This window comes from Euleptes europaea, chromosome 2, assembly GCF_029931775.1.
Source record: "Euleptes europaea isolate rEulEur1 chromosome 2, rEulEur1.hap1, whole genome shotgun sequence".
Classification (NCBI taxonomy): domain Eukaryota; kingdom Metazoa; phylum Chordata; class Lepidosauria; order Squamata; family Sphaerodactylidae; genus Euleptes; species Euleptes europaea.
In genome coordinates, this window is record NC_079313.1 from 108,841,318 (window position 1) to 108,900,622 (window position 59,305).

At 44.6% G+C, this 59,305-nt stretch overlaps 1 protein-coding gene across 1 annotated transcript; it reads left to right on the forward strand.

Annotated features, from left to right (window-relative positions):
* Window positions 1–23,472: 23,472 nt before the first annotated feature.
* SGK2 (serum/glucocorticoid regulated kinase 2) lies at window positions 23,473–58,730 on the forward strand. The gene is made up of 14 exons (XM_056843982.1): window positions 23,473–23,546; window positions 43,933–44,002; window positions 44,968–45,025; window positions 45,308–45,354; window positions 45,724–45,781; window positions 45,915–45,998; window positions 47,111–47,242; window positions 47,968–48,080; window positions 50,413–50,449; window positions 51,493–51,579; window positions 53,423–53,518; window positions 55,492–55,647; window positions 57,381–57,470; window positions 58,572–58,730. Exons 1-14 carry the CDS (start codon window positions 23,495–23,497, stop codon window positions 58,722–58,724), a joined length of 1,233 nt encoding a protein of 410 aa, XP_056699960.1. The 5' UTR covers window positions 23,473–23,494; the 3' UTR covers window positions 58,725–58,730.
* Window positions 58,731–59,305: the final 575 nt, after the last annotated feature.

Below are 59,305 nucleotides of genomic sequence, written 5' to 3' on the forward strand. Positions count from 1 at the left end.
TTCTGTATGAATACTTTAAATGCTGGGATGGGGAACCCAGGTCATTTGCTGTGTACTACGTAAGATATTTGAGGCCCTCTTGATATTGTCTGATGATGGACAGGCACTGGTCTTCTGTGGAGCTGCTTTAGCTATGCGGAGTTACCTGAAGAGACTTGAGTTGTGAAACCAACTCTACTATTAGGCAAAGTTTTTTAAAAAGAGGTGTCCTCAGGCAGCATATCTTGGGTGCTACTTACAAGCAACAAGTTTCCAGTTTTATTATTATTATGAATAGTGGGGGAGTCGTCTTGGGATGGGAAAGCTAGGACAACACTTTTTAACTTCCCTCATTCTAGAGTTCATTCTGGATCCTTCTCACCTTGTCCTAGAAGTTCCGTCCTTATGGATCTGTATATCACTTTACAGTCATCCTGTGTAGTTATTGAGGTTAAAAGACAGTAGTGTCCATGGATTCCTGTCCATGGACAGGCTGGTGTTTGGATCAGAGTTTTTCAGGTTTAAACCCAACCTTCTAACCACTGCATTGGTGTATGGAGCTTCTTAAGGTCATGGAGATTTTTGTTGTTGCTGTTTCTCCTCAAACTGTAAAGGTTGGTTAAATGTTCTTTACCATACACACACCAGCAACGTGTCTCATAGTACTGTGGTCTGTGAAGTCCACTTTTTATGGTTGGGTCAAATTCATGCAAAGCTTCCCATGGAAATGCAGCATTTTGACTCTGATATTATGAAATGCTTGGTCACATGTGGCCTTCCCTTTAAATGGTTGGCCCCTTGCCATTTAAGAGAAACGCAGGTCTCAGTTTCTCTCTTTTTATCATGGTAAGCTTTTGTTTTTAGTCGGTTTTCAAAACTTTCTCCTCCCTTTGAACATCACTAGATGTTTACTTGTTGGGAGGAATAATACTGGGAAAAAGGAATCTCTGCACTTCTGGATCAAATCCTCCCAATGGATACAGCTGGTTGCTGAGTATATGGTGCCAAAATATCCCCCTTTATCCAAAGAGTGTTCTTTGTTTTAGCCAATCTTGAAAGATGGTGAAGAAGAGGACCACTGAAGATTACCTAGATGATGTTTTCAGACTCAGTCCTGACAGACGTTCCAGTTTCCACGACCACTTACAGCTCAGTCAGTGTATTTGCAGGAAACCACCCCTGCAAAGAAGGGAAGACCCTTTTGTTCTTGCATCATTCATGAATTTCCAAGAATGAATGCATTCCTCTTGCATTGGAAAGGAAGACAGCCTTCAACTCCATCAACTCCATATATGGGAATGACAATGGATTATTGGTTCCATGAATGGGAATGACATTGGCTGTGAATGTGAAACTGGACAGCTTGTTGCAAAACGTATTCCAATAAGCAGAGATGCCTGTCTGCTGCCAAGACCCACTTCAAGAGAAACAGGATGTGTGTAATGGAGTAGAGGCCACGTCTGATATGGTTCCACTGAAACACTGAGTCGTTGACAGTATGGCACCTCCTGCACCATTTTTAGATTCTGATCGAGCTGGTTCTACTTCTCTGACTCTTTAGAGATTTTGACTCTGTTGTTTGGCTCGGGAAGTTAAACTTTCTTCGGAGTCTTGAAATCAGAGCTGCCGCAGGTGGCCACTTGAGGTCCTCAGTGCCAAATGTTACTCCTATAGCCTTTGGACTTAGAAGCTTAACCTGCCCTAGATTCCCCTCCAACTCCTCCACTCTCATGCCACCGAGTGAGAAAGCTGAAGTGGATTTGCGTCAGGAAGGGAGTCGTTGCTCCCAGCAGCCCTGAGTTCTTCCAAAAGAAAATGATCCTTACTGGAAGTAAGCGTAAAAAGTAAAGTCTCATATCGTGTGTGTGTGTGTGTATGAGAAACAAAAATAAGTGTAGGTGCGCTCTCAAATAACGTGGAACTTTAACACTCCCGTCCCGTTTATCTGCTGCCATAGATATTCTGCTCATACCTCTCATCCTTTGAGGCGTGAAGCTTCTGAATGAATCCAGATTGAAGGAACTGCAGATGTAATTGACAAGAATGATGAAGGGCTACTTGCCGCTGAAACTTGGTTGGAACCTTATCGTTCTGTGTAAAGAAAACCAAATCGAACTCAAAGCTTGTATGTGCGTGCAAGAGAGACAGACAGAATCAAAGGGAATTTGCCATTTTCTGTGTTCGCTCAACACTGTGAAGGGTTGCTTCAGAGACGTTAGCTCTGAAAGGCAGTAGGTGAGAGAGGGAAAGAAGGAAACCAGCCTTAACCTCACCAGATATTCTCTTGACGCTTATGGTATTTCCAGGTGGCCAAGCCTTTGAATGTCAGAGCCCCTGGGGGGATACTGCCAATCAGAACCAATGTCCTGGCATAGATTGATCTGCTAGTACTGTATAGGCAGCTACTTGTACATTCTCTCCTTATATAATATCTTGGCAAGCATGAGTAGAATACCTAAGAGCCACCAAAGTGCCATGCTGATTCTTAAAATTTCACTCCAATAGGCCATTATAGAGCCTTGGAAAGGATCTCTGGATCAATCCCTAGCCACTCCAGTTAAAGGACCTCAGGCAGCAGGCAGCTCTCTGTGTCTAAGACCTTAAAGAGTCACTGCCGCTTGGAGGAAGCAGTACTGAGCTAGATGAACCAATGGTCTGATTCAGTGTTAGGCAGGTTCCTAGGGTCATGATCCTGGCATGACTGAAGTTAAGTAGAATAGGGAATCAACTGATACACCCTAGGAGTTATTTTGTCTCGCGAATCTTAACAGCTCCTTTTTGGGAGTCAATGGCAGCTAAATAGTCTCCTGAGCAAATACTCATAGAAGAATGTGGTCTCTACTTGCCGCCTCATCGATCCCTGCATAGTAGGTGGCCATTTCTAGTTCTTAGCAATTGAGATCCTAGGAATCTTTTCCAAGACTAAGCAAGACAATCAGCCAGATAGCCAATGCAAATGGTTTGGAACTCTTCCCCACTTTTGCTAATGGTATTGTTCTGAGTAGTAGTTCCAAGTAAATGGCAGAATGACAACCCATGGTGGCTTGATAGAGACCTCTTCTGGTTCTTCTCCACACAGCTGTAGCAGTTATGATTTATCCGAGCAAGCATGAGTAGATGGGTTTAAGTCTCTTGGTCCTGGTTTTTCAAGGAATGGATGGGCATTAGCATCCTTCTGGTTGTGGAATGGTTCACCGGGATAAGACCTGATGTGCTTCTATGAAACATAATATTCATCTTGTGTTGAATCTCTCCTTTGGTGTATGAATTGATCAACAAGTATAACAGATCAGCACAGAATCCTAATTGATTTCAGTGGATTTAGAAAGATGTAACTCTGTTTAGGATTGCACAGTTAGAGTTAGAAGGGACTTAGCAGATTACATAAGCCATCTTGTTCTCCTAAAACAGAATATCCTTTCCTGAAACATCCCCAAACAGATTGTGGTCCAACTTCACTTCTTCTTCCAAACCTCAAAGGAAGAAAGTGCCATAAATCCCCTAAGCAGTCTGATCAGTTTGTTTGTTGGACTTTTTAACTCTCCCAGTCTCAAGAATTTGGGAGCATAAGCAACAATACTCTGTCCTACCCCTCCCTATCCCTGGCCACTAAAAGCCAGATATTTGAAAAATACATCCATCTTCTGGAAGTCATGTAGCCTTGAAGTTTGAAAGCTTTCCAGAGGAAAAAGATTCCAAAGCTGAAACTAAATAATTTCCATGTAGAACCTTTCCATATGATGACCTCAAGCATGACACATACAGGTTTTAGCCATAAGTTACTTTGAGTGATCCATCAATAGGTAGAGTGGCATACAGCCTCAGCTGCTTGACATGTAATCTCTCCTAGGAGGACCTCAGAGTTAGCTCATTAAAATCAGATTATTTCTAAATTGTGTAAGAGGTTCACAGCATGCTACAGTTAACTTCTGCCAAACCTCTCTCTGGACCTGCAAAGGTCCACGGTATGGTAATTATTTAGGTTTGTAGTGGGGGGGAGGACGACAAGTTGTCACTCACCTCCAACTATGTCACAGACTTTTTTGGCCCTGACCCCTGCCTGGTGGAATAGCCTCCCTAGTGAGATCAGGGCCCTGTGGGATCTTCAGGAATTCTAGCAGGGCCTGCAAGATGGAGCTATTCCACCGGGCTTATAGTTGAGGCCAGCGATGGTTCTCATTATAAATACCGGCCTCCCTAATCCCCCTCCCCTGCTGCTGAGCGCCACCCCCACTTATACCATCTTGGGGGTGGTCAGATCCATCTGCCCAGCTGCAGACGGCTGTTTAAAAAAAAAAAATTAGCGCCATCGGGGCCATTCTTGTCTTATTTATTAGATTGGTCTGGGCTATTTTAAATTGTATTTTAAATGCTTTATTGTTAGGGTTGCCAAATTCCAGGTGGTGGCTGAAGCTCTCCCGCTATTACAACTGTTTTCCAGCCGATTGAGATCAGCTCACCTGGAGAAAATGGCCTCTTTGGCAATTGGACTCTGTGGCATTGACGTCCCTCCCCAAACCCCGCCCTCCTCAGGCTCCACCCCAAAAATCTCCAGGTATTTCCCAACCCGGAGCTGGCAACCCTATTTATTGTTTTTATTATATTTTGGGTTGTGTGAGCCGCTCTGAGCCCTGGCCTTCAGGTTGGGGAGGGCGGGGCAAAAATGCAATAAAATGAATAAATAAATATCTCCCAGGAGGTGACCCTGAAAACCATGTGTTGTGTTCCACACAGTTGTCCTAATGCTGCTGCATGCACATGCAGGAAATTTTGCTGCCTCTCCCTGAGATGTTCCGCACTCTTGACAGGTCGTGCTCAGCTGCAACTGCTGGATCAGGATAGCAATTAGGCACAGGCTGTTATTTTGTGCACACAGTTGCTCACCCACCCTGACATCCAACTTCTACACCAATTTCAAGCACTTTTGAAATGCAAAAGAAATCCAGATTGCAAAACAGGTTGACTATTTAGGGCTTATTTGGGGCTTCAGTGCAATGGAAGACGGGAAAGTCTTCAAAATCCTTTTGTCGTTCTTCATCTTTTCCTCTTCCTCTTTCCCAGGGCTCCTTAGTCCTCTGAGTCGTTTGAAATGTGAAGGACAGGGAAAAGTCTGTCCAGCTGTGACAGACCCTGCCAAAATGCCCTTTATTTTAGGGAGTAATATTTGCAGAAGGCAAAGGCAGTGTTTTCAGAAGAGGCATTTTCATGAAATTGAAGCTTTTTTGCACTTTCATTCATTTGCACTTGTTTAATTTGTCTTTGATATTTGCACCTTTGTGTTTTCATGATGGAAATACTATAATTGTATCCAGTGCAGCTATTCCGGAACTTTGTGTCCTGAGTATACAGAAGGTTAATATAAAATAACAGCAAAATGTGATATGTTTTGTCAGTGTTTTACAATAACAATAAATGTGAACTATGAAATTATACAAATAATACAGACTCGGATTGATTTTGTTTGCTGGCAGTTTTATTTTGAAGAATATTATTTAGGGTGTACATCAAGTGATAGCTTTCCCCCTTTTGTTTCTGTCAAAATGGATATTCAGAGATAACAAAAGCAATAAAATTTGTTTATTTATTTGGGTTTCGCTCTGCTTTTCTCCCAAAGGGGACGACGACACAAAGAGCTTTAAAAAAGACCAGGACACAATTTACATAATCGTTTTAAATAAATAGAAAAAAAATAAATTGAATCACATTCTGGTCTGCTTCTGGATCTTCTACGCCGGCTCACACGGAGCCATGGGCTGAGCCAAGGGATATCAGAGGGTGTGAATTTCAACTCCAGGTTCTCTTTGAATATTAACATTGACAAGAAACTAAATTTAGAATTGTACTTGGTGACTCTGTATTTTGGTAGATTAACAACGCAGTCCTAAACAAATTAAACCCTTCTAAATCCATTGCTTTCCATGGATTTCGAAGGATGTAACTGTATTTAGGATTGCACCGTGGATTAATCTGAATTGACCAATCATATGAGTTTTAAATAGGGTTCTGCTGAGAGGAACCAGTTTCACAGTTTTGAAAAGTCCCCTCCACAGAATTCAAATATTATGAGAACGAAAGGGGAAAAAAAATATTTTTTTCACTTTCTCCATGCAATTCATGGGAAGTCCATTGTGTTTCTGATTTGGACGTTGATCTGTGGGGGAAGAGATGTGTGTGTGTTTATTTAAAAATGGGACTTCAGAATATCTGAAGAATTCCATTCAGCAACTCAGACTATGATGCTATGATTCCCACATGCCATCCCACATTACCAGTACCACTGAATAAAATGTACGTAATGTTTTAACAAGCAGTGACTTGTTTGACAAACCACAGGGTGAGATCAGCTTCCCACGCCAGCGTCTGCTGCCAGGGTTGATGAAATCAGAATAAGATTTGTACTCTTGGCGTGTTTGGAGGGACACAGAAGCAGCTGGGAAAGGGGCAACTGGGAATGGAGGGAAAGGGTTGACTCACCTCTTCACCACTGCTCCTCGGCTGGAAATCTCCTCTGCTCCAATGAATAAAGGGACATGGGGGGAACATGCTTACTTGTAAAGTGTAATAGGTAGTTGCTGATTTCTGTCGGCTGCATTCAGATATCACATCTATCTGTAGTTAAGGGGAAATGTCCATAAACCCAGCTTGCCGCTTGCCTGTGCACTCCCCTGATCTCCCCCAAACGAGGCTCAGTTTTGAAAAAAAAACCTTTTTGAAAATTTCAGTGGGGAGGGAACATTTTAAAAAACTGCTGAAGGGGAAGAATCGGGCTAGCGGAAGAATGGAAATTCCCAGCAGTTCTCCCCTGCAAATGCTCCTACCTCTATTTCGACCGTATCTAGTTCTGCCCCAAGAGGCTAAAAATTATCTTCTACTTTGTGACAGTTGGGTTAGCGGGTGGACTATGTGGAATGGGACTTTACCAACTGTTTTATCTATGCATATGTCTCATGGCATAAAAAGAAAAGAAGAAAAGGTGGAGGCAACACCTATTCTGAGATGATGTCCCTTATGAGTAGGGTTGCCAGGTCGCTCTTCTCCACCGGCGGGAGGTTTTTGGGTCAGAGCCTGAGGAGGGCGGGGTTTGGGGAGGGGAGGGACTTCAATGTCATAGAGTCCAATGACCAAAGCGTCGATTTTCTCCGGGTGAACTGATCTCTATCGGCTGGAGATCAGTTGTAATAGCTGGATATCTCCAACTAGTACCTGGAGGTTGGCAACCCTCCTTATGAGGGCTCATTTCAGGATTACATTCCAGGAAAGGCAGTTTCACATAAAGCTGTAATAATTTCCCTACCGTGGCTACTTATTTGGCAAGAATGGCAAGTGGAATATGTGGAATGGGACTTTACTACTTCCCCCTCTCTCTGCATCCCTATGAAATGCTACCCTGGCGTTCAGAGAACCCTCTAGCATAACACTGAGCACAATATGGGTGTTTGTAATGGGAGGGGGAATCAGCAGACCAGACATGGCCTTCTTGAGGGTAGAAAACTACCAAGAGTATACAACATGGAAGAATTTGAAAACAAGTTTTCCACACGGGCAGCCGTGTGGTTTTCCTGTTGCCACAGATGCCAAAAGCTGGGTACCCTAGGTTGGGTGGAAAAGATAAAATAATAATACAGAAATATATTTTATTTTAAGGCGCTATATAAGGATTAAAAAACATTAAAAATGATAAAACATGGCACAATGGCATCTTGATAGACCTATACCACACACCAGATGCGTTTCGGCTAGCAGGCCTTCATTGGTCAAATTAAACCCATATAATGCATAAGGAGCCCCATGGCACAGAGTGGTAAGCTGCAGTACTGCAGTCCAAGCTCTGCTCACGACCTGAGTTCGATCCCAACGGAAGTTGGTTTCAGGTAGCCGGCTCAAGGTTGACTCAGCCTTCCATCCTTCCGAGGTTGGTAAAATGAGTTGCCAGCTTGCTGGGGGTAAAGGGAAGATGACTGGGGAAGGCACTGGCAAACCACCTCGTAAACAAAGTCTGCCTAGTAAACATCGGGATGTGACATCACCCCATGGGTCAGGAATGACCTGGTGCTTGCACAGGGGACCTTTACCTTTTTATATAAGGATTAAAAAAATTAAAAATGATAAAACATGGCACAATGGCATCTTATAAGGTTGATAGACCTATACCACACACCAGATGCGTTTCGGCCAGCAGGCCTTCCTCAGTGGTCAAATTAAACCCATATAATGCATACACAAGTATTTACAAATATCTCAACATATGCAGACAACCATACACCAGCCCAGGCATGCATGTAGGGTGTTAAATAAATTTTGAATTGTAAAGCCCTCTAGTTGGAGTGCCTGCAAGTTATTCTTATACTGGGCTGTATTGGTCTCCCATACAGAATGTGTATGTAAGTATCAAGTTGGGAATTCAGAGAACCTAAGACACATATTGTTATTATGACCGCTGTGGGGAAAACAGGTACTGTGTAGGTGACACTGAGAAAATCCAAACTTTCCCACCCACATAGTAGCCATCCAGGCCTTTCCTGTTATCATTCCTGAAACTTCACAGCAAAGCAGGGTTGGGAAAGATTGGAGAAAGGTCAGGGAAACCCAGGGATGTGCATGCATGTACTATAATGCTGTGGGGAAACGGGGTGGGGGAGACACCTGCTTCACAGCAACATTGAACCCAGGGTAAATAATCTGTGTGGAAATGGCCAACAACTCAGAACCTGACCTCACAAATCTACATATTCCAGCCTTCCCTTTATCCGTCGTATCTCTGGTCTCTTAATATTCCTGTACCGGTTTTGTTCTGTATATACTACAAACACATAAACAGCCGCACAGGATGAAGATAGACAGCTAAGAGGCAACAAGGAACAAATAAAAAAAAGGAAATCTGACAAAATGCATTTCAGACTTTCCTGTATTTCAGTATCAGTCAAAATAAACACACCTTCCAATGTTCTGTCCTAGTCCTCTGAACTGGGGTGAAGCTTAAACTGGCACCATGCAAAAGAATAGCTAGTTTTTTACAATTCTGCTGGTGCTCAGATCTCTCTCTTTCTCTCTCACAAACACATGCTTTTAATTCCACTGATCAGAAATTAGAAGGTGTACATACTTTTTCACAGCTACTCTTACCAAAGCACAGCCTCTCACAGCCAGTGCAGACATTACTACAACCATCTAACTCCATCAATAACAAGTAGGGCTCCAACCTCCAGGTGGTGGCTGGAGATTTCCTGCTATTACAACTGGTCTCCAGCTGATAGAGATCAGTTCACCAGGAGAAAATGGCCGCTTTGGCAATTGGACTCTATGGCACTGAAGTTTCTCCCCTCCCCAAGCCCTGCCCTCCTGAGGCTCCGCCCCCAAAATCTCTAGGTATTTCCCAACCCAAAGCTGGCGACTAGGGTTGCCAGCCCCAGGTTGGGAAATACCTGGAGATTTTTGGGGTGGAGCCTGAGGAGAGCGGAGTTTGGGGAGAGGAGGGACTTCAATGCCATAGAGTCCAATTGCCAAAGCGGCCATTTTCTCCAGGTGAACTGATCTCTTTCGGCTGGAGATCAGATGTAATAGCGGGAGATCTCAAGCTAGTACTTGGAGGTTGGCAACCCTGCTGGCAACCCTAATAACAAGTCACATGAATGGCCTGCTCACGTGAGCAGTATAACATCTGAAGATGGGAAGCATAGAAGGAAGATCATAGTTCCATGGTTGAAAATATCAAAAAATACAAGAGATACAAATGCAATTTTAATAACAGGACAATGGTGGCAGTTCTGTCCTAAAGGGCAAATCCCCCCACCCCCGCATCCAAGGCCCCTTGCAGATGTCCCAAATACGAAAGCAGGTCTGGACATACTGATTGTAACCCCACCTTCCCAGGCTTGTCTTGAGAAAACTTTCCATCTCTTTGTTGGTGTTGTAAGAATTGTTTATTTGAACTTTTAGCAGCTATGGGGAGAGGCAGTCCCTGTTTTCACTAAGGCAAGATAGCAGAATAAGATAATAGACAGAAATTCCAGTGGTTAACTGTTGCTTGCTGGTTTCCAGTGCTGTCGGCTGTGTGCTGGATTGCTCGGCCTTTCACTGATGTAAAGGCACCTGCAAGCCTCTCTCTTGATAAACCCAGTAATATTCAGTACCCCCTCCCCGACAGCATGAAAGGCAGACACAGTTAAAAGACCACATGCAAGGCATCTGCACTTAAAAGGATTAGGCTATAGTAGGGTTGCCAACCTCCAGGTACTAGCAGGAGATCTGCTATTACAACTGATCTCCAGCCTATAGAGATCAGTTGTAAAAGCGGGAGATCTCCAGCCACCACCTGGAGGTTGGCAACCCTAGTGGTGGAACAAGCAACCAGTTCTGTCTATTTGACCTCAGTGCCCAAGTCAGTTCATGCGACAGCGGATGACTGGCAGGTTGCGCAGTGATGTTTAATATGAAAATCAGGGTTACACCCATGCCTTTGTTTTTGTCTTTGCAGCATTGAAGGGTCTGGATTAGGGTTGCCAACCTCCAGGTGGTGGCTGGAGAGCTCCTGTTATTACAATTGATCTCCAGCCAATGGAGATCAGTTCATCTGGAGAAAATGGTTGCTTTGGCAATTGGACTCTATGGCATTGAAGTCCCATCCCTCCCCTCCCCAACCCCGCTCTCAGGCTACAACCCAAAAACCTCCCACCAGTGGCGAAGAGGGACCTTCTTTGCCACTGGTGGGAGGTTTTAGGGGCGGAGCCTGAGGAGGGCAGGGTTTGGGGAAGGGAGGGACTTCAATACCATAGAGTCCAACTGCCAAAGTGGCCATTTCTCCAGGTGAACCGATCTCTATCGGCTGGAGATCAGTTGTAATAGCAGGAGATCTCCAGCTACTACCTGGAGGTTGCAAAAAATAAACAGTAGTTGGCTCTGCAAACTGTGCTGTATTGTAATAAAACATCAAACAATCATTTAAACGATGTAACAGAACACAGTGAAACAGTGAAAAAGTGACTGACAATGACAATGTTGTATACAAAAATGGGCCAAAACAAGCAACAAGTACAAGACAAGTGAAGATGGCGCAAGCAAACAACCGCAACAGCGAAGAGTCACAATAATTTCAAAATGCTCATGATAAGGAACAAGCTGACTTTATTGGACATTGTTCCTTATCATGAGCATTTTGAAATTATTGTGACTCTTCGCTGTTGCGTTTGTTTGCTTGCGCCATCTTCACTTGTCTTGTACTTGTTGCTTGTTTTGGCCCATTTTTGTATACAACATTGTCATTGTCAGTCACTTTTTCACTGTTTCACTGTGTTCTGTTACATCGTTTAAATGATTGTTTGATGTTTTATTACAATATATCACAGTTTGCAGAGCCAACTACTGTTTATTTTTGCAGCTTAACTTTACAGTTTGAGTGAGTAGTTCATACCACTACCTGGAGGCTGGCAACCCTACGGTCAACCCTAGTCTGGATACATATTTCATAAGGAAGGAGCAGAAACTGCAGATGGTCAGGTATGGATATGACCAGGGTTGACTGCACTACACTAAATTAAGTATTATTTTTTTTAAAAAGGATCAACTTGGGGTTCATGATTGATGGTGGAAATCCCTAAGACGGGGTCTAGGTAGTATCTAGCACTCCAGAAGCATGGCTGCCATGGGTAAAGGTACTGATAGAGAAAGCAGCATGAATTTGCACTCACAGTACCCCGACTGTCACTGCTGCTGGCATTTAAAAGGCCACGTGTCTTAATTACCTCCGCTCAGCCCCAGCATGTGACTTGCTTCTAGAAAATAGAGCACTTTGTTGAAATAGTTTTTGCTCTCCCCTCCCTGGTGTTGAGCTAGCCTCTAATCTATTTGAGAGGAGAGCGGTCCTCCACCTCCTCCACTATTTCCAACCCCACCGAGCCAACAGCAGTGCAATAATTTACTTCCTGGAATAAGCCACTCCTTGAAAAAATTCTTGCGACCTTCAGACTGATTCATAAAAAAAAAAAAAGGAAAACAACAGGAGCAAGGCAAAGAGGATGCAACCCAGACTACAGGGTGGAAGACGGCGTTCTCCAGCTTTCTGAGAGACCTTAAGAACCTGGCCTCCTAGAAGTGCTTCCATTAGCAGGTACTTTTCCGTATTTGCATACTTCATATGAGGATAGGTTTGAAGAAGCACATAGGAAGTGATGTCTTGTGGAAAAACTTGCCCAATCGTCTAGCATTCAAACCAATATGTTGGGATTTATCCACTGTGTCTCCTTCAGCCTAATCAGTGACCGTATTGTGTCACAATCCAAGTAAGTTGTCTCTGGATCACTTACATTGCAATCCTATGCAGTTACTGCAGTCTAACACTGCATAAGGTTGCAGTGCTTCACGGGTGTAGTATCCTTAAAGGTAGATAAGTCAGATGGATAACTGTCCACTTAAAATATAAAGAAGCCTAGTTTGTTTTGCCTTCAGGTTTTGTGAGCGAGACTGTATGTGGTCAGATGCAAAATACAACAGTTACGGAGCTAGCGTTAAGGGACTTTCACTGAAGCAGAAGATTCCTAACGTGGTTTTGAAGTTGAAGATTAAGAACTAGAACTGAGAGACGAATCCCAGGGCAAAGGTGAAATTTAATGACTGGAAGAGTCCTTGATAACACTGTTTGGAAATCATTGCTCCACTTGAATTGAAGAAATTTCTCTTTGCCTTGGAAAAATGATATTTCTCTAGGATCCTAGGAAGGAAGGGACTCGCTTTGGAGTGAGTAACGTGTAAAAACTGCAAACGTACTGATGAATAGATGAAGGAGACAGCTGTTGGTTTCATAATAAAGCATGGTGGTGTGGGTGGAGCTACGCAGTGAAGAGCGGGGAGTTGGTGTCTTTGTGGGGTGAGAGAGAATGGGGGTCCTGTAACAGGATGCCAGGAGAGTTGTCATGATGTCAAAGGGACTGCTCCTAAGACATGATACGTGAAGCAGATCCTGAGTCTTTCTCCACTACCCTCTAACCAATCTTTCCTTTCCAACCTGTACCTCACTGTTATAAAATATCAGTTTAACAATTTTCAATTGCCTATTTTTTTTTTAAAAAAGCACCCCCTGGTGGCAGGGGAGGAGATAGCCATGTGGCTAAAACGGAAAATCCAAGCTTTCCTGCCCAACAGCAGCCATCCAGGGGGGTTACCGCACTTTGTATTCCCAGCGATGTATTAAGAGTTTGAAAATGTTGTAAAAAACATCGCTTTAAAGGGTTGGATACCCAGGCTTATAAATGATTTGAAGACGTCTTCACAGCTAAAGGGGCCAAACAAAGTGCGAACAGTATTTTTTATAACGTTTTCAAACTCTTAATACGTCGGTGGGAATACATAGAAAGTGCGAACAGTATTTTTTATAATGTTTTCAAACTCTTAATACATCGCTGGGAATACATAGAAAGTGCGAACAGTATTTTTTATAACATTTTCAAACTCTTAATACATCGTGGGAATACACAGAAAGTGCGAACAGTATTTTTTATAACATTTTCAAACTCTTAATACATTGCTGGGAATACAAGTGCGGTAACCCCCCAGGTTTTTGCTGAGATATTTCCCCAGACTTTGGTGCAAAATAGGTTTTGGAAAGATCAGGAAAAGCCAGGGAAACCACAGTAAGTGCATGAGTGCACCATGATGCTGTGGGGAAGCAGGAAGAAGAGGAGGAAGAGGAAGAAGAAAGCATCAAACCCAGGGCAAAGAACCTGTGAGGAAACGGCCCTGCTCACGAAGTAGGTCGATGAAACATTTATTTATTCTGGCAGACAGAGTCAAGTCCACCCACTTTTGCAGCATCTGCCATTCACTTTTGCACCCTGGTGGTCTGCAGAGAAAACCGTAAATGACCAGCCACTTGGAGGGAGGAGGGAGAAAGAAGAGCAGAGGGGGGGGGAAGCATTTAAAACAGGTTTGAGTCAGTCGGGGTTTAGAGGTTGCTTAAGCAGGGTAGGGTTCTTGCTGTGTCTCCAGTCACTTGAGGTGAAAATGGACGGTTTAGCTTAGTGGCTTGGTAGGGCATGCACTGGGATATGGATCTTATATGTAGTCTTTCTGAGTGATTGAAAAGCTACTGGGTACTGGCAAGAGTCTGGGGGTGGCGACACAAGGGGCAAAGTCAGGTGACATTGTGACGTCGCCTCTGGAGAGCCAGCGTGCTGTAGTGGTTAGGAGTGGTGGACTCTAATCTGGAGAACCGGGTTGGTTTCCCCGCTCCTCCACATAAAGCCTGCTGGGTGACCTTGGGCCAGTCACAGTTCTCTCAGAACGCTCTCAGCCCCACCTACCTCACAAGGTGTCTGTTGTGGGGAGAGGAAGGGAAGGTGATTGTAAGCCGCTTTGAGACTCCTTAAAGGTAGAGAAAAGTGGGGTCTAAAACCCAACTCTTCTTCTTCCGGCAGAACTCTGATTGGGGGGGAAATTATTTTTTGGCAAGACAGGAGACAAATAATAAGGGATTTAGGCCCAGAGGTAAGAGAGCACATCTTTTATTTTATTTTTATTTTTGCTAATATATGCTACTCCACATGAATCTTATTCACAGGGGAGGGTTGTGGTGTTTTCTCTGAAGATAGAACGTTGCTGAGAAAGGATCCCGCACCTGTGGGCACCGCAGGGGTCATGCCACTGTCGCCTGACTCCATGCCTGTTCACTTAGAAAAGAATCCTATTCAACAGCCTGATCCTATGCATTTTATTTATTCATTTATTTTATTTTATTTACTTTATTTATAGTCCACCTTTCTCACTGAGACTCGAAACACAGTGTAAAACAATGCAGTCAAGCAGATGATGAAACATTTAATAAACAATGCAATAAGACTAGGATGACAACAATTTGAAACAGAGAAAAAATCATTATGCATGATATGTCAAACAATGCAGAAAATGTTATTACAAAGGTAGAAAGCAATGCAACAAGAGCAGGATAATACATATAGTGGACAAATATTACATAACATACAGTGATTAAATCCACAGTCCTGTTCCATTTATAAAAGCTCCTTCCTAAACCATTCCATTATCACATAGCCCTATAACCTTTATTAAAATGCCCTCTTGAACCATTCTGTTTTATATCATCTGCAGAATGACAAAAGTGTGGGAGCTTTCCTGGCTTCCTCAGAATAGGGTTGTCAGGTCCCCCCCCCTCTCCATTGGCAGGAGGTTTTTTGGGGGGGGCTGGGCGATTGCACCTGTGGAGTTTGACCCCCCGATAGTGCCACATTTTGGGGGGTTTGCGTGCTAAAGCGTCCACAGCGATGTGGCACTTCGGGGGGTAAACCCGGAAGAGATGTGATCGCGTCATGTGTGGCTGTGCACACATGCGATCCCCACTCTGGAGAAGCCTGGTGGATTGGTGGGCGATTGCCTGCTGAAATCACCCACCTGGCAACCTTACCTCAGAAAGGCCATTCTTCAAAATGGGAGCCACAATAGAAATGGACGTGTATGGGCCGTTGTTGGTCTTACCCATTTGTTGGATGGCACTATTAGACGCCTTGAGCTAGCGATTTAGTTCTGCATTCAATTTGTAAATAATTTTTAAAAGTTTTTTATAATTGTGATTTGCCCATTGGGAGTCTCATTTGGCATCAGCTTAATAACTTAATCTTGTGAGAAAATGGACAGGTTCATATTTATAACCCAACAATTGCTCAATTTCAAGCACAGAACTGGAGCAGAGTTTAAGCGTTTTTACAGATGTGAACAGGGTTGCCAACCTCCAGGTAGTTGTATGTAAAAAAAACGGCAGCACACAGGCTCACAACAAATAAAATCAACCACAATTTTTAAAGTTTTTGAAGTTTCAATTCTTATCACTATAATTATTTACGATATTTACAGCCACGTTCAAACAATACACTCGCAGGTGTTTCAAAAACAATATTCAAAAATCTATACGTAGCACAAAAGCGAAAAGGGACCGGAGCACTTGCAGTTCCCAATACAATGGTGAAGAATAATAAGGCTGTGGCAGGGCGCAGACTCTTCGGCAAATAAGTCACAGTGTGATCATAAAGGAGAGTCCAGAACTTAAAGTAATGACATTAGCGGCTCATGCAGTTATAGCTTTTGGATGGAAAGATAAAACAAAGTGGATTATAGATAGGTGGAATAACTATTTGTTTGAATATGTTCAATCAGATGTGTTGGGATATTTAAAACCACAGACGATGGGTGAAACAGATGAATTGGAGTTAAAGACTAAGTGGAACCTATATATTGATTGGGTGAAAAGTGGAGAAGCCAACGAAGAGACTTTAGTAAAATTAAAAAGACTATGCTCATGGCTAAAAAATATGAAAATATGATCTTTTCGACTTGGTCCGTGGGAGGAGGGAGATGGGGGGAAGGGGTTAAAATTGTAATGGAAGAAAGAAAGTGTCATTTTGATTCATAAAAGTATGGAGATGTAAAAATGACTTCCAATGCAATAAAAGGGGGGGGAGTTTTGGTTTTTTTTTTTTTTTAAAAGGAGCGTCCAGAGCTCACAGCACAAATGCCCAGCTGGCTGAGGCAGTCTTCGCCCGAAGACTGTACCTTTGGATTACTGAGCCATGTTAAGTGATAATGAGTACACATGCTCTGGGAGTTTCCTTAGTCCTGAGAAATTCTTAAACAGAGGGTCCCCAAAGAAGTTGAAGTTTACCTTTTGTCTTCCCCAGCGATGTAAAGACGGTCTGTGGCCCGGAAGGGTGCATCAGGTCAGCCGGGGGATTTACACCCAGACGAGGAAAAGTTGTGACTGCCTCAGCCAGCTGGGCGTTTGTGCTGTGAGTTCCGGATGCTCCTTTATGATCACACTGTGACTTATGGTCGAAGGCTTTCGCGGTCAGAGTTCATTGGTTCTTGTAGGTTATCCGGGCTGTGTGACCGTGGTCTTGGACCACGGTCTCACATCCCGGATAACCTACAAGAATCAACACTGTGACTTATTTGCCGAAGAGTCTGCGCCCTGCCACAGCTTTATTATTCTTCGCCATTGTATTGGGAACTGCAAGTGCTTCGGTCCCTTTTCGCTTTTGTGCTACGTATAGATTTTTGAATATTGTTTTAATATTGTATAGATTTTGAATATTGAATATTGTTTTGAATATTTGAAACACCTGTGGGTGTATTGTTTGAATGTGGTTGTAAATATTGTAAATAATTATAGTGATAAGAATTGAAACTTAACAAACTTTAAACATTGGGGTTGATTTTATTTGTTGTGAGCCTGCGTGGTTGTAAATATTGTAAATAATTATACTGATAAGAATTGAAACGTAAAAACCTTAAAAAATTGGGGTTGATTTTTTGTTGTTGTTTGTGTGCTGTCGTTTTTCTGCATAGACTTGATACAGCACTGGGTGTTTATTTTTCTTGGTTGTAACCTCCAGGTAGTAGCTGGAGATCTCCTGCTTTTACAACTGATCTCCAGCCAATAGAGATCCGTTCACCTGTAGAAAATGAGCGCTTTGGCAATTGGACTCTATGGCATTGAAGTCCCTCCCCTCCCCAAACCCCGCCCTCCTCAGGCTCCACCCCCAAACCTCCCACCGGTGGCAGAGAGAGACCTGCCAGCCCTAGAAGCGAACCAATTTGTCCTCCAGAATTAACATACAGAAAATCACAACCTCAGTTTGTATATCCAAATACAAAATAACAAGGCTGAGTAGAGTTTCAGCTACAAATGGTATGAGATAGGCATTCTTGGCTTGAAAGCTCTGTTTTGAGTGACAGAGCTTTCTGTTTCCCTCGTAGAAAATTTACAGAGAAAAGCAGGTTGTGTTTAAAATTTTAGGTTTCACTAACTGGAAGAAAGGCTTCTTTTTCTGCAAACTATGTAAACAGTTGTTTGGGAGGGCATTTTTAGAAAGGTAATAGAAAATATGACTGTGGAGCAGGGGCATCAAACATAAGGCCCGCGGGCCAGATCCGCCCCCTTGAGAGCTCTTATCCAGCCCACAAGACAGCCGGGGCAGCCACCCCCTCAGTCCCGATCTGGGCTGGCAAGGCATGGCCCGGCCCGACCAAGTGACATTTATGGGGCTAGGGTTGCCAGGTCCCTCTTCACCACTGGCGGGAGGTTTTGGGGGCGGAGCCTGAGGAGGATGGGGTTTTGGGAGGGGAGGGACTTCAATACCATAGAGCCCAATTGCCAAAACAGCCATTTTCTCCAGGTGAACTGATCTCTATCGGCTGGAGATCAGTTGTAATAGCAGGAGATCTCCAGCTGCTACCTGGAGGTTGCAAAAATAAACTTGACAGCATACTAGGGTTGCCAGGTCTCTCTTTGCCATCGGCGGGAGGTTTTTGGGGCAGAGCCTGCGGAGGTTGGGGTTGGGGAAGGGAGGGACTTCAGTGCCATAGAGTCCAATTGCCAAGAGGCCATTTTCTCCAGGGGAACTGATCTCTATTGGCTGGAGATCAGTTGTAATAGCAGGAGATCTCCAGCTAGTACCAGCTAATACCTAATTGGTATTAGTATAGAGGTGACTTTTTCTTCTCCAGTACCTGGAGATTGGCAACCCTACAGCACACACACACACAGTATGTAATGTCTGAAACGGGCTCAGATGAACTAGTAATAACGACAGCCCTTTCTTTTTGGAGCTACCTCAGCAGCAAAAGGAGGCTCGCTGCTTAATATTTAATTGTTGTGCTTAATGATTAAGCAGCCCAGTTTTTCTTCGGCTCTTGTAGAAAGTATGGCAAATCCCTACTGTGGCTGCCGTGTCTCAAATGGGGTAGTTTATCAGCAAGGGAGTCAGAATATGAAGGGAGGATAATTTACAACGCAGGCCTGCTGCTAATTAAGCAGTTTCCTACCATGAGAATATATTGATCCTGGAATAAGAAATGGGAGCTTCCTGGGCAAGAATGGATGCAACTGCATCCAGGCAGCAAGAACTCTGTTTCCCTGCAGCGGCATTTGCCCTGGCAAAAGAACGTCCACACAGGAGTTTAGTGTACACTTTCCTTCATCAGCTGCCATTTTCCTTCCATCAGACTACCTGAGGGCTTTTTGAGGGCTTTACAAAATGGTAATGACTATTGCGGGCTAGGGGCTTCCTATTTTTTTAAAGGAAAGCTGGGAATTCAGAGGAACTGGTAGATCTGGGCATGCGTTGTTCATTAGCAATTACTGATTTTTTTTAGTAGAAAAGAGCAAGAGTCCAGTAGCACCTTAAAGACTAACAAAAATATTTTCTGGCAAATATTTTTGTTAGTCTTTAAGGTGCTACTGGCCCCTTGCTGTTTTCTACTACTGCAGACAGACTAACACGGCTACCCACTGTGATTTTTTTTTTAAGCACTCAAAAAGCACTCCAGTGGGGTGATAGGGAGAATAGAGGCTGTGCTGAGTCAATGGAAAGAAAATAGTGCCGATTTGGGCAGGATCTTTGAAGATATGACCTTCTCGTCCATATGGCTTGCTAGCACACTTAGACTGTGTTCGAGAAGGAACATACCGAGAACACTGGATATTATGTGAATGCTCAAAAACAAAAACATCCCCCCCAAATACGCCACTGCAGTTTGAAAGCCAAAGTGAAGAAAAACTTCCATGTGGATGCAGCCTTTATTAAGAAATATTCTTTTAGAAATATTGTTTAAGTAAGGGTGTCCTAACTGGGAGTTATCCTGTTTTTATACATAGAAAGGGGCAAGGACTGGGGGAATGAAGTCATGCCATCTACTCAAGGTTACTTCTGGTAAATAACTGAAAGTTATGTCACCACATTGGTGTGATGCTCTAGGATTCATCCCAAACTCTGTAGTAAAAGTGGGTGGGAAAACTGACCCTGTGCAGATGGTGCGAAGTCACCACCTTGGCATGATGTTCTAGGGCCCCCTAAACTTTATGGTTTTATTATAGAGTTTGGGGTGAATCCTAGAGCGTCGATGCAGTGAAGTTACTTGATGGATTCTAGCCAATTTCTGACAGACCTGCTGGCTTCTGGGATTCTTGCAAAGATTACTGCCCTGAAGGTGCAATGCTATTCAGAGTTATTCCAGTCTAAATTCACTGAAACCGAGGAGCTTAAACTGGAGTAACTCTGCATAGGGTTGCGCTTAGGGTTGCCAACCTCCAGGTATCGGCTGGAGATCTCCCACTATTACAACAGATCTCCAGTCGATAGAGATCAGTTCTCCTGGAGAAAATGGCTGTTTTGGCAATTGGACTCTATGGAATTGAGGTCCCTCCCCTCCCCAAACCCTGCCCTCCTTAGACTCTGCCCCAAAAACCTCCCGCTGGTGGTGAAGAGGGACCTGGCAACCCTAGTTGCACTGTAAATGGGCCACGATGGAGCCATAGGATTGCCAACTGCCGGGAGAAAAATGTTATTTCCCATTAATAGAGACTTAATGGGGTGTTGTTTGCCAGGTGATGTTGTTTACCTCCCCCATTCTTATTACTAAGCCCAATGAGTAGGGTTGCCAGGTCCCTCTTTGCTACCGGCTACTGTTCTTAATCTAGAATGCATACTCAGGATCATTTAACTGTGCTTAACTGTGCTTTGCAATGTAAAAGCTATGGGGATTCTGGTAAAACAAAAAATAGGCCATACAAGCCTCAATCTGATGTCAAATTTCCACTTATTGTGTAGTCAATCAACTATTGATTGGCCCCTATGATGGAGACTCAGGCAAATCTACACCCTGTCCTAATTTTAAGGTGGGAAATATGACTATGGTTGCCAGCTGGACATGAAAAAAATATCCTGTCTCTTTAGCAGAGGTTTAATGTTTGAAAATGGCAGTTGAAGCTTTTCATGGCATAAACTTAAAGTAACATCACCTGATGATTGCTTGCAGATCAATTGATATTAAAGGGACAGCTGGTGAGTCTAATGTAAAAGTTGATACATGCTTAAAAGTTACTCAAACCTTTCTACTACTCAGTTCACCACAACGAATTATGGAATAACAGCACTAGTGGTATTTTTCCCCCTCTCTAGTTCTTTGTACTTTCTGAGAATATATCAAGGCAGTTACAACTTTGAACAGCAGAAAGATGATTACCACTGCCAGTGCTTGTGATAACTGGAAGTATTGCCCCTAGATACGCTCCTTGTATGAATCATTGACATCAGGAGTAATTACACTATTAGTAGCTTATGGACCTTGTTCCCTTACCACTGGTCATAGGTGAGAATTTCCATGGGTGGAAATGTGTCTTCAATGCACTCATGATAATAGTTATAAGCTCTATCACTATCCCTGTTCACATGTTACAGTGAACACATACACAACCTGCATGTATATGCATACACCTGTCTGTAAAGAAACAACGTGTATTCACTTTACAGATGAAACGGGGACCAATACCTGGATAAACTTAGGGTTTCAATTACATGTTCCCTTGTACATGCATTGAGTGTAACATGAGAATTACTCAACACACATGTAAAGAAAATAAAGTGTACACTGTGTACAAACTGTATGTGCGTTCACTGTAACGTGAACAGGGCTTCTGTGTACAGTATACACTTGATTGTTCTCTGTATGTGCATTGAATAATCTCTCATGTTACAGTCAACATGTTGAACAGTTGAATGTGTGATTAAAAACCCCATGTTTATCCAAGTACTGGTCCCCAGTTTCATAGCAAAGTGAATGCCCGGTTCTTTCATATAAACAGATGTACGCAGATACATCAGGATGTATGTGTGTTCACTGTAACATGTGAACAGGGCTCCTGTTATCTCCCCATACCAGTCTTCTTTTCAGACTACCCAGCAGCTGCATTTTGTAGAAGCAAAAAACAAACAAAAAACCCCACCCCAGCCAGCATGGTGTAGTGGTTAAGAGCGGTGGACTCTGATCTGGAGAACCGGGTTTGATTCCCCACTCCTCCACAAGAGCCGGCGGAGGCTAATCTGGTGAACTGGATTTGTTTCCCCACTCCTGGACATGAAGCCAGCTGGGTTACCTTGGGCTAATCACACTCTCTCAGCCCCACCTGCCTCACAGGGTGTCTGTTGTGGGGAGGGGAAGGGAAGGTGATTGTAAGCAGGTTTGATTCTCCTTTAAGTGGTAGCGAAAGTCGGCATATAAAAACCAACTCTTCTTCTTCTTCTTCATCATGGACTTACATGTAACATACAATTTTAACCTCAGACTACATGTTACTAGCTTTTTAAACATCACATCTGCTTTATGCTGGAGGCCCAACTTCTGTATAATTTGCTATAAGTGCCCTCTGGGTTTGAAATCAGCCCCCTACATGGCTAGGATTGTGAATAGGCTCATCATCTTACTACATCATTTTTCTGTTTGACCTTTTGTAGGTTGTGTAAGAAACTCCTGTAGTAAAAGTTCAGTCATGGAATTTTACTGGAGCCTTGTTGCTTCTGATAAGGCCCTTACCAAGAAACATGATTTCCTGTTCTGATGAAAGGAAGGGAATTTGTACTAGAGTATAATAATCATGTTCAGCATTTTGGGGCATTCTAAGGGTTGCCAACTCTGGGTTGGGAAATTCCTGGAGATTTGGGGGTTGTGCCTGGCGAGGGCAGGGGAGGGTGGGACCTCAGTGGGGTATAATGCTGCATAGTTCACCCTTCAAAACAGCCATTTTCTCTACGGGAATTGATCTCCATAATCTGGAGATCAGTTGTAATTCTGGGAGATCCCCAGGCCCCACCTGGAGGTTGGCAACCCTAGGAAAGACCCAGGTTTAAATCCCCACTCAGTCATGAAGCTCACTGGTTGACTTTTGGCCAATTACTTTCTCTTAGCCTAACTTGCCTCACAGGGTTATTGGGATAAAATGGAGATGGGAGGTTTGCCAACCTTCAGGTGGTAGCTGGAAATCTGCTATTACAATTGATCTCCAGCCGATATACATCAGTTCACCTGAAGAAAATGGCTGCTTTGGCAATTGGACTCTATGGCATTGAAGTCGCTCCCCTCCCCAAGCCCCGCCCTCCTCAGGCTCCGCCCCAGAACCTCCCACCAGTGGCGAAGAGGGACCTGGCAACCCTACTCCTCAGGCTCCGCCCCAGAAATCTCTAGGTATTTCCCAACCTGGAGCTGGCAACCCTAGAGAACCTATGTATGCTACCCTGAGCTCCTTGGAAGAAAACTAAGAGAAAAGAGTTTTATAATTAGATAGATATATAAGTACTTTTGGAAACTCATACCTGAAAGCAAAAGGGAGAGTTTACAATGATTAAATCATGTTAATAATTTCTGCTCAACACATCAGCTTCGAATGGAGAAAAAGCCATCCCACAGTCACGTGAATTGCCCCTAGAGCTAATGTTTTAGCATGCCAAACGAGTTTGTGTAAAGTTTTATTGCTGGCTTCCAGCCAACGCATAAATAGCAGCATTTGGTTTTTACTTCCTACTTCTAGGAGAGATGACCTTAATGTTTGTAGGAGAAGGACACACGAAAGCTTAGACCTCCAAGTCAGTCTCTCTGTACACCTTTTGCAGACTGTGAACAGCGTCGGTCAAGCCACAAAGCCGTCACAACATTTCCTCGCCTGTGTGTAAATCCCACGGCTTACCTGATGCACTCTTCCGGGCCACAGACCGTCTTTACATCGCTGGGGAAGACAAAAGGTAAACTTCAACTTCTTTGGGGACCCTCTGTTTAAGAATTTCTCAGGACTAAGGAAACTCCCAGAGCATATATACTCATTATCGCTTAACATGGCTCAGTAATCCAAAGGTACAGGTAACTGAGTTAATTAAAGGGTGGTTAAAATTTATTGAGTGGTAAAAAAAATGTAATTTTTCTATCAGCTTCTGGAGATTTGGGGATGGAGCCTGAGGAGGTCAGGGATCTCAGCGGGGTACAATGCCATAGAGTCCAGCCTCCAAAGCATCCATTTTCTCCAGGGGAACTGATCTCTATAATCTGGAAATGAGCTGTAATTCCAGGGGATCCCCAGATCCTACCTGGAGGCTGGCATCCTTTCTGGGCGCCTTTAGCTGAGCTTGAGCTGCAGATGGCACTATTAATGGTTTAGAAACTAGCATTCTTCTGCAGATTCAGCTGCCGTTAAAGGCGTATGAGCAGAGGCCAACAGAAATTGGCAACTCTAAATATCTGCCTGGAAATAGTCTATGTGGCATCTCTTAGGTGGTGAGGAACTGTTGTTCACATAGACAAAGGAAGGTCTAGAATAGATGGGTGAATTTTCTGCCACTGATATTAGCCAGGACCTTTAACAAAGATGTCGGATTTTTTACCTGCTTAAGCAAACTCGTCATAACTAGGGAGATTATGGTTTGGATCCAACTACAGTTGCTTGGAGGGAAAAAAAGTCATGTGCCTTTAATAAAGGCAATGGGATATTATTTGTATGTGCATATAAAGTGTTGTCAAGTCCCAGCTGACTTGCGGCAACCCCAGCAAGGGGCTTTAAAGGCAAATGAGAAGCAGAGATGGTTTTCCTTTGCCTTCCTCTGTAGAGTCTTCCTTGGTGGACTCCTTTTCAAGTACCAACCCAGCTTACCTTCTGAGATCTCATGGGCTATACCATGCTGCCTTCCTTCTCGGGACGTTATTTACCATGCGATATTTGTCTTCATGCCAAGAGAAGCTTCACCTGCTTCTGCTGCCAATTTGCACATATTAAGCCTCTGTTAAGAGACAGGATGCTTTTCGCCGAGCCAGTTGGCCACCCTATCTGTACCTCCTGGATTTCATGGCCTTAACTAGTCACAGTTTTCTCTTGCACATGGTGGTGGAAAGTGCTGTCAAGACATACCCAACTTACGGCAACCCCAAAGGGGTTTCAAGGCAATAAATGTTCAGAGGTGGTTTGCCCTTGCCTTGCCTGCCTCTGCAGAGCAACCCTGGACTTCCCTGGAGGCCTCCTTTCCAAGTACTGACCCTGCTTAGCTTCTGAGATCTGACAAGATCAGGCTAGCCTGGTCCATCCAGGTCAGGGCCTCTTTTGTATGCATAACATACTGTATGAAGCTTCATTTCATTTCTCTAATGAAGTGGGCTCAAGCTACAATAAAGCTGTCTTTAAAGTGCCACATATTTTTTCCCCTATTTGTTGTGATAGACTAAACAGATTACCCTTCTACCCTCCTGTACACTCATGGATTTTCCCAACCTGGCAAGGAAATTGTGTTTTGAAATTGCTTACCAGTAGAATTCCTACTTGTTCACTCAAATTGTGGTTAAGTACATCCATTTTATGGAGCTGCAGATAGTCGATTGCAGTAAATCACGAACAAAGCAGGTACTGTATTTAGTTTCCATAGTGTTCATTCACAGTATGAATCCTCTCTCTGTATGTATGTTTATGTTTAGAAGCTTTCTCTGTCTTGAAAAAGATGAGAGACTGCGATCCTATATTCTTCAACTTTTCCTATTTACTAGGGAGAGTCTGCCCTTAAAAAAACAAAAACACTGTGCCTGGTTTGTCACATTCTTGTGGCTGGAACCCATCTCAGGTGCTTTTAAGGTTGCCAACAACTGGGCATCTGAAGGTTTTATGTACATAAGAAGAACCCTGCTGGATCATCAGACCAATGGACCATTGATAGGGTTGCCAACCTCCAGGTGGTGGCTGGAGATATCCCGCTATCACAACTGATCTCCAGCTGATAGATATCAGTTCCCCTGGAGAAAATGGCCGCTTTGGCAATTGAACTCTATGGCACTGAAGTCCCTCCTCTCTCCAAACCCCACCCTTCTTAGGCTCCACCCCAAAAATCTCCGGGTGTTTCCTAACGTGGAGCTGGCAACCCTATCCATTGATTCCAGCATTCTGTTTTGCAGAGTGGCCAACCAGTTGCCCTGCAGGACCAACAAACCAGAGGCTAAGGCCTTCCTCTGATGCAGCCTCCTAGCACTGCCTCTGAATATGGAGGTTCCCTTTACTCAGCATGGCTCTTAGCTATTGATGGATCTATCTTCCATAAATCTGTCTAGCTACTCTAGCCCCACTCTGAAGCCATTTATGCTGGGCATCACTACCTTCATTGGCAGTGAATTCCACAATTTAATTACTCATTCAGTAAAGACATATTTACTTTTTTTCCTGTCCTGTATCTATTGCTCATCAAATTCATGTTATTTTCTATCGTGGAGGTAAGTAACCTCACCTGGTTAATAGCATGCCATGAAGCCTCTCTTAAAGGGTCGGGACACTTTTCCTCCAGGCCATTGGCAACCCCAGGGAAGTTACATTAATGAGCAAGGGTCATGATGGCCTTGTGTTGCCAGAGCACATCTGCATAGATTGATGCATACAAATACCAAGGCACTGTGCAGTACACAGCCTGCTATTTTACACAGTGCACATGAAGTATATCTTTATCTGTGAGAGTTCATTATCGGACAGTTGTGTTTTCCTATGGTATCTTGAACCCAAAGAATAAACACTATCTTGGCTTTTAAATCAGTGGAGGAAAGTCTATTGCGGAGGGAATGCATACAGTGTACAAATGACACAGTAGAATCTTCATCAATGCTAAATTTTCAGGGGGCTTGAACAAGGGTCTCTGGAATGAGAACTGGGGTGTAACAAGCATGTCCCTGTTTGCAATAGTGAAGTGTTGCAGTGTATGTTATCCACTGATGATGATGATACTAAAAGTTATAGTGTTTGAAGAATTTCCCATTAAATATATTTTCAGTCTTTAATGCAAGTATTGGGAAACTTGACATCCCTGAAGCAAATTATTCAGAGTTGCACTTGTCTAGATGTCCAGGGGATTCTAGAACTGTGTTTAGCCATAAGTCCAAGGCAACGTTGAGATGGAGAAAGCTGAACTGAGCACTGGCCTGCTGAGTCTCTTTATCTGTTTTATGGCAGGGTAAACAGCCTTGCTCTTCTGATAATTAAAACAAATATTTGAGAATCTCTTTGCAGTTTTCTAAAGAAACCATCCAAGTAAGTACTTGCTGTATGTTTACCATGGCCCAAGTATTATTTTAGATATCTTAATGGACGATGGGTGAGGGAACTATATGATGATGTAACTTTCTAGAGCTGACCTTCTAATAGTGCCATTGTAAGCAGAGTTGTGTGTGTGTGTAAAGTGCTGTCAAGTCGCAGCCGACTTATGGTGACCCCTTTTGGGGTTTTCATGGCAAGAGACTAACAGAGGAAGAGTTACACTATTCTAATTCCATTGAATTCAGTGGATTTAGAAGGGACCAGCTACTGAGGGTGGCACTGGTAAGGGCTTGTTCACATGTCCAGTTCCTGTCCTTAATTCTGAGAGACTATATATACATCTGGATTCTGGAAGTACTACAGTAAGAGCACGTAGGGTGTGCTCACCTCAATACCTAAGTCTAAACTTGCCGCAATCCCTCCCAATGTACTTGGATTTTCTGATAATCCCGCAATGCAGACGATTATTTATGTTGGCTAGACTGAATGCCATCCCATCAGGGGAGTTAACAGGTCGTTTAAACATGGTTCCGTACTGTGAGAGAATATGTCAATGTGGTTCTGGCCAAATAGACACTCTTCAGCATTCCTTGTTTAGCTGTGACTTGCTCAACGAGGCTAGAGACAGATGGATAAAGCCTTTTAATTCAGAAATCTGTCTCTGAACTGGATAATCTGAGGGTTCTTTTAGCAGGGGTGGATTTTAATGCTACGTCGGCAGTCGCCAAATTTCTTTCCCAGTCAATTAAGATTTACAACATACTCATTTTCTTATGGGTTATTTAGATAGTTCCTCTTTTTTTTTCTTTTTGGTCTCAGTGTGACATGGTTCAGGGCCGAATTGGCCATACGAACTGTATCATTAAAGTAAGTATTATGGTGAATCGGACCATTGCATAGAACTGCAACTACCCAAAGTCAAAAGAAATGCTTCTGCTGTGGAGCTTGACCTTGTGTTCTGTTGCACAACTGTTGACCCTGACACAAGGAGTCGTATTGTCCTTCCTTTCTCCCTTTGGCAATGAGAGGGAGCTGCTTCGGCACTGGGATGGAAACATTGTAGACTATCCTCTAAGCCGCAAATGAGTGCTGTATAGGTTAGTTCCCTTCTTTCCAGGCAAAGCTTCGGTGCCTTTTAATAGCTATATGGCACTGGGTCTCTTATAGGACAAAGCAATGCACAAAACTGTCAAAGCAAATAGCAGCTGCATCTGGAAAACAAACTAGAGCCCAGCATGAGCCAAAAAGCAGTTAAGGGTGCAAAGGCTCCTCAGAAACAAAACTGAGCTAATAGACTAAAAGGCAAACATTACATTTCCATGTTTGAAATGATCAGATCCTTTCCCAAAGCAACAGCGATGAAAAGGAGCCATTTCAGTATTTTGGGTTACTCACTTCAGTAGAGGGATCTACTCTCTTGATTGATTTTGCAGTTCATAGAGCCCATCCGTGGTGCAGAGTGGTAAGCTGCAGTACTGCAGTCCAAGCTCTGCTCACGACCTGAGTTCGATCCCGACAGAAGTTGGTTTCAGGTAGCTGGCTCAAGGTTGACTCAGCCTTCCATCCTTCCAAGGTCGGTCAAATGAGTACCCAGCTTGCTGAGGGTGAAGGGAAGATGACTGGGGAAGGCACTGGCAAACCACCCCATTAACAAAGTCTGCCTAGTAAACGTCGGAATGTGATGTCTCTGCATGGGTCAGGAATGACCCGGTGCTTGCACAGGGAACCTTTACCTTTTTTACAGCCCATCCACTCATCTCCTCATCCCTCGTAGCCCCATTCAGACTGGTATCTTGCCTGATAATATGGTTGCCGGATAGGGCAATGGAGCCATCGACCTGCCAAGAGCAGCAAGGAATACTGATTGGTTCAGCTCAAGTTCCTGATAGGCAGCACTGTCAGCTTCAGGGGCCTGGTTCCCAAGCTCAGTTAAGAGTGCAGTTTCTGATCCACAAAAGCGATCAGAGCAGGGGTTGTGGTTGTTCATCCACATGGTGTTGTTCCCCAGCTGTACTCTGATGGTTGTTTCTCTATAGTAGGTATACACTCTTCATACCAGCTTTGCTACAATCTTTCTGGGAAGATCTGGGTAACGGTGAGTTTGCTCATTGTGTGGATGGTCAAGGTGTGGATTTCCAAACTTCTGGGCCGTTGGCACTATTTTCCTTCCATATTCCCTTGAATCTGCCATCTTCCCCCATCTTGCCCCATCTAGTGGGCTTTTTGCTGGATTTTAAAATTGGTGGTTACTATATTGCTTTAACACTTTAGTGATATTGTTGCTACCATTTTTTAAGTCTTCCAGCAGCATGGGGCAGGAAGGAGTGGCAGTTACAAGGGGATACCAAAGGCATACACCCCCATGTGGAGGGGCTGTGGCTCAGTGGTAGAGCATCTGCTTGGCATGCAGAAGGTCCCAGGTTCAATCCCCGGCATCTCCAGTTAAAGGGACTAGGCAAGGAGGTGATGTGAAAGACCCCTACCTGAGACCCTGCTGCTGGTCTGAGTAGACAATGCTGATTTTGATGGACTGAGAGTCTGATTCAGTATAAGGCAGCTTCATGTGTTCATGTGGATGCTCTGGTGCCATTGTGATGCTTCCGCATTTGCAGCGGCAATGATAGCACAATAGAGAATCTTCCTAAATGGAAACAGTCATAGTCTGGGTCTTGGATATCTAAAAGAACATCTTTGCCTCTTGGTGCCTTGAAGTCATTTGGAGAGCACTGTTGCGATCTCCCTACCATTCAAAATGTGGCAGCTAAGCCAGGTACAGTCAAGACCTTTCCTGTAGTTGGACCTTTCTTGTAGAATTCCTTTCTGGATCGCTTGCTTCACTCTTTTAGAAGAAGCACCGAGACCTTCCTTTTCTAAAATGACATTTAAGTAACTAGCCTGAGATGGTGGGGAATGTTCTGCTGGAACTAACTAGGAGACTTAAGTCTATTAATTTTGCAGTAGCTTTGTAGTATTCTTAGGTTTTACTATATTGTGATGTTTGGAAACTGGCATACTATGGTGGCTCAGAGAATGAGCTGTGATCTGCAAGTCCCTGGTTCAAATGTCACCTTGGCCACACACTCAATGGGTAGCTTTAGGCAAGCCCAACTCAGCCTCAGTTCCTCATCTGTAATATGGGCATAATAGTACTAGTCTTTGATGCCCCGGAACTGCCCTCACAGGGGACCCTCATTTTGATCCCTGCACACATGTACATCTTAGCATAGGCTTAGCAATGAAAAATGGACTCCAGATCAAACTGATATCAAGATGATAGTGAGTCACATTGAGGCTGTCCTAGAAATGTGGAGACAGCTTCTCCATTAATCATGCAATAGCCATATCTGATGGGAGTCCACGGAAGAGCCTTTCCACCCCAAGAACCTAATGGATCCCCTCCCTGATAATTTGGACTTAATGAATGACCCAGATTATCCAGGCAATGAGTACTGGGCCAGCCCCAGTGATTTCCTCCTTATTTTAAGGGCTGGAAAGGAAGATCTCTCTCCCCCCACTCCATCATATAAAATAGTCAGCCATCAAGGAACACTTCTCCTTGATGCTTTTATCTTTAATGCAAAAGAAGAAAACTCCCCTCTGCAATGCACACACAAAAAACCCTTTTCAAATTAGCTCAACTCTGGAGAGAGATACTTTATATCACTTTCACATTCCAATGTACTTTCCCCTTCCTCAGCAAAAATGTATAAAAAGTTATTCCTCAGTCCTTCCAATTTCTGTATGGTTGGCTTCTCTACTTTCCCACCCCATTCTGCTGTGCTTCTCCAGTCTGGTCAGTTTCCCTCTCTGGAGCTGCCCCACAGTGTTCAGGAAGCAGTCTTGTATATCTTTGATTTCCCCCTTTTATTTCCTCCCTTAGTAGCAAGTAATTTGTTAGAGAAAAGGGTTTAAACTGTGTTTGCACTACACATATACATTTATTTCCTTTCAGAAGAGTCTCCGTTTTTATTGTCCTGATTTAACTTGGTTTTCTTTCTGCTACTTCAATAAATTTCTTTTCTTGTTTAAGAAGCTTATTCCCCTTCATTTCTTTAGAGTTTTGGTCTGTATCTCGACCCTGGTATACACAGGATTAAAATCTCGGTAATTAGTACCCCATAATACATGTGTTTTCTCCTTGTTCGCACAAGGACATGTTTGCTAGCTGCAGTAGGTTTGGCAAGTCCCACTTCGCCACCAGTGAGAGGTTTTTGGGGCGGAGCCTAGGAAGGCAGGGTTTGGGGAGGGACTTCAATGCCATAGAGTCCAATGGCCAAAGCAGCCATTTTCTCCAGGTGAACTGATCTCTATCGGCTGGAGATCAGTTGTAATAGCAGGAGATCTCCAGCTAGTACCTGGAGGTTGGCAACCCTAAGCTACAGGGGCTGAAACGTGTTCTAGTGATTTGGGTAATACCTTTCTTACAGGGGCTGTTGTGAGGGCAGCAATAAGATATGGTATGTGAATTGCTTTAAAGACTGCAGGTCCTATATACATCATTGTGGTTATTAGCTTTGGGAGCCAATTTTTAGCTGAAATGCAGACGATGATCCTTCCATACTAGCTTAACGTTGTGTTTGCAGAAGGGATGAGCCACTAGGAGCAAATATGCTGAAAATCAACCTAGGCCACTGCAGGGGTGGAGACTAGGGACCTATGCTCTGTTCCACTTGTCCAATGAAAGCTAGGATCATGTCATCCTGCACATGTGTCCACCACATTGATCTGACCTTAGTGTGGAGATCTCCCATGTATGCTTTGATGACACTGGAGTTCAGGGTAGGAACGTTAATTGTTGAGTTCTTTTAGATGCTAATGAACAATTACTGTTTTTTTAAATGTATGTTCTGGAACATGCACTGTTGACATACATTTAAGCTGTAACGTTTAAATATATTCACACACATGCTTGGGTTTCAGCGGAAGAATCCTGGTGCTTGTCACCGTGACGTCCAAGTATTTCTTCGGTAGGCTGCAGACGAAATCTTTGAAGTTTGCAATCTAGGTTACAGGATGCGATGAAGCCGATATCAGGCAAGAAGGGTGGGTGCACAAGATAACCAGAGAGAGGAAACCTGGAGGAAGTCTTGTTTTTGCACGGTAGGAATTGCATTGAAAGTGATTTAGCGATTTGTTGTAAATCTGTCATTAACAAACTTTTATTTACTTAAAATATCGTTGGCTCACCTGTCAGATGTGAGAGAATAGTGGGTGCTGACATGTGTATAAAAATGGATCTACTGGGGTTTCTTGTCATTGTCAGCTGCTTGTGGGGAGTGGAATCTGGCCGTAAGTAGCCCCTTGCATCTGCTTTCTGCCCTTGCTGTGTGTGTGTGTAAAGTGCTTTCAAGTCACAGCCGACTTATGGCGACCCCTTTTGGGGGGTTTTCATGGCAAGAGACTAACAGAGGTGGTTTGCCAGTGCCTTCCCCTGCACAGCAACCCTGGTATTCCTTGGTGGTCTCCCATCCAAATACTAACCAGGGCTGACCCTGCTTAGCTTCTGAGATCTGACGAGATCAGACTAGCCTGGGCCATCCAGGTCAGGGCTCTGCCCTTGCTGCTCTAGCTCAAAGGGGCCTGTCCCTGTTCGTTTCTTTCCCTCCACTAGATGTGCTGGCCGGGCTGGGAGATGAGCAGATGTGCAGAAGGGGGAGGGAAATCAAAGCAACTGGACAGTTGGGAGAGGGAGGTGTGAGAGAGGGAGCAAGGGGACCCTAAGCAGATGGGTTGATCTGGCAAGTGATGAGGAGGCAAGTGGGGTAAAAGTGGGGTAAGCCAGAGATAGCAATTTGGTGGCGGGGTGGTGGTGGTGGTGGAGAGATGGAGATGTGGGTGAAACCGAAGATGGCGGTGCTGCTCCCCAACTGAAACCGCCGCCCTCATATTCCCCATTGGAGTTTTAAGCAAAGTGTGGGGTCTGTGATCCCCTACATCTAGGACTCAAGGCCTCTCAATGAAATTGATCGACAATAGCTTCAGGACGGGCAAAAGAAAATGTGTCTTTTTGTACCACATAATTAATACATGGAATTTGTGGTTAAAGGAGATTATGCTGGCCATGGGTTTAGATGCCATGGAAAGGGAATTGGGCAGATTCGTGGAGGATAGGTCTATCAGGGGCCATCGGTCATGGTATGTAAACTGAACCTCCATGTTCAGAGGCAATCTGAATTTTCAGAGACTGGGGGGATATTCATGCTCTTTCTTTGTGTGCTCCACTTAAGCATCTGCTTGGCCTGTTGGGAATGGACTTAAGCTTGATGGACCCTTAGCCTGATCCACTGAGCTTCTCCTTCCTTCCAACCCACAGCTGTGATCATAAATGTGAAAAGGTGGCTGTCAAATTAATGTGGATAGAGGCCCCATTCCCCGCGACAGTATTATTGGTCTTTATTTAAGTAAGAGTGACTATGAGCAGGCTTTTTAAAAAAATCATTTGTAACGATAATACTCACCTTATTTTTCTGCATTGGCTCTGATTCTTTTTGCTAATCCATTTCACCAGCCAGTGACATCAAGCTGAAGTCTTTCTTGTACAGGAGCACCAGGGGTTTGCTGAAACTCAGAGAAAAGGAACCATCAGGGTCATCTAGTCCAACCCCCTGCACAATGCAGGAAATTCACATCTACCTCCCCCACACCCCCAGTGACCCCTACTCCATGCCCAGAAGTTGGCAAAAGAAAAAACCCTTCAGGATCTCTGGCCAACTCTTTTGATTTAATTTCAACCCATTGGTTCTGGTCCGACCTTCTGGGGCAACAGAAAGCAACTCAGCACCATCCTCTATATGACAGCCCTTCAAATACTTCAAGATTGTACATGGAATTTGTGCAGCTAACTGCAGCTAACTTGGAGAATGACCTTTTTTAATGTTATGAGAAAGAAGGGGGAAAGTGGGCAGTTAATTCTGTTCTGTGGCCACAGTTGCAGGGTTAATTGCATGGGACAGGCTAATGTGTATAAGGCCCAAACTATACATTACAATTTGTAACATGTAGGGCCTGGGTTCTCCTGACCTAACTTTGACAGCCAAATGTCAGGAGCAGGGAGCTTGTTTTCCAAATGTGTGGGACCCCATTTTCATTGGGACCATGAACACATGAAGCTGCTTTCTACTGAATCAGACCCTTGGTCCATCAAAGTCAGTATTGTCTACTCAGACCAGCAGTGGCTCTCCAGAGTCTTAGGTAGAGGTCTTTCACATCACCTGCTTGCCTAGTCCCTTTAACTGGAGATGCCGGGGACTGAACCTGGGAACTTCTGCATGCCAAACAGATTACTACTGAGCCACAGTCCCTCCCCTAGAGCATGGCATGGGGAACAAAGGACTTCATCCTCCCTGTCATTTTTCTGACCCCAGACAGCCCTTGGGCTGCTATTTGCAACATTGGGGACATTTATCTATTTGCGACATCTATCTCGTGCTACCAGCAGATGCCAGAGAGGCTGTGGAAACCGAACAAGTTCCTGGAGGCCAGGGGTGGGGAACCTTTTTTCCACCAAGGGCCATTTAGATATTTATAACATAATTCGTGGGCCATACAAAATTATCAACTTCAAAATTAGCTGAACAAGCCCCAAGCAGGCAGCTGCCCCAGATGACCCCCCGGCGCAGTCAAGCAGGTAGGCATCCAACTGGTGGTGCACTCGCCCACCTGGTGGCACAGGATGGTCTGTTGCACCAGCCAGACGTAGCCGTCCAGCCACACTCCCGAGTTGCTCCTGCTCCGCATGGTTGGGGCTGGATTCTACAGCTGGCTCGTGCTACCTTGGCCTGCAGGGATGAAATGAGGACACAATTGCTAAGAACTCGCCCCCCCTGCACATTCTGGCCCTGCCCCCTTTAACCCCTCCATTGTTGCCACTTCCGCCCCCAGCCCTCTTGTAGTACAGAGGGAATATGTTTCTCCATGGCCAGGGTGGGAAAGGGTTAATACCGTTTCTTGGGCGGTCCTAGCAGCTCCATAGCTAACGACTCTTCTACAAGGGGGAAAAAGGTTCTTTTTCTCAGCAAAACAAACTCACATCTGCCTTGAATAGAGGCTATTCCTGTACGCGGGAGGGGGCGGATCACCAGTCTTAGATCCTTCTGAGCTAGAGATCTGCCAGGACCCATGAAGGGCCAGACCAAATGATTTTGCGGGCCTTAAACGGCCCGCTGGCCTGACATTCCCCACCCTACTGGAGGCAGTTTTGGAATAGATGAGAGCTAACAAGCTGAAATGTAACCCTGACAAAACAGAGGTGCTACTGAAGGTCTGAGCCAGGAAGGTCTGAGCCAGGAAATACTGCCCTTGTACAAATCTATGGTGAGACCACACTTGGACTTCTGTATATAGTTCTGGTCACCACACCTAAAAAAGGATACTGCAGAGCTTGAGAAGGTGCAGAAAAGAGCAACCAAAATGATCAGAGGACTAGATCAACTGCCCTATGAGGAGCGGTTAAAATGCTTAGGGCTGTTTAGCTTGGAAAGAAGGCGGCTGAGGGGAGACATGATAGAGGTCTATAAAATTATGCATGGTATAGATAAAGTGGACAGATAAAGTATTATCTCTCATAATACTAGAATGCGGGGTCATCTGCTGAAGCTGGAGGGTGAGAGATTCAAAACAGATAAAAGGAAGTATTTCTTCACACAACACATAGTTAAATTGTGGAACTCCCTGCCCCAGGATGTGGTGATGGCTGCCAACTTGGAAGGCTTTAAGAGGGGAGTACACATATTCATGGAGGAGAGGGATATTCATGGCTATTAGTCAAAATGGATACCAGTCATGATGCATACCTATTCTCTCCAGGATCAGAGGAGCATGCCTATTATATTAGGTGCTTTGGAACTCAGGCAGGATGGTGCTGCTGCAGTCGTCTTGTTTGTGGGCTTCCTAGTTGGCCACTGTGTGAACAGACTGCTGGGCTTGGTCCAATCCAGCATGGCCTTTCTTATGTTCTTATGTTATCCCCTGTTCTGGTTGGGGTTGCACTCTTCCTAAAGGAGCAGGTTCGTAGCTTGGAGGTACTCCTGGACCGAGGCCTCCTGTTGGATAAGCCAGTGGCAGCAGTCACTAGGGGTGCCTTTCTCCAGCAATACTGGTGAGCCAGCTGCAGCCTTTCCTGGGCAGAAATGATCTTGCCACTGTGGTGCATTCCTTGGTTCCATCTAGATTAGATTACTGCAGTGTACTCTTTATGGGGTTGCCCTTGAAGACTGGATGGAAGTTGCAGTTGTTTCAGAATGCTGCAACCGGAGTCTTGAACTGGAGTGGGGTGTAGGGACCGTATCACTCCAGTCTTTTTCTATCTACACTGGCTTCCAGTTTGCTTCTGGGCTCAATTCAAGGTGCTGGTATTGACCTTTAAACCCTCTACCACCTGGGACCAATATACCTTAAGGACTACCTTCTCCCATATGAACCTACCTGCTCACTCCAGTCATCCTCGGAGGCCCTGCTCTCAGTGCCACCACCATCTGAGGCTAGATGTGTGGCTACCTGAGAAACGGCTTTATAGGTTGTGGCACCAAAACTTGGGAACTCCCTCCCCAGGGAGGTTCATCTGTCTCCCTCTATCTGTGTCTCCCTCAGCGGGTGAAGACTTTTTTTGTTTCATTTGGCATATCCCCAATAATGGTTATTGGCCTTCCTCTTGTATTGTTTGCTATGTGTTTTTATTGAATTATGTTATCACTTTAAACGTTCAAATGCTTTAATGTTTTTTTTATGTCCCCTGCCTTGGGGACCCTGATTGGGTGAAAAGTTGGCATAAAAATGTCTTAAATAAATACATGCCCAGTCCCACAGCGGGGCAATGCCTGGGCCGTTTCAGGTCCGAATAATGGTGCAGGAAGGAAAGCCGAAGCCCATCTGCCATGGTCTCAGTCCAGATTGGGGTTCTAAGTACTTGGAAAACAAGTTCCCCCCCCTGCTCTTGACATCTGACTGTTGGAGTCAGTCAGATTAAGGCAGGGGTGGGGAACCTCAGGCCCGGGGGCCGTATGCGGCCCCCGAGGACATTTTTTGTGGCCCTCGGGAGCTCCGGGGCCCTGCTGCAGAGGCGGGGTGCAGGGCGGCCCTCCCAGAGGGTGTTCCTGGCACCACGGCTTACAGCGGTGCTGCGGTGCCCTTTGGACCTCCTCTCGCCGACTGTCGGCTGTTGAGCAGCAAGAGGGAGGGGGAAAGAGGCTGGCAGCTCCCGGCAGCAGAGCATGCATGCAGGAGCCGATCGGGCTTCAGGGGGGCCCTTTTGTGGACTCTGGGGAGGAGAGGGCATGGAGACTGGGGCCCGGTTGCGTGGGGTTCTGTGCGCCGCCGGGTGTGTGTGTGTGTGTGGGCAGGGGAGGCTGGGGCCCGGTCGCACGGGGCCAGCGTGCTCGGGTGTGGGGGAAGGCTTTTTTCTCTTCCTCTTTTTCTGTCACTCTTTCTCCCCTCTCTTTCTCCCTCTTTCTTTGTCTCCCTCCGTCCTTTTCTTTCTTTCTCCTTTTCTCTCCATTTCTCCTTCCCTCCCTTTTCCTCTTTCTCTGTTTTCCTTCCTCCCTTGCCGATCGACTGTGGGCTGCGCCCCCCTGGCACCTCGTTTGCTTGGGCCCACTGCTGGCTGCTCTTCCGCCTGGGAGGGGGGAGTGGGGGCACCCTGCAGGCCTTCTCTGTGTGACCTCCCCTGGGTTGCCAACCTCCAGGTGGTGGTTGGAGACCTGGCAACCCTAGCCTCTTTCCCCCCCCCAACCAGGAGATCTACACCTGGTATGGCCCCTGAATGATGTCATAAATGTGCAAATGGCCCTTGGCAGGAAAAAGGTTCCCCACCCCTGGATTAAGGGAACCCAGGCCCTGACTCTGTTCCCTTTTTCTAAAACAGCCTCTGCAGGAGGGAAGCAGAGAGACCAGGGATGCTGACCTTTTCCCCTGGCTGCCATTTCCCTGCTCCAAGATGCCCCATAAAAGGGGGGGGGCTGTGGCTCAGTGGTAGAGTATCTGCTTGGCATGCAGAAGGTCCCAGGTTAAATCTCCAGCATCTCCAGTTAAAGGGACTAGGCAAGTAGGTGATGTGAAAGACCTCTGCCTGAGACCCTGGAGTGCCGCTGGCAGTCTGAATAGACAATACTGAGTTTGATGGACCAAGGGTCTGGTTCAGTATAAGGCTTCATGTATTCATGTGTTTCAGCCTCAATGAAGTTTGAAACATCACATGAGCAGTCAAGAAAAAGGAGCACTATAGCTAACAGGCATATTGAAACAAAATTTAATATACGTAACACAATTTTACTTATTGTTTAGTGTGGACCTTTAAACTTTTGCGCTGTCCATGATTTATTCCAGTATTTGCTGATGTCAGAGTTAGTCAGCCTCAGAATTCTGTCTCTTTGTCATATTTGGAGTGTGTTCAAGAAAGAGAAGAAGGAAAACTGTTTGGGGGAAAGAGTGAAGGCGATCTGTTGAAATTTTATTCAGCTGAGTTCCAAAAACAGAGAAGCCTAATCTGTAACTAGTTTCTCCTGTTTTCAGGCCCACACCAGCCCCCGAGGAATATCATCTTGTCCCTCAGTTGCTTTGCTGGAGGCAACAAGGGTACTACTGGTATGCGTGTGTAAAGTGCCTTCAAATCGCAGCCGACTTATGGCAACCCCTTTTGGAGTTTTCATGGCAAGAGACTAACAGAGGTGGTTTGCCAGTGCCTTCCTCTGCACAGCAACCCTGGTATTCCTTGGTGGTCTCCCATCCAAATACTAACCGGGGCTGACCCTGCTTAGCTTCTGAGATCTGACGAGATCAGGCTAGCCTGGGCCATCCAGGTCAGGACACTACCTAGTACCAACAGGATTTTCTGGCAGTCTAATTTGCAGGACTGGGGAGTTGTGACTAGACACACATTATGGAGTACACAGGCTGGGCCTAGGTAGACACTCTATGTCAGATGCATGGCTCAATTACACATGAGTTTCTGGGTTCTCCTCAATTCCAGTATGGTGTAATGACTTGGAGCGGTAGACTCTGATCTGGAGAACAGGGTTTGATTCCCTACTCCTCCACATGAGTGGCGGAGGCTAATCTGGTGGACTGGATTTGTTTCCCCACTCCTACACATGAAGCCAGCTGGGTGACCTTGGGCTAGTCACACACACTCAGCCCCACCTACCTCACAGGGTGTCTGTTGCGGGGAGGGGAAGGGAAGGTGATTGTAAGCCACTTTAATTGTTCCTTAAGTGGTAGAGAAAGTTGGCATATAAAAACCAACTCTTCTTCGTCTTCCTGTGTTGGGGGTCAGGGCTGCAGTGCACATGGAGAATGGGCTTCAGACCCCCCCCCCATACCATTGTCCCCAACCTGAAACTGTTCTGGGGGCATTATTTTGGGAGATCCATATGTTCCCTGGGATACACACGCGTTTCCCCAAAAGGCTCAGTTGCGCATCTGTGATTGATTCCCCACAAGGATCTTTATTGTGCATCTGAAAGATTCCTTTTGTGCATTCAGCCGCAAGTGGAATTGAAAGGGGGAGGAGATCTACACAGCACTTAAATTGCGCTATATTTCCCTTTTAAAAAAACTGCAATGCCTGATCCCAAGGGCAAGATTCTATTATGCTGCCATTGCTATTTATTTGAAAGTAAGCCAAGCCAGTGACTTCCTGCTTATCTCCATCACTGTCCCTTTAAATTACCTTCTTAACCCCTTCTGATGATTTGAATTAGTTAATTACTTTCTCTTCATTTGTGGCTCTCCATCAGTGTATCTTTTTTATCAGGGAGAGAAGCCTTAAGCATGCTTAAACCCCACACACGCACACACCCCTTGCAACATATGTGATCGTTTTAAAATGCTCTTAATTGTGCAGTCATAAAATTTACAGTGATGGGGGGAAATGTTGCAAGCAAGAGCAATGCAGTAATTGATGCTTCTCTCTTCCTCCCCTCTTCGGAAAGAAATTTATTTCAAACGCACTTGAGATGTAATTAATTAAGCACCAGTGGGAACTCGAGGTTGTGTTAAAACAATTTTGCTCTTGTCTCAGTCAGTATCACCCATGACAAGCCAAATATAGCCTCCATGACTTGAGGCAATATACTTTGGCTGGATGCTGGGGGCAGACATGGTGTGGATAGTACTTCATACCCTATCTCTGCTTCCCAGGGCATTTGGCTAGGTATGGCTAGAAAAGGAGTGCTGGAGTAAATGGATCTTTCATGTTCTGGAGCCAAAGTGCAGGAGGGATTCCTGGCTTCTGTGCAAGCTGCCTTCTATGCTGAGAGCCAGCGTGGTGTAGTGGTTAAGAGCGGTGGACTCTAATCTGGAGAACTGGATTTGATTCTCTGCTCCTCCACATGAACGGCGGACTCTAATCTGGTGAACCTGGTTGGTTTCCCCACTCTTCCACACGAAGGCTGCTGAGTGACCTTGGGCCAGTCACAGTTCTCTCCGAACTCTCTCAGCCCCATCTACCTCACAAGGTGTCTGTTGTAGGGAGAGGAAAGGAAGGTGATTGTAAGCTGGTTTCATTCTCCTTAAAAGGTATAGAAAGTTGGCATATAAAAGCCAACTCTTCTTCTTCTAAACTGTTGCTGGAGGCATCCCGCTTTCAGTGATTGCTATACTACCCTTATATGGAGCAGAGGCAAAACACATTCCACAGCAGGTTTCTCTAATAATAAAGACAGCAATCATTTCTTACTCTTATCAAAGAAAGTAAATGAATGTCTGGGCAAACACTGCAACAGAGGGTTTTTTAAAAAAAATTGTGGGGAGAGAGAAACATTTGTACCAAATGTTCAGTCTATGGGATCTTGATGAAATGCCAAAGAAATCTGTGATTAAAAGTGGACACATCTGGATCTTCTTATCTACCTGGATGTTGCTGGTGTTCAGGTGGATCAAAACCAGTTCTCTCCCTTTTCATGTGACCTCTCTTCTCCTGTGTCTCAAAACTTTCAGGGTTGGATGAAAATAAGACATTTTTGATGGAAGACCATATTTTTTGAGACAACGTGTTGAAGTTGCTGGAGTGAAAGAGGAGAGATATTGTCTGATTAGGAATTCTGCAGAACATCTACTTATGAAGATTCTTTAGGGATGACTCAAAGTGTCAAACTACAGGTTCGAGTTTTTAACGAGTTGGGGCTAGGTTCCTTGCAGACCCAACTTGGGTTTCCTGCAGCCACAAAGCAATGGCGGGGATTTGCTTTTGAAAAATAAAGAAGACCCTCAAATGGGCACAGAACACCACCTCAGTGGGAGGAAGAGTTCCTGCCTCCCCCTTCCCCCGCAGACGTTTTCCCATATGGAAACAGTGCTGGGGAGGAATTGTAGAATCATAGAGTTGGAAGGGACCACCAGGGTCATCTAGTCCAACCCCCTGCACAATGCAGGAAATTAACAACTACCTCCTCCCCATATGCCCAGTGACTCCAACCCTCTCCCCGCCATGCAGGATCCCACAATCAAAGCACTCCTGACAGATGGCCATCCAGCCTCTGCTTAAAGACCTCCAAAGATGGGGCCTCCACCACCCTCCGAGGCAGCGCATTCCACCATTGAACAGCCCTCACCATCAGAAAGTTCTTCCTAATGTTTAGGTGGAATCGCTTTTCTATTAGTTTAAATCCATTACTCCGTGTCCTAGTCTCTGGAGCAACAGAGAACCAGCTAGTTCCCTCATCAACATGACATCCCTTCAAATATTTAAACACGGCTATCATGTCTCCCCTCAATTATTTCCCCACTTTTGCTGTTCTCAGATTACTCCACAGGGAGCAGAAAAATTGGGGAAATGGGTCTAACTCAACAGTGTTTATATACACAAAATAGCTTTTCGGGGGGCGGGGGGGGGGAGGAAGGTAGCATTTTGAGCCTGCTTGGGCAAGCCTTTATTTTTAAAATTCAGACTTGTGTCTGGGTGAGGTGTCTGAATTCCCTCTTCTCTACTTAAGGACAGATGGACTCACATTCATGGTGTCGAAATCCACTCTTTTCTACTTTTAAGGACAGATGGACTCACATTCTAGCTGTAAGTGAAGAAGTGAACTGTGACTCACAAAAGCACATGCCCTGCCAGAAATCGTGTGAGTCTTTAAGGTTCCACTTGTGCTCCTTTTTTTTTTTACTGCTACAGACAGACTACCATGGCTACCCATCATGATCTAATTGAAGTATGTTAATCAGGTTACCTCACCCAGAGTTTTGTGTCCATGCAGATTTAGCTCACTTCAATGTAAAGTCTGTTAAATCCTGTTGCCTCAACCAGGCTCCTTGTGCCTATGCAGATTTGGCTCACAATAGCCTGATCAAGGTTATTTCCCCCAGTTTTTCCTGTTGAATTTTGACAGCAGTTAACTTTAAACCAGACAATGAGATTTAAACTTTTTATCTTGACCCAATCCAAAATCGGAATGGTCAAACTCCCACCCATCCAGCAATCCTTCTGTCCCTAAAAGGAATGAGACCCAGCAAATTGATCCTCAGATCCCTGGTCCAGATCTCTGCTGGTCAAAACTCTGGTTTCCTTCTGGGAACCCCTTCTATCCTCTGCAGGCCTCCCCCCACCCCCGCTTTCTTTGCTGGCTCCTCGCTCTGCTCCTTGGATCTCCACTGCATCAAACCCCACAGTTAAGGTTGTATGTCCTGTCCCTAAAGCTTCTCAATTTCCTTCTACCTTGTATAAGTGTGCCTTCTTGTTGGTGCGTGTGCGTGCGATTACTTAGGGAATTAATTCCTAGGTGCTTAATGTAGATTCTTTACATTTTTATTTCCCTTTATTTTGTATACAATAAAGTTATTTGTTTGTGTTAACAACTACACTCTTATTCTCTTTCTTCATAATTTTATTTTGGGGTACTCCGACTAAGTTCCATTCTGGTATATGGAGACTACAAGGTCCTGTGTTATTCCTTTCTGGAACCCTTTTAAAGCTAATTTTAACAAAAAAGATAAAAGGAAGTATTTCTTCATACAATGTGTAGTTAAATTGTGGAACTCCCTGCCTCAGGATGTAGTGATGGCTGCCAACTTGGAAGGCTTTAAGAGGGGAGTGGACATGTTCATGGAGGAGAGGGGTATTCATGGCTACTAGTTAAAATGGATACTAGTCATGATGCATAGCTATTCTCTCCAGGATCAGAAGAGCATGCGTATTATATTAGGTGCTTTGGGACACAGGCAGGATGGTGCTGCTGCAGTCGTCTTGTTCGTGTGCTTCCTAGAGGCACCTGGTTGGCCACTGTGTGAACAGACTGCTGGACTTGATGGGCCTTGGTCTGATCCAGCAGGGCCTTCTTATGTTCTAATTTCCCCTTCTCTGGGTCCAGTTTGGGGTAACAGTTACTAGTCATGGGATACTAATTTACAAGTATAGCAGTTGCACCAAAATGTACATGTATTTACTGCAGCAACGTAGGGTACTCAATTCTGGCTTACCAAACTGCTGGAGATTTGGGGGCGATGCCTAAGGAAGGCAGAGTTTTGGGTGCCATACAGACCACTGTCCGAAGCTGCCCTTCCTCCAGGGGAGCTGATCTCTGTGGTCTGAAGGTAAGTCATAATTCCAGGAGAACTCCAGACCCACACCTGGAGAGTGTAACCCTACAGCTGTGCTGAATCCTACTGTCTCACTTCTGACTTTCGCAAACCACAAAGTAGGGCTTACACTGGGCTGCTCGATTCATAGTCATAAAATTGCTTGGAACTCTCTGAATGAGAAGAACTGAATGTGGGCCAAGTGTGATGTATCAAAGGGGGTTGCTCTTCTGTCTTGTGATCTGTGTCTCGCAGAAAAGCAGGGTGCATTCCTGGCAGCCTTGGAAGGCGCGACGAGAGGCTGCCGTTTTACAGGGTGTCATTCTTGTTGGGTTCAGTCCTCTGCTTCTGCGCCGTTATCTGAATGAGCTGAGGAGTTCCTTTTAACAGGAGCAACAGACTCTGTCCTAACTCCAAGAAAGCTTGGTTGTTTTGACTTGTGGGTGGATGTGGGAGAAGGGCAAGGTCACCTCGGAACAAATGCATCTCTGTATACATTTCTTGTGATCGCTCTGCCAGCTGAAAAGCTTACTCAGTTTGCTAACTTTCTCCTCCACCCCCTCCCCTTTCCGTAGATCTCATAAAACACGGGCGGGAGCGAATTGAGCAGACTATCAAAGCCTCCAATTCCAGGCTGTGCTCCTAGTGAGTATGTCTCTTTCTGCCAATGGGTTGCTGTCTCTTTAATGCTCAGCCTGGTGATAACCCCCTCCAAGCAATAGGGCAGTGAACTGAGCTGACTGGCACGGACCTGACTCTGCTCAGAATACACGCTCTTGCATAAACTAGGATTTGTTACCCAACATGGGCTCAACTCTCCTGCTGGAGAGGGCTTTCTGTGCTGGTGGTGTAAGTAAAACTGCTAAATTAGATGCTTGAAAAGCGTGGGGGCTTTTTTTTTTTTTGTCTCTTCTGAGGGGTGCTCTGAAATAAGGGATTTTTATGAAGGACTTGAGAAATAGAAATAGTGTCAGCTTAAGAATACCCAACCATTTTGTTATCTTCTTGTTAAGAGAGGTGAAGTTTAACCTTCTCAGGTTTGGCTTGCAGCTTACCTGCTGGGGGCCAAATAGGTGCAGAGGACCCAAGGGTTTCTCTGGGGCCTCCATGATAGGGGTGCCACTATGTATTACAATGCTGGCAAGATTTTTGCCTCTCCAAGGGAGATAATCACATGTTAAACTTTCTTGTTGCAAGGTGCCATAATTTGATCATTAGTTTTTGGGACGAGATCTCAAATGGGATATTGGCACAGAAAACAGCAATTTGAGCGCAATACGTCTACAGTACAGGACACCATATACCAGAAATGGGAGAAGATGATGTGCTGAACCTTTCTGATTAGAATTTCAGTTCCTATTTACTTGCATAGGGACAGGAGAGTACTGCTGTGATTATCATTCATAGTAAGCATGCTTTAAAAATCTAGTTTCGAGGGAATGCAGTCTTAACAAGTGTTGCTAAATTCTGTAGGTTTACTGTGATGGGGATGTGTTAACCCCCAAAGCGTGTACAACTTTTGTGAAACAATCAAAGTCTGTCCTTTAGCTAGATGTTTGCATTGTTTTCCTCTGCTTCTTACAATTGACTGTTCATTTCATTTCTTACAGTGTTGAAAGAGCAGGCTTCTTAATGGACCGTTCCAGAAGCCCGGATAATCATGGCCAGGTAAAAACTGGGCCCCTTCTTAGCTCTCTGCATTAACTCTGTTTGGGATCCAATTTAAAGGAAGAAAATGTTAAGGAGCTTAATGCTTCTGTCCTCAGGATAGTAGGGGGTAGGAAGATTCTACAGGATGGGTCAGCTTTATCTACCGCATTAAGCAATGCTGGTGTGCTCTATCCCCTTACATTGGCATATATCTTACAGTCTCCTGTCTGTATGGCTGCTGTTCTAGCCTGTGGAGCTAACCCGTGGTTAATTTCAGCTATCTGCTTTTGTCAATTTCAGCCAACATCAACAACTGACATCAACCTTGGACCTTCTGCAAATCCCAAGTAAGTGCATGTAAAAGTCTATATGGTTTTCATTGTCCAAACAGTACTATGCAACATAGTTTAAGCTAAGAAAGTCCCTTATCTATTTCATTGGAAATGAGTTCAAGAATGAAGGAAGGCATAGAATTAGGTTGTGTCCAGATATTCTTTGTTCACGTTGAAGAAAACAGTTTTACGTAACCTTTTTCTTGAGTTTATTTCTTTATTAGCCGGGCTCAGAGCAGTTACCAACTAATTAACGAACAAATAAAATAAAACCATAAAATACATGAACAAATAAATAACCATTTCATGGTTCTAAAAGCAATGGTAGTTTAAAATTTCCAAATATGGCATTCTTATGTTTACATCATTATCTTTTCTCAACAGTGCCAAGCCAACAGATTTTGACTTCCTAAAGATAATTGGCAAAGGTAGCTTTGGAAAAGTAAGTAGTGTTGCTTGGAATAAATTTTTATATATATATATATACAGAAATTCTCCTGTTGGCTCCTCTTATCTCTTGAAATCCAGGATCCTATCTCCTTGCCACCCTTTTGACCTCTCGATCCTGCCTCTAGGTCCTTCTGGCAAAACACAAATCCGATGGGCAGTTCTATGCTGTGAAAGTCCTGCAGAAGAAATCTATTATCAAGAAAAAAGAGGTATCATGTTAAAAGAATATGTTTATATACTTCTTTTTATATACATCTTCCACAAAATAAGTTTTCTTCCATGTCTTATACCAATTAAATCAAGCAGTGGATGCTCATTATATTCCTATATGTGCCATTGTTATTGTATGTGTGTGTGTGTTCAGTGCCGTCAAGTTGCTTCTGACTTAATGGAGACCCTATGAATGAATGACCTCCAAAATATCCTATAGTTAACAGCCTTGTTCACGTCTTGCAAACTGAGGGCCGTGGCTTCCTTGATTGAGTCAAATCATCTCATGTTGTGTTTTCCTCTTTTCTTGCTGCCTTCAACTTTTCCATTGGTGTCTTTTCCAGTGACTCTTGTCTTTTCATAATGTGACCAAAGTATTATAGCCCTAGTGTAGTAATTTTAGCTTCCAGGGAGAGTTCAGACTTGATTTGATATAGAACCCACTGATTTGTCTTTTTGGCAGTCCACAGTATCTGTAACATTCTCCTCCAACACCACATTTCAAATGAATCAACTTTCTTCCTGTCAGCTTTCTTCATTGTCCAACTTTCTTTCACACTCATACATAGTTTTGGGAAATACTATGGTATGAATTATCTTGATCTTGGTCACCAGTGACACTTCCTTATTTTAAAAAATCTTTTCTAGCCTTCATGGCTGCCCTTCCCTGTCTCCATCTCCTTCTGATTTCTTAGCTATAGTCTCCCTTTCAGTTGGTGATGGAGGCAAGGAATAGAAACTCGTTAACAATTTCAGTTTCTTCATATCAACCTTAAAGTTGTGTAATTCCTCAGTAGTCATTACTTTTCTCTCCTTGATATGAGTCAACTTTCACTTTGTCTGGCTCATGGAAGGTTATACTGTAAAAAAGTTTATTAATCTTTAAAGTGCTTTTTTGCCATCAAGTCGCATTTGACTTATGGCGATCCCTGGTGGGTCATTCAGAGGTGGTTGGCCATTGCCTGCCTCCATGTCTACTGGTGCTACTGGACTCAAATTTTGTTCTGCTATTACAGACTAATAAGCCTTCCTACCTGAAAAGGTTTTAATGTGTGTTTGTGAATATAAAATGTGGATACTTGCTCAGTTCTCTCTCTCTCTCGGGTCTCAGCAAAATCACATCATGGCTGAGCGCAACGTGCTATTGAAGAATGTGAAACACCCATTCCTTGTGGGGCTCCATTATTCCTTCCAGACAACAGAGAAACTCTACTTCGTACTGGACTATGTAAATGGAGGAGAGGTGAGTCCTATTCAGTCTTCTGCAATACAGCGTCTAGGTCAACCCAATTATTTTCAATCCAAGTTAGGTGCTGTGTCCCCAGTAGAAATCTCCCCCAGATCCTGTATTACATAGACTTTTCTTCTTATCTCCCAGTATGAATAATAGCAGCAGAGGAAAAGGGGCTTTAACGTGCTATTCTCCCATCCCGAAATGCCCCCATTTTACCCTGTTATTCACTCTGTGTGTGGGGGGGAGGGGGGCTGCAGGCGTACTAGTAGGCTGCATGGAGAGCCCACCCACTGGAGCAAATAGCACTGCCTGGGCCATTTCAAGTCCAAAATCAGTGCCGGGGTGAGGCTGAAGCCCCTTCTCCTCCCACACCGTGATACCAATCTCAATCAAGGCCCTGGGAGCTTAGAAAACAAGTTTCCTGCTCCTGGTGTCAAAGTCAGGTTGGGGGGAACCCCAACCATACATGTTGCAAACCATAATGTGTAGTTTGGACTTTAGAATGTGGCTTATTGTGCACATATACAGGCAGCAGATTAAAGGCACTGGTTAACGTTAGTATGTGTAGAAATCTACAGGGTTGATCATTAGGAATCCTTCTATTCTTACACTGCAAGACATTTACTTCTGGGGGGGGGGAACCCCACAAAAATCTGCTGAATAACTCTGTCCACACAAAGGTGTCGAGCACATATGGGGCAATATTGTGAGCAATATTTCATCTCTGTTTTTAGCTGTTCTTCCACTTGCAAAGAGAACGTTGCTTCCGTGAACCTCGAGCGCGTTTCTACGCCGCTGAAATGGCCAGTGCTGTGGGGTACCTCCATTCATTGAACATTGTCTACAGGTAACATATGTGTTACAAAACTAGATAGCCCTGGTAGCAACGATTGTTAGGGTTGCCAGCTCCGGGTTGGGAAATACCTGGAGATTTTGGGGGTGGAGTCTGAGAAGGGCAGGGTGTAGAGAGGGGAGGGATTTCAATGCCATAAATTCCAATTGCCAAAGCGACCGTTTTCTCCAGAGGAACTGATTTCTATCGCCTGGAGATCAGTTGTAATAGCAGGAGATCTCCAGCCACCACCTGGAGGTTGACAACACTTGCGATTGCCATAACATCCCTCCCAAACTCGTGTTTAAAATTACTGGTGAGGAGGCAAGGCTGTAAGTTACTGCCTGTTCATCTGTATACCTTTGACCCTTGCATCATATTTCTCCCTGGCCTTTCCAGTTTTCCTTGGGCGAAAACGCATGGCCGCTTGAGCCTCCTTTCTTCCCTGTTCCAGCCAGGATCCAGCCAGGATCGAACGCACGAAGGTGCGTTCGATCCTGGCTGGATCCTGGCTGGAACAGGAAAGAAAGGAGGCTCAAGCGGCCGTGCGTTTTCGCCCCTTGTTTCTCTCCTGTCCCTGACAATTCATCCCCAGAATCTGGAATTTCAGCACAGCTACTGGTACCATAAATCACTGGCTTCTCAAATTATACTCCCTTGGAAGACTGCTAGCTTGTCAATAGCCATCTTCCTCTGCAACGTGCAACTACAGGGGAGTACTGAGTGTACTGAAGAAGCTCAAAAAAGCATGACAAGTGTCCCTCCCTTAGGCACTGCATGTGTGCACCAGAACAAGCTGCAGAATCTTCTGCATCTTGCAGCCATTCCATAGCAGATGTTTAGGAGGATGCTTGGCAGACTATTCAATGTGGAAAGTGTTCCCTAAAGGCTGGAAGTTTCAAAACTGCTGCCGTGGGCAATTATGTAGGTTTATACAAATACAGAGTGGTTAGGTGCTGCTTGACTCAAAAGGGACTCTTCTGATAGAAATCCCCCCCTCACTAAACACCATATCTTTGAGCTACACTGTTCTACTGAAACTAAACAAGTGTGTTAGGGCTGCCAACCTCCAGGTGGTGGCTGGAGATCTCCTGCTATTACAACTGATCTCCAGCCTATAGAGATCAATTCACCTGAAGAAAATGGCCACTTTGTAATTGGACTCTATGGCATAGAAGTCCCTCCCCTCTCCAAACCCTGCCCTCCTCAGGCTCCACCCCAAAAATCTCCAGGTATTTCCCAACCCGGAACTAGCAACCCTAAGGAGTGTACTATTTTATTATCACCCGGCCTGTTAGTTTTAATCTCTGCCTCAGGATTGGCAGAGAAGTACTTTGAAAAGAGGATTTGCTGCCTTGTATCCATCCATCCATGCCCAGAAAGCTCATGGAGATTGCCCACGTTCTTCTCCATTTTCTCCAGCTGAATTGATCTCTGTCGCCTGGAGATCCATTGTAATCCCTGGAGATCTCCAGCCACGACCTGGAGGTTGGCAACCCTTATCTTGCAGTCTCCTACCACCACACCTTTCAGGCAGGCTGTCTTTCTCTTTCAAATAGTTGTTTGCTTTATGGTCTGATTTATGGTTGGTCCAGTGTCTTATTTTAAAATAACACCCCCACAACAAGAGTTGTAAAACTGCTTCTGAACTAATGTGTTTATGAGGTCGTAAAGCCCCCAGCCAGCTGGTTTTTGACAGGGGCAACTACTGCTCAAAACAGGTTGAACCAGTTTTTCTGGAGCCCCGTCTGGAGGAGAAGGTTATATCTACCAACACAATGCAGTATCCTCCATAGTTCATTCTAGGCATATATACCTAAATGCACCCAAAGTCCTGACTGTGCTTAACTAGAAGAAATATATTTCTAGATTGTGGCAAAGGCTGAACAGAAGTGAAGAAGAAATAGAAAAGTTAGGGCTCAGCAATTTTGTCACTATATGAGATAAAAGCGATATCTGGGTAAATCGGAAAGATAATGTTAAACTATCTGGGGAGGGCCTGTGGCTCGGTTTGTAGAACATCTCCTTGGTATGCAGAAGGTCCCAGGTTCAATCCCCGGCATCTCCAATTAAAGGGACTACGCAAGTAGGTGATGGGAAAGACCCCTGCTTGAGACCCTGGAGAGCCGCTGCCGGTCTTAGACAGTACTGACTTTGATGGACCAAGGGTCTGATTCTGGTTAAGGCAGCTTCATGTGTAATTCATGTGTAATCTATCACATCTCAGAGCCTGCATAATACAGCTGTTTTAATAGATATCTTCAAGTATTTAAACACACTGAATGGTGAGTGTGGATTTTGCTTGGAGACCTCAGCAGAACTTAACCCATCTAATTATTTACTTTAGGGATTTAAAACCTGAAAATATCCTCTTGGACTGTCAGGTATGTGATTTACTGCTGTTTATGTATAAATATTCCACTGCCATCATAAAGATTCTAAGACTGTGGTTTGGAAAACAGTAAGCTTTCACTCCCTGCATGTGAAAGGGGAACCTATAAAACACATGTGTGCTCTGTAGTGTGAAGGGCACACACCTGTTGAACTCTATTTGAAAAGATGCCAGAAGTAGCAGCCCACTCCTTTCCCAGGGTCTGTTTTGGGGGTGAATGGAGGCAAGCCTATTCATGTGCATTTCTCACATGTTTGTTTTTGACTTGAGTGTGCATGCCGATGTCCTAAACGTGAAGCTTGTTTGGGAGACAACAGGAGCATAGAGGTTTACTGAAGAAAAAAGATGAGGGGTGGTAGTGGTGGTGGTGAGTGGATGTACACACACACAAAAAGATCAAAGCCCTTCCTAAAGGCGCTTTCACAAATGCCAAATAATGCACTTTCAATCCACTTTCAATGCACTTTAATGGTCGTTTTCAAGTGGATCTTGCCATTTCACACAGTAAAATCCAGCTGCAAAGTGCATTGAAAGAGGATTGAAAGTGCATTATTTGGTATGTGTGAAAGCACCCCAAGATTCCAATGGCACCTTAAAGACTAAAACATTTCTGGTAGATGAGCTTTCGTGAGCTCACAAAAGCGCATACCCTGCCAGAAATTTTGTTAATCTTTAAGGTGCTACTGGACGTTTGCTCTTTTCTACTGCTATTGACAGACTAACACGGCTACCCATCATGATCTATCTTCCAAAGGAATGCAAATGATGTTAAGTGAGCATAGCAGTATGCAGGATAACTACAGCTGAACTCTTTAGACTCCAGTTTCAGACTTGTTGAATGTGGTTGTGAAACTTGGGCTTTATTAGCACAAATCCAGAATCCTAATAATGGTTCTGTGTTTTGATCTATTTCATGGCTCATGTGCCAGTAGGAAACTTCATAATTGGACTAGCACATCCAAATCAAATAGCAACAGGCAAGTAGCAAATTTAGTATACTTCCCTCAAAGACTGACACTTTTAATTTTCTTTCAGGGTCATATTGTACTAACAGATTTTGGACTCTGTAAAGAAGGAATGGAGCCAGAGGAAACAACATCTACATTCTGTGGCACCCCAGAGGTAGCGTAAGGGAGTTAGAACAGATTTGCATTTTTAATTGGTGGTTTTTTGACGACTCAGCTTTTCTAAGATACTGCACACCATTGTTCATTTGGAAGTGTAAGAACTGACTGTCTCATGCACTCCTAAAAAACAACAACACATACACGCAAACTAACCTCAAAGTACTGAATCTGAAAAAGCCACAAATTGGATGCCCCAAAATAGTTGCTGTGATGAGGTGGTATTCACCCAAGACTTCTAACAGAATTTGAACACGAATATTGATTTTGATTGACCATTGTTGGAGGAAACCAGTGAAAAATCTGGCTGATATAATGTAATATCAGTTATATGCTCAAAAGATTACAAAGGTGATCTGCGAACTACAGACTGAACTACAGACTGAACTACAGAAAAGAAACAGAGCCTGGTGGTACAATCTTTAGAATGTATAGGAGTGCTCAATTTGAGCATAACTTCATTTGCCTAGGAATCTGAACCTAGGGAGCAACGGTAGCAAAAAAGGTCTAAGTAGCCATGTTGGTCCAAGTAAAACTCCCAAAATAAAATCCATGTAATGCCCTTTATTAAGACCAACCAAAATGACACAAAGCAGTGTGCAATCTTCCAAGTCCTCCAGAACTCTTCATCAGACTGATCCTCTGCCTGTTCTGTGAACTGGAGGGGAGGGAAGTCATCATGAACTCAAGATTCTCTACAACAGATTGTGATGATGCATCACTAGTGGGAAAAGCAGCTCACCCTGAACTGAACTGGGAAGTGCTTAAATAAGCTCTGAGGCAAAACTTACATGTCCATCCTTCACAAATCACAAAATCACACAAGGCTGGAAGAGACCACAAGTCCAACCCCCTGCCATGCAGGATCCCACAATCAAAGCGCCCACAATCAAAGTGCTCCCGACAGATGGCCATCCAACAGATGGCCATCCACCCTCCCGACAGATGGCCATCGAACCTTCAACAAGCTGTAGGCAGAATACAATACATAAATATCCGTTTCAAATTGTATGAGTTCACTATCTTTCCTACATTTAATCTCTACTTAACACACCCCTACCACATCTTTACAAGGGCTATATTTCACGGAACTACTTGGTCAGGGATTTTCTTACAGGCCTTTTATGTATGGCTGTTTCCCTCGCCGTCACCCCTCCAACGACTTGGGGTCTTTGTTTTGATTATGCATATCATTTCTGACCGTCAGAGGTCGCCTCGTTCTCCCCCTGCCTTTCCCCACGTTTTGCCTATGTTTTCAAGGACCTGTTTTATCTTGAATCTGAAAACACTAGCAAAACATGGGAAAACGCAGGGGGAGAGCAAGGCGACCACTGACGGTTGGAAACGGCACGCATAATCAAAACCAAGACCCGAAGTTGTTGGAGGCGAGATGGCAAGGGAAACAGCCATGCATAAAAGGCCACAATTTTCAAAGCCAGGAGACACATGAGCAGGGTCGGTGCTAGCATTTGGCGAATTTAGCTGTCGCCTAGGGCACAGACCTTAGAGGGGAGCAGAACTGGCCCGAGGGGCACAGGTTTGAACAGATTAGTTTCTTGAAAAAAAATGAAACTGACAATTTTTTTTTTTAATTTTAAGGTAAGTACCACAACAGTGCTATGGAATATAATTAATTATAACGACTTATAAAAAATTTTGTGCTTTTATTTTTCTACAAGACATCTGTTTTTGAAAATTGGTTAGCAATGGGGGGAGCACAAGTAGTTAGCCTTGCCTAGGGTGCAAAAATGACTGGCACCGGCCCTGCGTATGAGGCTCCTGGAACGCTACAGGGATTCTTACTGCTGTGAATGCATTTTAAACTCCTTATTCTTCCACAGTATTTGGCTCCAGAAGTGCTGAAGAAGGAGCCCTATGACAGAACAGTAGACTGGTGGTGCCTTGGATCAGTTCTCTACGAAATGCTGTTTGGCTTGGTAGGTCGTAAAACCTGGTGTTGCCTCTGGATTTGAAATGGAAGCTGAAGATAGACAATAATCCTAAAACTGTTGAAAGCAGTTGGAGAGAGGCTTCAGTTCCCAAGTTGTGCAAACACATTACATTTGTCCCACTGGTTAAATAGGTTGCTCAGGGTTCGAAATGTACAAAACCTTAGAAAACCTGTACACCGGTGGCAAAATGAGTGGACACACCATGAGCAATTATCCTCACAATCATGCTGCCTTCAGCTCTGGGAAAAAAGCCCTGTCAGACGGAAGTTTGACTGCTCTTCCACACGGATGTTTTTCTCAGTCTTTGCGTCCAAACTGAAGCGCTGTTTTGGGGAAGATCTATAGATCATCCTCTAATTATCCACTTCCCAGGTTTTCCCTATGCTTGCTGTTCTCAAACCTGGTTTACTGTGATGTTTTCTGAAAGAATGCAGTCCAAATGTATTAGCATGCTATCTGGACGAGGAGATGCATGTTCTCAAAGATCTCACCCACACTGGCACCATTTTCGTTCTGTTAGATCCTCATGGCTATGCTCTATAGCATTTACTGTTTTTTTAAAGCCCTCTGGTGGCATGGAAGGAAAATAATATAAGGGAAATAGTGGCTGACAGAGGAACATGCACAAAAAAACCTCACATTGCCAGTGAGAATGTTCCTGCATTTGCAACCGCAGTGAATGCAGCATGGCGAATTCTTGTGTCTTGGAAGAACCCTGCTCTGTTGCTGTGATCCTGCTTCTTGCCTTTTATCCTTGTGCACCAATGCAGCTGGTCAAATTCCAAGAAACCTCAAGCATCTGGATGGCGTACATCCTGCAACCTGTGATTCTAGTCAGTTTCTGGCTAAAAGCTGCTGAGGATATGCCAACCTGTTGAGCAGTAAAAGCAGCCATTTCACTTTCTGTAGTAGGTTGGCTACTACAGTTGGGCATAGGGTAGGATGGACTTGTTTTTTAAATTTATTTTTGGACTTATATCCCGCCTAGGCGTTGCCAGCTCTGGGTTGGGAAATACCTGGAGATTTTGGGGGCGGAGCCTGAGGAGGGCAGGACTTGGAGAAGGGAGGGACTTCAATGCCATAAAGTCCAATTGCCAAAGCGGCCATTTTTTCCAGGGGAACTACCGTAATCTCTATCGCCTGGACATCAGTTGTACTAGCAGATCTCCAGCCACCACCTGAAGGCTGGCACCCCTGATCCCCTCAAGGTGACTAACATCAATAGAATACTATAAAATGGAATAAAAACAAAATTACCCCAGTTAAAACTAAGCAATCTCTAAATTAAAAACAGATGGCCCTCTATTTCCAGCACACAGGGGCCCCTGCTGGCCTGGAAAAGCAGTCAGGACCCCCTATTAAGGTCTTCTAGAACAAGCAACAAAGGGAACAGGAAGACACGCCCGCTATGTTGGAAAACCGTTGCTATCCTCTACCGTAGGCCAGGCAGAACATCTCTGTCTGCATATCTATGCAACAGAGCAGTTTCTGGAGTAGGATTGCCAACCTCCAGGTACTAGCTGGAGATCTCCTGCTATTACAACTGATCTCCAGCCGATAGAGATCTGTTCACCTGGAGAAAAATAGAGTCCAGTTGGCAACTGGACTCTATGGCATTGAAATCCCTCCCCTCCCCAACCCCACCCTCCACCCCAAAACCTGGGTGGCCTGGCAACCTATTCTGGACCTGGCAACCCTAGTCTGGACTGCACCTGTAGTTATTACAACTAAGCAGTTTACAGTATCTCACATAATAAACTGTTTGTTCTACATGAGGACATTTACTAGAAATACTTCACAACAGGACATGGAATATTTTCAATGCATCATCTTTCCTGCTCCTGGCCTGTTGTACTGTGGGTTTTTACAATGAAAGCCTATACGAATTGGCATGTGTGTACTTACTAGCAGTTCATGTCTTCTGCAACTGATGACTTCCTTTTTCCTGTCTTGGTCAGCCTCCCTTTTACAGCCGAGATGTGTCTCAGATGTATGACAACATTCTGTACAAGCCACTGCAGATTCAAGGAACCAAGACCATGGCAGCTTGTGACATACTGCAAGGCCTTCTCCATAAAGATCAGAAGCAGAGGCTGGGAGCCAAGACTGACTTTGTATGTTCTGTTTGTTCTAGAGAGCCAGTTACCCGACTATACATTCTGCAGTTTGATGCTAACTTCACCACTCCTCAAAGAGCAGTTCTTTAATACCTCTCCTACTTTACCACCTCCCATTTCCCTTTCAGTGGATCTTTTACTCATGGTGGCTCTCCTGTTTATCATGCTATTTTCTCACTTTTGCCTTGTCATCATACATGTGGAAAAAACCCTCAGAGGAGAGATGAGATGCCAACTATTTTCTGGGGGGCTTCAAACAGTGTCCAAGCTGATAAGTGCTACCTCCTAGTAGCGGCAGTAACAACATCAAAGATTTGAGGTGAACTTCATAAGAGGAGGAGATCAAGGCAATAGATTCAATACAGAGGGCCAGTGTTAATTGACATGCTTAGTGATATGTAAAGTCTGTTTTCATGGGTATGGATCCCACAGAAGATTACTGCATGTGCAATAGGATTGCCAACCCCTGCTTGGGAAATACTTGGAGATTTTGGAGGTGGAGACTGAGGAGGGCAGGGTTTGGAGGGGAGAGGGATTTCAATGCCATAGAGTTAAATTGCCAAAGTGGCCATTTTCTCCAGGGGAACTGATTTCTGTCGCCTGGAGATCTGTTGTAATAGCAGGAGATCTCCAGCCACCACCTGGAAGTTGGCAACCCTAATGTGAAATGGTCTTTGCAGAAGCACCACTAAAACTATTCCTCACTGTCTGCTTGTGCTAAGTGAAAGCGACTGTATCACACCTATTAAGGCCATTTGTCCTGGGTTCAATGCTGTTGGGAAGGAGGGCTTTTTCCTACTTCTTTGCAGCATGGTGATGCACTCATTTACCTCCTGTGGTTTTTCTGGCTTTCCTACGATCTTTCTCAAACCTGATTTGCTGCAAAGCTTTGGGAAAGATTGTAGACATCCAAATATTAACAGGGCCATCCTTGCTTAGCTTCTGAGATCCAATGAGATAGGGCTAGCCTGGGTCATCCAGGTCAGGGTAGTTGAATATTACATCAATATAACTATCTGTGTATTGGGTTTTTTTATCCCCGGGTTTTATTTAAAAAATAGAAATGAAGTCATTCCCTTTTGTTGTGGAGATATAAGGGGGAAAGCATATCTGTGCAACAAAAGTGACTATAAACCTCTACCAGCATGGTGTAGTGGCTAAGAGCGGTGGTTTGGAGCGGTGGACTCTGATCTAGAGAATCGGATTTGATTCCCCACTCCTTCACATGAAGCCAGCTGGGTGACCTTGGGCCAGTCACAACTCTTAGAGCTCTCTCAGCCCCACCTACCTCACAGGGTGTCTGTTGTGGGGAGGGGAAGGGAATGTAATTGTAAGCCAATTTTATTCTTCCTTAAGTGGCAGAGAAAGTCGGCATATAAAAAACAACTCTTCTTCTACCTGAGACCCTGGAGAGCCGCTGCTGGTCTGAGTAGGCAGTACTGACTTTGATGGACCAAAGGTCTGATCCAGTATAAGGCAGCTTCGTGTGTTCATGTGATTGTTATAATGTTATGTTGGGGGAATGCTGCCAGGGAACTGGGGCAGAGAAACTGCAAAGAAAGCTGCCATGTGGAAGTCCTGTTGCTGCTGTACTACCTTGGCAGCCTCAGCAGCAATTGGTGAAGCCACACAAGCCTGTCCCCTTGTGAAAACCACCTAAGTCTTCAGAACTGCATGGCTGGATACATGACTAACAGTTGACTCTTATCTGTCTATTCTTCTGTTCACAGCTTGAGATAAAGAACCACGTGTTCTTCAGCCCCATAAACTGGGATGACCTGTATCATAAGAGAATCACTCCTCCATTTGATCCCAATGTGGTAAGTGACTGAGCGTTGCAGCATGCAGGTTACTCTGCAGCCATGAATTTAGACATTACCTGCCCCAATTCCTTTTGAGGTTTAAAGGCTAGAAATTCCCAGGATCTGCATTTCAGTTGGCCCTCCTGACCTCTGACACGCTGTCTCTTTTGCATGGGAAATAAGAACCCTTACTTTCAGCTAAGTGTTGTAAGTAGAGTTACCAACCTCAAGGTACAACCTGGAGTTCATGAGCAAAACAAACCCTTCGCCATCCTGATGCCAAGTTCTCGATCAGACTGCCAGGCGGTTTATTGTAATGGACTGCCAAACAGAGTTCTCCTGGGATTACAACTAACTCCAGATTACAGAGTCAGGTCCTCTGGAGGAAATGGCACCTTCACAGGGCGGACTCTATGGCATCATATCCTAGCTGAATTTCATCCTCAAATCTCCATGAATTTCTGATGCTGGAGATGGCAACCCAGGCTAAAAATGGCCAAAAGGCACCCAGTCCAATTCACTGTATTATAACAGAACATTTCAAACTCCAGTCATCTATCAGATCACGCCATACAGTGCTTTGAAATCAGAAAATGCCATTGCAGAAACAAATGGGACCCAATGACATTGAAGGAGCTCTTGGATTCTTTCCTACATGCCCTATCAGTTGTAGCTTGGCATAAGGCTAATTCCCTACCCAACCCCTCCAACTCACCACCTAGGGTTGCCAACCTCCAGGTAGTAGCTGGAGATCTGCTATTACAATTGATCTCCTGCTGATAGAGATCAATGCACCTGGAGAAAATGGCTGCTTTGGCAATTGGACTCTATGGCATTGAAGTCCCTCCCTTCCTCAGGCTCTGACCCAAAAACCTCTCGCCACTAGTGAAGAGGGACCTGGCAACCCTATCACCACCTCTCCCCATCCCTGTCCATGAGCCAGAGCAGCTGTAATACATGTGTGTTTCCCCAACAGTACCTCCCTGGGACTGTTTCAGGTTGGGGAAAGGGCACAGGAAGACTGTAGCCCCTTCTTTTCATAATAATAACAGTATTAGGAAAGTAATAATGGTCATTGGTATTGTAAGCTGAAGCATTATCCTGTTTCTCCTCTTAAAGGCTGGTCCTGCTGATCTACGGCATTTTGACCCGGCGTTCACTCAGGAAGCTGTCTCCAGCTCTATCATTCGCACCCCTGACTTTGCAGCCAGCAGTTGCAGCGCCACGGATGATTTCCTGGGTTTTTCTTATGCACCAAATGATGAACGTTAATGTCGGCGAGGCTAGGCCTCCCCAGCCCCGCCTTTCATATCTTGGTTTCATTTCATCGAGAGCCTTGACAGTCTGACTAACCCTCTTAACTAGAACAGAACTCTCACCTGTTTTGAACCGTAGAAGACCGCACAATGTGAATGTCCCTCTATCTTCAGAAATGCTGGTTATTCTAGTTAGGCCTTTAATTACACAGTCTTGTGCCAAAATTAAGCCATCCCGTGGGAACGCAGGGTTGGCTTGTCTTGGGCCTATTAAGGGCCCCCCAAGGTCTGCTAGCTATTCTGGCTTCAGACACTGCCCGTTTCTTACCCGCGTCTTCAGATTCTTGCTTCATTTCCTTTACTTGTGATTCTTCCCAGCTGATTGCTTTCTCTTAGGCCTTCCACTCCTTGATCCCACTCAGCTCTGATTTAGGGAAGTTCCTCACGTTCCCAGAGAGAACCTTTGGGGCTAGCTAGAGAATCCTGTTCCTCCAGGCCCCACTGGTCCCCACCCCCCATTCTTTGCCACCTCTTTCCTCCACTCTTTGCACAGCATTCTGTATTCTCTGTTCCCAAACTGATGCCTCTGGACCTTTT

Coding starts and splice junctions, on each gene's coding strand:
- SGK2 (XM_056843982.1), top strand. CDS start 23,495: ATGCACTCTTCCGGGCCACAGACCGTCTTTACATCGCTGGGGAAGACA. Junction 45,355..45,723: donor GGACCTTCTGCAAATCCCAA/GTAAGTGCATGT, acceptor TTTTCTCAACAG/TGCCAAGCCAACAGATTTTG. Junction 51,580..53,422: donor CATTCTGTGGCACCCCAGAG/GTAGCGTAAGGG, acceptor ATTCTTCCACAG/TATTTGGCTCCAGAAGTGCT.